This window comes from Camellia sinensis, chromosome 10 (genome assembly GCF_055761805.1).
Source record: "Camellia sinensis isolate YWXY chromosome 10, ASM5576180v1, whole genome shotgun sequence".
NCBI classification, from domain to species: Eukaryota; Viridiplantae; Streptophyta; class Magnoliopsida; order Ericales; family Theaceae; genus Camellia; species Camellia sinensis.
In genome coordinates, this window is record NC_138970.1 from 12,430,814 (window position 1) to 12,502,902 (window position 72,089).

The 72,089-nt window shown below is 41.7% G+C and overlaps 4 protein-coding genes and 1 long non-coding RNA gene across 5 annotated transcripts; all 5 read right to left on the minus strand.

Annotated features, from left to right (window-relative positions):
- Positions 1-25,409: 25,409 nt before the first annotated feature.
- Positions 25,410-26,582, minus strand: LOC145800152 (putative disease resistance protein RGA3). The gene has a single exon (XM_082889793.1). It carries the CDS (start codon positions 26,580-26,582, stop codon positions 25,410-25,412), a length of 1,173 nt encoding a protein of 390 aa, XP_082745919.1.
- A 2,400-nt stretch (positions 26,583-28,982) lies between these two features.
- LOC145800153 (disease resistance protein RGA2-like) lies at positions 28,983-29,840 on the minus strand. Its single transcript, XM_082889794.1, has one exon. The coding sequence runs from the start codon at positions 29,838-29,840 to the stop codon at positions 28,983-28,985; it is 858 nt and encodes a 285-aa protein (XP_082745920.1).
- A 24-nt stretch (positions 29,841-29,864) lies between these two features.
- On the minus strand, positions 29,865-30,959 carry LOC145800154 (disease resistance protein RGA2-like). Its single transcript, XM_082889795.1, has 2 exons — positions 30,624-30,959; positions 29,865-30,545 (listed from the first exon to the last, which is right to left on the minus strand). The coding sequence occupies exons 1-2, from the start codon at positions 30,957-30,959 to the stop codon at positions 29,865-29,867; spliced, it is 1,017 nt and encodes a 338-aa protein (XP_082745921.1).
- Positions 30,960-32,145: 1,186 nt separating this feature from the next.
- Positions 32,146-34,168, minus strand: LOC145800963 (uncharacterized). Its single transcript, XR_014341629.1, has 3 exons — positions 34,033-34,168; positions 33,815-33,955; positions 32,146-32,890 (listed from the first exon to the last, which is right to left on the minus strand). It is a non-coding gene; the product is annotated as an uncharacterized LOC145800963 (long non-coding RNA).
- Positions 34,169-42,293: 8,125 nt separating this feature from the next.
- On the minus strand, positions 42,294-45,348 carry LOC145800155 (disease resistance protein RGA2-like). The gene is made up of 3 exons (XM_082889796.1): positions 45,262-45,348; positions 42,692-44,931; positions 42,294-42,592 (listed from the first exon to the last, which is right to left on the minus strand). Exons 1-2 carry the CDS (start codon positions 45,346-45,348, stop codon positions 42,733-42,735), a joined length of 2,286 nt encoding a protein of 761 aa, XP_082745922.1. The 3' UTR covers positions 42,294-42,592; positions 42,692-42,732.
- Positions 45,349-72,089: the final 26,741 nt, after the last annotated feature.

A 72,089-nucleotide genomic window follows, 5' to 3' on the forward strand; every position in this document is an offset into this window, starting at 1 on the left:
AACTATCAAATATTTATTATAATCCCTATATAATAAATAATAACAACTTTCAAGGTGGTTACTACCAATCCCATAATTAAAAAGGACCAAATAATTAAACACGAGTCACTAAACAAATTCAAATTAAATTGAATCTAAATCATGGGTCTCATCCATAAGTCAAACATGGTTCAATTATACACTAAAATAGACCAAACTAATTTATCTCAAATCATGGTCTAAACATTAAAATTAAATAACAAAATTCTGCTATAAATTAAACTGAATGCCAATCAGTCCGCGAATTTTCATAAAATAAATATACATCAATAAATTCTGAAATTTTTACCCGACGTGCTAGACTCGTATGTGAACAACATATAAAAATTTCATAATTTTCTGAGAATGGTAACTATTTTTAAAAAATACAAAACCAAACTATTTTTGCACAGAATTTACACAGCACTCAAATTCGAAAATTTGCTCAATTAAATTATGCACTGGTTATTAAAAAAAATAAAAAGTAAAAATTTAGGGTCACTACACCAATTTAATATTGTAATGTTGTGTATGTTTCAGTTCAAGACAGTTTAAATTTTAAAACAAAATTTGAAAGTTTTAATTAATTAATTTTTATGTAAGTTGATTGATCTTTTGACCTAGCCAACTAGGCTGAATCATTTTTTGTTTGATTGATTTACTAGTTTAACCGCGATTTTAATGGTTTTATCAAAATATATTCGTTGGATTTGTTTGATTCGAAATAAACTAAAGATTGACATGATTAAAGATTGAACGACTAATTGCTTGATTAGAAATAAACTTTCTGCTTAAACAATTATTAACTTTTATTTTACAATCTCACATCGAGAAAATAAGAAAAAAGTGAGTTGTTTCACTTTTATAAAAATAAACCTTATGCTCCTATTTAATATTGTAGTGTTATGCATGTTTCAGTTCAAGACAGTTTAAATTTTAAAATTAAAATAATATTTAAAAGTTTTAATTAGTTAATTTTTATATAAGTTGGTTCGTCTTTTGACCTAACTGATTAAGTTGAACCGTTTTTGGTTTAACTGATTCGTTGATTTGTCAAAATATATTGGTTAGATTTATTTGATTCGAAATAAATTTAAAATGGATCTAACTAAAGATTAAATGACTGATATTGTTTGATTTGAAATAAACTTCCCGCCAAAACAATTGTTAATTTTCATTTTACACAATCTCGTATTAGGAGAAGAAGGAAAAAGTGAATTGTTTCAATTATATAAAGTAAATATATATTCCCATTTAATATTATAATATTATACATGTTTCAGTTGAAAACAGTTTAAATTTTAAAATAAAATAAAATTTAAAAGTTTTAATTACTTAATTTTTCTATAAGTTGATTCGTCTTTCGATCGATTTTAACAATTTATCAATATATATAGTTTTATTTTTTGATGGGACTTAAGGCTTGGTTTGGTTTGGTTTATATAGTTTTATTTTTAAAAAGTATGTTTAAGGTTTATGATAAATTTTAACATAGAATAAACTAAAAATAAAAAATTTATAAAATGAAATTTATTTTTATTTTATCATAAATATATATATTTTAATTAATTTTATTTTTTCATCTTTACCAATTAAATTATTACAACTCCAATATTTATTCTAATAAAATGGTTAAAATTTAATTCATTTTAAATTAGTTTTCTATACTTTTTAAATAAATTTTATGTTATTATTTAATTTTAAAATTATTTTTAATTATTTACGGGTTTTTCTGCTAGTATATTATATAAGAAAAAGAAAGTTTCTAGTAAAAAGGCTTGTGAGGGTTCAAAGTCTCATTCCACAATTGCTAATTTTTGTGATTTTAAAAATAATTCTATTTGCTAACAATCTAATTATAGATTAAAGAAAAAAAAAACAAAAAATCACCTAAAATTTTGAATTACAAGTTCCTAAAATCTCTCTCCCAATATTTTTCTCTTTCCTAAATCTCATCTCATAACAAAGTAATTAGACATTAAAAAAAATATTATACATTAAAAAAAATCTCATCTCATAACAAAGTAATTATATATTTAAAAAAAAAGTTATAAATTAAACAGAACGTAAAACCACAATTGTTAATTTTTGTAATTTTAAAAATAGTACTATTGGCTAACAAAACAACTATAGATTATAAATAAATAATAATAAAAAAAACATAACAATCTAAAATTGCTAATTTTTGTAATTTTAAAATAATATTATTGGCTAACAAAGTAACTATAGATTTAAAAAAAGAAAATGAATAATAATGTCCTAAAATCTCTCCCATAATATTTATCTCTTTCTTAAATCTCATAATCTATTTATCTATATTATATATTATATCAATGTGACTTTTCATGTTAGAGACTTTAACTGTTTCAAAACCTTAAATTTAATTTTAGTATTTTTATAAAGAAAAAATTAAAACATCTATTAGCTATTTCAAGGACATAAATATTAACCTTCAAAATTATTTAATGCAAATATTTTTCCGGTGACCCAAAAAAAAAAAAAAATAAGAAAGAAAGAAAGAAAAAAAAAAAAAAACACACACACACACACACACACATGCACACAAGTCTCAACCCCCTTCTCCCTCTCAAAATAAACCAAGCCTTAATTGAAAAAGAATATAAATCTCATACAATCTTTTTTCTCCTAAAATAAATCTAATAAAAAAGAAACTTTCTCATCTCCTATAAAATGTATACTACAGCGATCCCGGTTGCCACTTTTATTGTTCTGTTGTATTCCGGACTCGATTCCGTGAAGTTGGTAGTGGTATCTATCTTGTTGCCGTCCTTTAATTCCACTTGTTTGAGTTTTAGGATGTTTTGGGCAGGGTTGTTATAGGTTGGTTAGGCCGTGGTTTCAATCCCCTGTTGCCCAGTTTTTAGGCGTTCCGCTCGAGCGGGTCTTCTTGCGCTCAAGCGGGGATTGCACACCTCCAGTATTTCGTGTCCCTGCAAAACTTCTGCAGATGTGATTTTTACGCTCGAGCGGGTTTGCTTACGCTCGAGCGGTGGCGCTCGAGCGGGTTTGTTGGCGTTCGAGCGGGTAGTACTTTCTGGGTTTAAGTTCTGGGAGGTGGAGATCTACGCTCGAGCGGACTGGTTTTCGCGCTCGAGCGGAAGTGCTTTATTCTTGTGTCTTGGCACTCGAGCGGGCCTTGTTGCGCTCGAGCGTGTTCAGATTTTTGTTCTTGGCGCTCGAGCGTTGTGTTCTCCGCTCGAGTGGGTCGTACATATATGAGTTATCCGCTGGGTGATTTTAAATCACTTTTTGCTTTTCTTTCTCTCTCCTACTTTTTCTAAAACCCATTTTTGAGAGCCTCTCTCTCTAGAAACTCCCTTCTCTCTAGGGTTTGATCTAGTTAGAGTGTCCTCCTTCTCTTTGGCCTTTGTAAAAGTTGTGTGGATCGTCGAAGGCGTCGTTTTGATCCGAGAATCTTGGTCTTTGGAGCACTTTGGTTTTGGTTTCTTCTCCATCCGAGCTCTAACTTCGAGGTAGGGATATCCTACTCCTCTTTATGAGCTTTGTCTTTAAGTTTTAGTATTTTGAGATGTTGGGGTTGGTTTGGTAATTTTGTGAAAGTTTGGGGCCTTTGTGTAAATTTACAAAAGTTGGGGTTTTAGCTGTATAAAACCTAGATGCATGTTTGGCATGGAAAAGTGAAATTAATGATAAAACATTAATAAAAATGGAACCTAAGGGTTGTAATGTTAATTATGGAAAATGCCCTAATTACATTGGTTAATTAATTTGCATAATTAATTATGAGAAATGAGGAATTGATTTGGAAAGTTGTGGGATTAAAGGGTGTAGTTGAATTATTTATCACTCACCTAGTTGAAATGTTGATTATATATCCATTGTTGCATTTATTTTCTGTATAGAAATAACTGCTTTGGGCTATCGGTGGAGGATAGTCTTGATTGTTGTAGACAATGCATGATGATTAGGCAAACTGGAACTAATCACTGGAATGTGTCATTGAGTATGACGGTTGAAAGAACACATTAAATTTATGTGTTGTGTGATGATGTGTATAATTATTGTTTACATGCATTGTGTTGTGTTGGAGGAGATAGGGGATGTACTTCACGGTTTAGGGGAAGATAGGGGATGGACCTTTAAACCGGATGTTGTTGGGAGGAGATAGGGGATGGACTCCATAGATAGAGCTCATATGCTTATCTATTAATGTGTTGACAGAGCTCATATGCTTGTCATTGGAAGTGTGATAGTGCTCATATGCATATCTGTGGAAGTGATGATATAGCTTGTATGCTTATCTGTTGGTGTGTGATATAGCTAGTATGCTTATCTATTATGAAATGGGAAAGTGCTTAATATGAGTTACTGCCTCATATGAGTTGTTTGGCCAGGTTCTGAGCCATGGTTATAAATTGACAATGAGAAAGGAATTGGAAAATGAATTGTAATATGGACTTGTATGTCATGAAACTGTAAAGTGTGATAAGGGAAAGTATCAGTGTTGGCCATCTATCAACTGCTAATCTTTTAGTCATTGTTCATATTTGGTTTAGTATATTTCTACTGGGCTGTGGCTCACCCTATATGGGAATATCATTTTCAGGTACAGGTAGCATGCCACCTCCAAGGACGTAGCTTGGAAGGCTAGAGGCAGGCGGACTTTTGTTGTTTTATTTCTTTGATGTATTACATGTATATTCAAGCCAAGGGCTTAATGTGTAAATGAGTTAGTACTCTTTTGTTGTAACCAAGTGTTAACTTGGAAAGCTGTAAGCCTACAGGGCATTTGCTTTTGTTGTTAACATGTAATACTTTTGGTAATGGAACTCTGATGAATAGAAGAATGTGGAACTTTTATATATCAATCCATGTCTATATTGATGGGTTTAATGTTATTATTTTGAGGGCGTTACATCTTGGTATCAGAGCGTACCGGGTTCGAATACTTTGGGTACGTGGGAAGTGATTAGGATCACAATGGGTTTGTCTCGCTTGATTGAGACTTAGGTGTAGTGTCATATGTTATGTGCTTAATTGATAACATGCTTATATGACTATGTGGGTATGGGATTTAGTTTCTAGGATGTTGATTGGATCATTGGGTTTCTATGAGTCTTGTTGGAAAGGCACTTGATCAATGCTGTTTCTAACCGGAACTCTAGTAACGCCTCGGGACTATCATTATCCGGAAATGAAATTCGTAAGTGCTTATGTGTTTATGTGCTTCCGTGGAATGAATTACAGTTGTCCATGCATTAGGACGTGAGTGTTATAGCTTCGGCACATTTATGAATGTGCTAATAGTCTTGGTTGCCTTTATTAGGATGTCAGGACGAGGACGCGGTAGGCGTGGCAGGCGTGGTAGGCAGGAGATGCCTTTACCGAAGGAGGTTCCGGCAGTGCAGGAGGGAGTTGGTCAGGCCAATGTGGCCGAGCCAACGGGTCAGCAGGCTATGAGTGCCTTGGCACGAGAGATAGCAGGAGCTTTGGGTATTCTCAGAGTTGGGAATCAGGCAGCTGAGGCAGGGCCTTCTTTCTTGAAGAGGGAGTTCTTCCGGTCTAACCCGGATGAGTTTGTTGGGGATCCAAAGGAGCCACTGAAGGCTGACGAGTGATTGGAACAAATGAGTAAGACGTTCGAGATGCTTGGCATCGAGGACGGGGCACTGAAAGTGACCTTGGCATCCTTCCAGCTAAAGGGAGATGCGGGTCAATGGTGGAAGTACGAGAAGGCTCGTGTGGGTGGTACATGGGAGGCATTTGTAAATGCTTTCCAGGAGAGGTTCTTATCTGCAGTGGCTAGGGAGAAGCTGAGGGATCAGTTTAGCCGGCTTAATCAGCAGGGTATGTCTGTGGCAGAGTTTGAGGCCACTTTCACTAGTTTGTCCAGGTTTGCACCTGAGTTGGTGGCGTCCGAAGAACGCCGTTGCTATGAGTTTGAACGGAAGTTGAGGCGGGGCCTCAAGTTGAGGGTTGGTGGGTCTTACATCCGAGAGTATAGACATTTAGTGGATGCTACAGCTCACATGGAGCTCATGATGCAGGAGGAGGATGAGGGGCAGAAGGGCTCCAAGAGGGGCCAGGATGGTCAGGGTGATGGCAGGAGACAGAGGGGTTATAACCTTCAGCAGCCTCAAGGTGGAGTTGCTAGATCGACCTTTCCGGTGCCGAGTGCAGGCTCGGGAAGAGGCAGTCAGGGAGGCCTGACTTGTTTTGCGTGTGGCCAGCTGGGTCACAAGTCTTCGGTTTGCCCGCAGAAGGGCGGAGGTCAGAGAGCTGCTTCTTCTTCAGCTAGACCCCAAAGTCAGAGTTTGGGCAGAGGGCAGCCCTTATCTTGCTATCAGTGTGGTCAACCTGGGCACCTGAAGAGGTATTGCCCGTAGTTGAGTGCTACTTCAGGAGTGTCTGGTTCTAGGCAGACGCAGAGTTATCAGCCAGCTCAGTCTGTGCAGGCCTCGAGGGCCAATCCGGGAGCTTCGTCATCTCAGTCAGTGCAGCAGTCGTATGCTCCGAGGGGTGAGCAGGTGGATCAGGGGCCTACAGGGTGCGTGTATGCTGTTACCGCGCAGGATCTAGTACCGGCTCCATCAGTAGTGAGAGCTACCTTTTTGTTTTGCAACTCGGTTGCTAATGTGTTGATTGATACGGGTGTATCTCATTCTTTTGTATCTGCTGCATTTGCATCTGTTTTGGAGTTGGAGTTAGCACAGTTAGCATCTCCTATTTGTGTAGTGTCACCTCTTGGGGGTGAACTGATCTTGAAACAAGGTGTTAGAGGTTGTGATATAGAGGTCGCCGACCATAAGCTTCCTTTTCCTTTTGTAGTTATGCCCATGAAGGGTTTTGATGTTATTTTGGGTATGGACTGGCTATCGTCATACCGGGCTGTTATTGATTGCTACCGCCAGAGGGTCACGTTATGTACCTTGACCGGGGAGTGGTTCCATTTCTTGGGAGACCGGGTTGGTAGTGTTTTGCCACCGGGGTATGATTCGCGAGGGCGGAGTGAGCTTAGTGGTCTACTTACTAGCTTCGAGAGTAGTGAGTGTGGTGAGACCCAGATTGTGTTGCCGAGGGTGGTTTGTGAGTACTCGGATGTCTTTCCCGAGGACCTTGTTAGTTTGCCACCCCATCGAGAGATAGAGTTCTCTATTGATCTAGTGCCCGGCACGGCGCCGATTTCTATGGCACCTTACCGTTTTGCTCCAGCAGAGTTGGTTGAGTTGAAAGTTCAGCTCCAGGAGTTGCTGGATAAGGGCTTTGTTCGTCCTAGTGTTTCACCGTGGGGAGCACCGGCCCTCTTCGCTAAAAAGAAAGATGGTGCCTTGAGATTGTGTATAGACTACCGGAAGTTGAATCGGGCTACGGTCAAGAATAAGTACCCTATGCCCCGTATAGATGATCTGTTTGACTAGTTGAAGGTTTCCCGTTGTTTCTCTAAGGTAGACTTGAGATCGGGTTACCATCAGTTGAGGGTCAGGGAGGAAGATATTCCTAAGACTGCATTCTGTACACGGTATGGCCATTATGAGTTTCTGGTGATGCCATTCGGGCTTACCAATGCACCGGCAGTCTTTATGGACTTGATGAACCGGATCTTTCGGGAATTCTTGGATCGATTTGTAGTCGTTTTCGTGGACGACATTCTTATCTATTCGCCTTCTGAGGAGGAGCACGAGGAACACTTGAGAGTAGTGCTTGAGTTGCTTAAAGCCCATAGGCTATACGCCAAGTTTGGGAAGTGTGAGTTCTGGCTGAGGGAAGTCAAATTCTTAGGCCACGTGGTATCCGGGGAAGGGGTGTCTGTTGATGCATCCAAGGTTGAGGCAGTGCAAGATTGGGCGCAGCCTAAGAGTGTGTTTGAGATCCGCAGTTTTCTGGGATTAGCTGGGTATTACCGTCGGTTTGTGAAAGATTTATCCAGGCTAGCTTCGCCGTTGACCAGATTGACGAGGAAAGGGGTCAAGTTTGTATGGAGTGAGACTTGTGAAAAGTCGTTCCAAGAGTTGAAGGTTAGATTGACCACTGCTCCGGTTTTGATTATTCCGGAGAGAGGACTGGGTTATGCAGTCTATTGTGATGCCTCACGAGAGGGTTTGGGTTGCGTGTTGATGCAAGAGGGGAAAGTGGTAGCTTATGGCTCACGTCAGTTGAAAATTCACGAAAAGAATTACCCTACACACGACCTAGAGTTAGCAGCAGTGATCTTTGCCTTGAAGATTTGGAGGCACTACCTTTATGGTGAGAGGTTCGAGGTATTCTCGGACCACAAGAGTTTGAAGTATCTGTTTACACAGAGAGACTTGAATTTGAGGCAGAGGAGATGGATGGAGTTCATTGAGGACTATGATTTTGAGTTGCACTATCATCCGGGGAATGCCAATGTTGTGGCCGATGCCCTTAGTAGGAAATCCATTAGTGATGTAGCTTGTATAGCCATCCGAGAATGGGGGATGTTAGGTGTACTTGGCGAGTTTGATATGCATCTGGGTGAATCTGTTGAGGCTGCGGCCTTGTTTTCTGTTGTTGCGCAGCCTACACTTGTGACTCGAGTGTTAGAGGCACAGAGAGGTGACCTTGAGGTAGAGTCCTTCCGAGAGAAGATCTCCGGTGGGAAAGTTGAGAAAGGTTTGACGGTGTATCCCGACCAGAGTGTGAGATACCGAGACCGTTTGTTTGTGCCGGAGTCTTGCCGAGAGGAAGTACTCCGAGAGTTCCATCATTCGCGCCTTGCGGTGCATCCGGGAGGCACTAAGATGTATCGAGATTTGGGTCGCCAGTTTTGGTGGCGGGGTATTGCAACGCCCTAAAAATTAACCCATTATATATATATCATTGACATGCATTATTTAAAGAAAACACTTTAATAATTCATTATAATATTCATCAGAGTCTTACTAAACAAAAGCATTACATGTAACATCAAATTAAATGCCCTGCAGGCTTACATCTTTCCAAGCCAACACTTGGACACAAAAGTATGAGTTCTAACTCAATTACAAATAAAGCCCTAGGCTTGAGTGTTTACATGTACTAACAAATAAAAGCAAACAACTGAAAATAGTCTTCAGAATCCAAGTCCTTCCAAGCTAAGTCCTTGGAGGTAGCTTATCACCTGAACCTGAAAATGATGTTCCCATAAAGGGTGAGCCACAGCCTAGTAGAAATATACTAAACCACATATAAGCAATGAATAAAGCAATAGCATTCGACAGATGGTTAACCAAGATAATCAATTACTTCATTTTACAGTCTCATGACACTATTGTCTAAAACACGTTTTACTTTCCAACTTTATCAATATGGCTCAGAACCTGGCCAAACTTACAACAGTGAATTATATATATCAGATTCACATTCTTCCAATGTCAACAAACAAATGAGACTCAAGCTCAAAACAAAACACTTCATACTTCCAGATTGATACACATTTTAGTGCTGTATCAATAAAAACACTTCTATATAAATAAGCACACATAAAAGTGATGCTAATGGAGTCCATCCCCTATCTCCTCCCAAACAAAATCCGGTTTAGAGGTCTATCCCCTATCTTCCCCTAAACCGTGGAGTACATCCCCTATCTCCTCCCACACAAAACAATGTATGTAAACACATAACATATACAACACACAATCAATACACATAATGTCTGTATTAATTCAACAGTCAAAATTTATGACTTAATCAATGATTAGTTTCAGTTATCCCTAATCCACATGCAGTGTCTAAAACAATCGCAGCTATCCTCCACCGATAGCCCAAAACAGTTATTTGTAAACAGGAAATAAATGAATCAACTACTATAATTCCAACATTTTCATAGGTGAGTGATTAAACAAATCAACTACACCATTTAATTAATAAATTCCTCAATTTCATGAACTCAACTAAATTCCCCAATTTTCCCTAAATTAATTATACAAATTAATTTATTACAACAATTAGAGTTTTTCCCAAAATTACCAAACAACCCCCAACATATCAAAATACCAAAACTTAGGACCAAAACCTATAATATGGAGTAGGAAATCCCTACCTCGAAGAAATAGCCCCAAAAGAGAAGATGGAGATGAAGACCCAAACTTCAAAGTGCTCCAAACTACCAACAATTCAGATTAAAACGAAACCCTTGACTCACACACTCTTTTTAATGAAGGATCTAGGGTAGAAACACACCCTAAGTGGATCAAATCTAAGAGAGAAGGTGAGTAGGGAGAGAGAGAAGTCGGACCTTAGGGTTTGGAATCTAAAAAGAGGATGAGAAACTGATCAAAACCCGCTGCTGTCTAATTAAACTGGACAGGCTCGCTTGAGCGAAGAATTGGTCGCTCGAGCGACCAGACACAAGAAATACTCGCTCGAGCAAAGAAAAGCTCGCTCGAGCCAAGAATGCAAAGCTACAGGTCCATACCAGACGCAAACTCTCGCTCGAGCGATCAAACCCTGGCTCGAGCGAAGAACCAAAAACAACAGCTCGCTCGAGCGACCAACTCCTCGCTCGAGCGAAGATCCAAAATTCTGGACAGCAACACTTGGTTTCTAAACCCAACCAACCTGAAACAAACCTGCCCAACACATCCTATAACTCCAAATGAGAAGATAAGGGACGACAACAACAATTATACAATGACAGAATCTACGAAACTTAAGTTCGGATACAATAATCAAATGGGAAAAGACCAGGGTCGCTATAACCTCCCCCCCTTAAAAGAATTTCGTCCCCGAAATTAAGCATAAGTTTGTAAACAAAACAAGTTTTTTTTTTTTTTCTTCTCAATTCTCAAAGATATTATATAACAACAATAAACATCTTGACCCAATACTGGTCACTACATCTCTTTATCAAGAGGTATCTCACAATATATATAAAACAACATATATCTCAACCTGTATCATTATTATGCATTATTCCTTTCAGTGTTAACAATTCCCATATCATATTCTATCGCATGATATATACAACACATTCAACAATGTACTCAACAGATGCAATGTTACACTAAACTTCTATAATGAAGCCAGTTTCAAGATACACCCATTTACCAAGACAAATTCAATGTTTTACAACTTAAGACATATATAAAGCTCTTAAATTCAACAATATAACAGAATCTAATTATAAGATTACAAATCAACAAACATGTCCGGATATTTCTGGCGGACTTCCAATTCACGTTCCCAAGTGGCTTCCTCCATTCCGTGATGTTTCCACAAAACTTTCACCAAAGGGATGGTTTTGCCTCGCAAAACTTGATCCCGCCTATCCAAGACTCGAATCGATCTCTCCTCATATGAGACATCCTCATCAACCACTAAATCGGTCCAATCCAACACATGTGATGGATCCGGCTCATACTTCCGAAGCATACTCATATGAAACACGTCATGTACTCCGGACAACTGCGGCGATAAAGCTAAACGATAAGCAGCCTCACAAATCCTCTCAAGGATCTCAAATGGACCAATGAACCGAGGGGACAACTTCCCGCTCTTCCCAAACCTCATCAAACCCCGCCTAGGTGATATCTTCAGAAAGACACGATCACCCAACTCAAACACCAAAGGTCTCCTCCTACGGTCTGCATAAGATTTCTGACGACTCTGTGCTGTAACAAGCCTCTTACGGATAAGCTCAACTTTCTCCGTCGTTTCCCTCACCAACTCTGGACCCAACAGAGGTGCATCACCCACCTCGGCCCAACAAACAGGAGATCTACACGGTCGGCCATACAAGGCCTCAAATGGTGCCATACCGATACTAGACTGGAAACTGTTGTTGTAGGCAAACTCCACCAACGGCAAGTGCCTCTCCCATGACCCACTAAAGTCTAGAACACAACCCCGAAGCATATCCTCAAGGATCTGAATAGTACGCTCGGACTGCCCGTCAGTCTGAGGATGATAAGCCGTGCTAAAGGTCAACTTAGTGCCTAAGGCACTCTGCAAACTCTGCCACAACCTGGCAGTAAAACGAGGATCTCTATCTGAGACGATCGTCACTGGGACCCCGTGCAACCTCACTATGTCCCGAATGTATAGGTCGGCAAGATGATCTACCGAATCTCTCACGCGCATAGGAATGAAGTGCGCCGACTTAGTCAACCCGTCTACAACCACCCAAATAGCATCACTACCCCGCTGACTCCTCGGAAGACCCACAACGAAGTCCATAGTGACGTGTTCCCACTTCCACTCGGCAATAGGCAAGGGTTGCAACAAACCCGCCGGCCTCTGATGTTCGGCCTTCACTTGCTGACAAGTAAGGCACTTAGATACGAAAGCTGCTACATCTCTCTTCATACCCCGCCACTAGAACTGGCGACCCAAATCCCGATACATCTTAGTGCCTCCCGGATGCACCGCAAGGCGTGAATGATGAAACTCTCGGAGTACCTCCTCTCGGCAAGACTCCGGCACAAACAGACGGTCTCGGTATCTCACACTCAGGTCGGAATATACCGTCAAACCCTTCTCAACCTTCCCACCAGAAATCTTCTCACGGAGAGATTCTACCTCAAGGTCACCTCTCTGAGCCTCTAACACTCGAGTCACAAGTGTAGGCTGTGCAACAACAGAAAACAAGGCCGCAGCCTCAACGGATTCGCCCAGAAGTAAATCAAACTCCCCAAGTGCACCCAACATCTCCCATTCTCGGATGGCTATACTAGCTATGTCACCAACAGGTTTCCTGCTAAGGGTATCGGCCACCACATTGGCCTTTCCCGGATGATAATGCAACTCAAAGTCATAATCCTCTATGAACTCCATCCACCTCCTCTGCCTCAAGTTCAAGTCTTTTTGTGTAAACAAATATTTCAGACTCTTATGATCCGAGAATACCTCAAATCTCTCACCATAAAGATAATGCCTCCAAATCTTCAAGGCAAATATCACAGCTGCTAACTCTAGATCATGCGTAGGGTAATTCTGCTCGTGAATTTTCAACTGACGTGAGCCATAGGCAACTACTTTCCCTTCTTGCATTAATACACAACCCAAACCCTCTCGTGAGGCGTCACAATAGACTGCATAACCCAACCCTCTCTCTGGAATAATCAATACTGGAGCGGTGGTTAGTCTAACTTTCAACTCCTGAAACGACTTTTCACAAGTCTCACTCCATACAAATTTGACTCCCTTCCGAGTCAACCTAGTTAAAGGCGAAGATAATCTGGAGAAATCTTTCACAAACCGGCGATAATACCCAGCTAACCCCAGAAAACTGTGGATCTCAAACACACTCTTAGGCTGTGCCCAATCTTGCACTGCCTCAGTCTTGGATGTATCAACAGACACTCCTTTCCCAGAAACTACATGGCCTAAGAACTTGACCTCTTCTAGCCAGAACTCACACTTCCCAAACTTAGCATAAAGCTTATGGGCTCTAAGTAACTCAAGCACCACTCTCAAGTGTTCCTTGTGCTTTTCCTCAGAAGGTGAATAGATAAGGATGTCGTCCACGAAGACGACTACAAAACGATCTAAAAATTCCCGGAAAATTTGGTTCATCAAATCCATAAACACTGCTGGTGCATTGGTGAGCCCAAATGGCATCACCAGAAACTCATAGTGGCCATACCGCGTACGGAATGCCGTCTTCGGAATATCCTCCTCCGGAATATCCTCCTCCCTGACTCTGAACTGATGATAACCCGATCTCAAGTCTATCTTAGAGAAACAACAGGAACCCTTCAACTGATCAAACAAATCATCTATACGAGGCATAGGGTACTTATTCTTAACCGTAGCCCGATTTAATTTCCGGTAATCTATACAAAGTCTCAAAGCACCACCTTTCTTTTTAACAAAGAGAGCCGGTGCTCCCCACGGCGAAACACTAGGACGTATATAGCCCTTGTCTAGTAATTCCTGGAGCTGAATCTTCAACTCAACTAACTCGGCTGGGGCAAAACGATAAGGTGCCATAGAAATTGGTGTCGTGCCGGGCACTAGGTCAATAGAGAATTCAATCTCTCGATGCGGTGGCAAACCAACAAGATCCTCGGGAAAGAAGTCCGAGTACTCACAAACCACCCTTGGCAACACAATCTGAGTCTCATCATCCTCACTAATCGAAAGGTTAGCAAGTAGACCACTAAGCTCACTCCGTCCTCGCGGAACATACCCCGGTGGCAACACATCACCAACCCGGTCCCCCAAAAAATGGAAATACTCTCCGCTCACGGTACAACAAGTGACCCTCTGGCGGTAGCAATCAATAACTGCCCGGTATGACGATAACCAGTCCATACCCAAAATAACATCGAAACCCCTCATAGGCATAACTACAAAGGAAAATGGGATTCTATGATAATCAACCTCTATATCACAACCCCTAACACCTTGTTTCAAAATCAATTCACCCCCAAGAGGTGACACTACACATATAGGAGATGCTAACTGTGCTAACTCCAACTCCAAAACAGATGCAAATGTAGCAGACACAAAGGAATGAGATGCACCCGTATCAATCAAAACACTAGCAACCGAGTTGCAAAACAAGAAGGTACCTCTCACAACTGATGGTGCCGGCACAAGATCCTGCGCGGCAACAGCATACACGCGCCCAGACGACCTCTGATCAACTTGCTCACCCCTAGGAGCAAAAGATTGCTGCACCGACTGGGACGATGAAGCCCCCTGATTGGCCCTCGAGGCCTGCCCCGACTGAGCTGGCTGCTGACCCTGAATCGGCCTCAAACTAGATGCACCAGGTGTGCCACCCAACTGCGGGCAATACCTCTTCATATGCCCTGGCTGACCACACTGATAACACGAGAGTGGCTGGCCTCTACCCTGACTCTGGCTCTGAGATCGAGCCGAAGATGATGCTGCTCTCTGCACTCCTCCCCTCTGAGGACAAACTGGAGACTTGTGACCCAGCTGGCCACACTTGAAACAGGTAATGTCTCCCTGACTGCCTTTCCCCGAACTAGCACTCGGCACAGGAAAAGTCGATCTAGAAAAGCTACCCTGAGACTGCTGAGGATTAAAACCCTTCTGTCTTCTACCATCACTCTGACCATCCTGACTCCTCTTGGAGCCCTTCTGTCCTTCCTCCTCCTCCTGCATCATAATTTCCATGTGGGCTGCAGCATCAACCATACGCCCATAATCCCTAATCATAGTTCCCCCAACTCTCAGCTTGAGGCCACGCCTCAACTTCTTCTCAAACTCAATACAACGGCGTTCCTCAAACGCCACCAACCCAGGTGCAAACCTGGACAAGCTAGTAAATGCAGCCTCAAACTCGGCCACTGAAGAACTCGCCTGCTTAAGCTGACAAAACTGGTCTCTCAGCTTCTCCCTGACTGCTGGAGATAAGAACTTCTCCTGGAAAGCATTCACAAATGCCTCCCATGTACCTCCTATACGACCCTTAGTGAACTTCCACCACTGACCCGCATCCCCCTTCAGCTGGAAAGATGCCAAGGTCACTTTCAACCCCTCGTCTTCGATGCCAAGCATCTCAAACGTCTTCGTTGTCTGTTCGAGCCATTCATCTGCCTTAAGCGGCTCTTTAGGATCACCCACAAATTCAACCGAATTAGACCTGAAGAACTCCTTCTTCAGAAAGGAAGGTCCTGCATCCGCAACAACAACCTGAGCTTGATTCTCAGCTCTGAGAATGCCTACTGACTCCCTGAATGCCCCTGCTATCTCTCGGGCTAGAGCGCCCAAAGCTTGCTGGCCTACTGGCTCGGCCACATTGGCCTGGCCAATACCCTCCTGAACTGCCTGAATCTCCTCTCGCACAGGCACCTCCTGCCTACCCGGCCTACCACGCCTACCGCGCCCTCGTCCTCGTCCGGACATCCTAATGAAGGAAAACAAAGATGTTAGCACATTAATAAATGTGCCGAAGCTAAACACTCACGTCCTAATGCATTGGACAACAATAATTCATTCCACATAAGCACATAATCAATAAGCACCTACGAATTTCATTCCCGGATAATGATTGTCCCAATGCGTTACTATAGTTCCGGTTGGAAGCAGCAGTGATCAAGTGCCTTTCCAACAAGACTACTAGAAACTCAAGGGTCCAATCAACATCCTAGAAACTACATTCCATACCCACATAACCACATAAACATGTTATCACATAAGCATATAACATTACACTATGTCTCTATCAAACGAGACGAACCCAATGTGATACTAATCACTTCCCACGTACCCAAAGTATTCAAACCCGGTACGCTCTGATACCAAGTTGTAACGCCCTAAAAATTAACCCATTATATATATATATATATATATCATTGACATGTATCAATAGACACTCCTTCCCCGGATACCACGTGGCCTAAGAATTTGACTTCCCTCAGCCAGAACTCACACTTCCCAAACTTGGCATACAGCCTATGGGCTCTAAGTAACTCAAGCACCACCCTCAAGTGTGCCTCATGCTCCTCCTCAGAAGGCGAATAGATAAGGATGTCGTCCACAAAAACGACTACAAACCGATCCAAGAATTCCCAGAAGATCCGGTTCATCAAGTCCATAAAGACTGCCGGTGCATTGGTGAGCCCGAATGGCATCACCAAAAACTCATAATGGCCATACCGCGTACGGAATGCCGTCTTCGGAATATCCTCTTCCCTGACCCTCAACTGGTGGTAACCCGATCTCAAATCTATCTTAGAGAAACAACGGGAACCCTTCAACTGGTCAAACAGGTCATCTATACGAGGCATAGGGTACTTGTTCTTAACCGTAGCCCGATTCAACTTCCGGTAATCTATACAAAGTCTCAAAGCACCACCTTTCTTTTTAACAAAGAGGGCCGGTGCTCCCCACGGCGAAACACTAGGACGTATAAAACCCTTGTCTAGTAACTTCTGGAGCTGAATCTTCAACTCAACTAATTCGGCTGGGGCAAAACGATAAGGTGCCATAGAAATTGGTGGCGTGCCGGGCACTAGGTCAATAGAGAATTCAATCTCTCGATGCGGTGGCAAACCAACAAGATCCTCGGGAAAGAAGTCCGAGTACTCACAAACCACCCTTGGCAACACAATCTGAGTCTCATCATCCTCACTAATCGAAAGGTTAGCAAGTAGACCACTAAGCTCACTTCGTCCTCGTGGAACATACCCCGGTGGCAACACATCACCGACCCGGTCCCCCAGAAAATGAAAATACTCTCCGCTCACGGTACAACAAGTGACCCTCTGGCGGTAGCAATCAATAACTGCCCGGTATGACGATAACCAGTCCACACCCAAAATAACATCGAAACCCTCATAGGCATAACTACAAAGGAAAATGGAATTCTATGAAAATCAACCTCTATATCACAACCCCTAACACCTTGTTTCAAGATCAATTCACCCCCAAGAGGTGACACTACACATATAGGTGATGCTAACTGTGCTAACTCCAACTCCAAAACAGATGCAAATGCAGCAGACACAAAGGAATAAGATGCACCCGTATCAATCAAAACATTAGCAACCGAGTTGCAGAACAAGAAGGTACCTCTCACAACTGATGGTGCCGGTACAAGATCCTGCGCGGTAACAGCATACACACGCCCAGACGACCTCTGATCAACCTGCTCACCCCTAGGAGCACAAGATTGCTGCACTGACTGGGACGATGAAGCCCCCTGATTGGCCCTCGAGGCCTGACCCGACTGAGCTGGCTGCTGACCCTGAATCGGCCTCAAACCAGATGCACCAGGTGTGCCACCCAACTGCGGGCAATACCTCTTCATATGCCCTGGCTGACCACACTGATAACACGAGAGTGGCTGGCCTCTACCCTGATTCTGGCTCTGAGATCGAGCCGAAGCTGATGCTGCTCTCTGCACTCCTCCCCTCTGAGGACAAACTGGAGACTTGTGGCCCAGCTGGCCACACTTGAAACAGGTAATGTCTCCCTGACTGCCTTTCCCCGAACTAGCACTCGGCACAGGAAAAGTCGATCTAGAAAAGCTACTCTGAGACTGCTGGGGATTAAAACCCTTCTGTCTCCTACCATCACTCTGACCATCCTGACTCCTCTTGGAGCCCTTCTGTCCTTCCTCCTCTTCTTGCATCATGATCTCCATATGGGCTGCAGCATCAACCATACGCCCATAATCCCGAATCATAGTTCCCCCAACTCTTAGCTTGAGTCCACGCCTCAACTTCTTCTCAAACTCAATACAGCGGCGTTCCTCAGACGCCACCAACTCAGGTGCAAACCTGGACAAGCTAGTAAATGCAGCCTCAAACTCGGCCACTGAAGAACTCGACTGCTTAAGCTGGCAGAACTGGTCTCTCAGCTTTTCCCTAACTGCTGGAGATAAGAACTTCTCCTGGAAAGCATTCACAAAAGCCTCCCATGTAGCTCCTATACGACCCTTAGTGAACTTCCACCACTGACCCGCATCCCCCTTCAACTGAAAAGATGCCAAGGTCACTTTCAACCCCTCGTCTTCGATGCCAAGCATCTCAAACATCTTCGTTGTCTGTTCAAGCCATTCATCTGCCTTAAGCGGCTCTTTAGGATCACCCACAAATTCATCCGGGTTAGACCGGAAGAACTCCCTCTTCAGAAAAGAAGGTCCTACATCTGCAGCAACATCCCGAGCTTGATTTTCAGCTCTGAGGATGCCTACTGACTCCCTGAATGCCCCTGCTATCTCTCGGGCTAGAGCGCCCATAGCCTGCTGGCCTACTGGCTCGGCCACGTTGGCCTGGCCAATTCCCTCCTGAACTACCGGAATCTCCTCTGGCACAGGCACCTCCTGCCTACCCGGCCTACCACGCCTACCGCGTCCTCGTCCTCGTCCTAACATCCTAATAAAGGAAACACAGACATTAGCACATTAATAGATGTGCCGAAGCTAAACACTCGCGTCCTAATGCATTGGACAACAATAATTCATTCCACGTAAGCACATAATCACATAAGCACCTACGAATTTCATTCCCGGAATAATGATAGTCCCAATGCGTTACTATAGTTCCGGTTGGAAGCAGCAGTGATCAAGTGCCTTTCCAACAAGACTATAAGAAACTCAAGGTCCAATCAACATCCTAGAAACTACATTCCATACCCACATAATCACATAAACATGTTATCATATAAGCATAAAACATTACACTAAGTCTCTATTAAACGAGACGAACCCAATGTGATACTAATCACTTCCCACGTACCCAAAGTATTCAAACCTGGCTCTGATACCAAGTTGTCACGCCCTCAAAATAAACCCATTATATATATACAATTGACATGCATTATTTAAAGAAAACAATTTATTAATTCATTCATCAGAGTATTACCAAATAAAAGCATTACATGTAACATCAAATAAAATGCCCTGCAGGCTTACATCATTCCAAGCCAACTCTTGGATACAAAAAGATGAGTTCTAACTCAATACAAGAAAAGCCCTAGGCTTGGATGTTTACATGTACTAATAAATAAAGACAATTAACTGAAGATAGTCTTCAAAATCCAAGTCCCTTCCAAGCTAAGTCCTTGGAGGTTGCTTATCACCTGAACCTGAAAATGATGTTCCCATATAGGGTGAGCCACAGCCCAGTAGAAATATACTAAATCACATATAAGCAATGAATAAAGCAATAGCATTCAACAGATGGTTAACCAAGATAATCAATTACCCCATTTTACAGTCTCATGACACTATTGTCTAAGACACGTTTTACTTTCCAATTTTATCAACAAGGCTCAGAACCTGGCCAAACTTACAACAGTGAATTACATAAATCATATTCACATCCCTCCAATATCAACAACAAATGAGACTCAAGCTCAAATCAAAACACTTCATACTTCCAGATTGATACACATTTTAGTGCTGTATCAATAAAACACTTCTATATAAATAAGCACACATAAAAGTGATGCTAATGGAGTCCATCCCCTATCTCCTCCCAAACAAAATCCGGTTTAGAGGTCCATCCCCTATCTTCCCCTAAACCGTGGAGTACATCCCCTATCTCCTCCTACACAAAACAATATATGCAAATGCAAATGCAATGCTCAATCAATACACGTATTTTCTGTATCAATGCAATAGTCAAAATTAATGACTTAACCAATGTGATTAGTTTCAGTTATTCCTAATCCACATGCAATGTCTACAACAATCACGACTATCCTCCACCGATAGCCCAAAACAGTTATTTCTAAACTGAAAATAACTATGTTAACAATTCAATAGACAAATGATTCAAATTATCCAACTACGCCATTTAATCAATGAATTTCCCAATTCCATGAATCAATTATACAAATTAATTAAATAATACAACTAGAGTTTTTTCCAAAATTTACCAAAGTATCCCCAACATATCAAAATACCAAAACTTAGAACAAAACCTATAAAATGGAGTAGGAAATCCCTACCTCGAAGAAATAGCCCCAAAAGAGAAGATGGAGATGAAAGCCCAAACTCCAAAGTGCTCCAAACTACCAACAATTCAGATTAAATGGAAGCCCTCGACCCACTCTACCTTTTTAATAAAGGATCTAAGGTAGAAACTCACTCTAAGTAGATCAATCCTAAGAGAGAAGGTGTGTAGAGGGAGAGAGAACTCGTACCTAGGGTTTTGGAATCTGAAAGGGAATGAAAAACTGATCTGAAACACGTTGCTGCCTATTTAAACCTGACAGGCTCGCTCGAGCGAAGACTTGGTCGCTCGAGCGACCAGACACAGAAAAGATACGCTCGAGCCAAGAAAACCTTGCTCGAGCCAACAACCCAAAAGCTCGCTCGAGCGAAGAACTCAAACCCTCAGGTCTGTAACCAGACTCACGCTCGAGCGAAGGAACTATTGCTCGAGCGAAGAACGAACTAACTCGCTCGAGCGAAGAAAAGCTTGCTCGAGCCAAGAATGCAAAGCTACAGGTCCAAACCAGACGCAAGCTCTCGCTCGAGCTACCAAACCCCGGCTCGAGCGAAAAACCAAAACAACATCTCGCTCGAGCGACAAACTCCTCGCTCGAGCGAAGATCCAAAATTCTGGACAGCAACACTTGGTTTCTAAACCCAACCAACCTGAAACAAACCTGCCCAACACTTCCTATAAGTCCAAATGAGCAAATAAGGGACAACAACAACAATTATAAAATGACAGAATCTACGGAACCTAAGTCCGGATACAATAATCAAACGGGAAAAGACCGGGGTCGCTATACCTTCTTTCCCTGAACAATCACAATGAAGAAATGATGCAAGCTTAACTCTCTCACAAATCGAACTAGAACGATAATTTGCAGTACTTAAGCATTCTCCATTTGCCATAAATACTGCAAGATCATGAATGATCTCATGCATTCTACAGGTATTTGATAAATTGCCGTGTTGTTTTTCAATTTTTTCTAAGAAAAATATGAAACATAATCGACCCAAATAATCAATACCATGTATCTTCCAACTCACGATTTAGGCCACATAACTTAATGATCCCCTGCGCCCTCCACAACTGGATCAATTTATCGATCTCAATTTCATAGCTTTTTGGGAAGATTGAACAATATATGTGTAACAGCGCCCGCGTGGGAGGCCTCGTGCTACAGTTCGGACTCGATTTGTGTCACGGTTCTTAATCTGAACCAAAGAGTCCAAATCTGGCAAATCGTTTTGAGAAACAGATTTTTGAAAAAGTAGTGCCAAACATGGACTGCTTTGCCAGATACAGAGTCGCCACCTAAATATTTTAAAATGGGAGAATTTAGGAAACCCTGACTCGGTGCCGAAGGCCACATGTCCGTCATCACCGGAGTTGTCTCGGCTCGGGAGCTTGGGTACGATCGGGGAAGGTCAGCTATGAGCACCCCCTTTCGCCCGGTCCGAAGACCGGCCTCTACTAACCGTGATATCCGTTTTTGAAAACTTTACGTGTTCTTATTCCATTTATTAGCCTAGAATTACTATGTTATGCGCACAGCAAACAAGTATAGACTAGATTGCCTAATTTGGAAATAAACATTGCATATCCGTTTGGTTTGAAAATGCTTTGGAATTTGCTACTCGCAAGTAGGCTAAAATACGGATTTCAACGAGTTTTTCCAACTCAAACAATCCGGCCTTCACCCACAGGCATTCAAAACAGTTTAACACATAAGCATCTAGCCACATGTTAAGCATGCTGTCATGGTAGCATTCACACTCATGCGATATGCTAAAGCGGAAATACTTACATAGTACTCCGTGCCAAAACAAAGAACTTGTTAGCAAACATGCATGATCCAAGTCCATGTGAAGTGCCTAATGCATCGCATACAAAATGTCGCTAAGATAGGCTCGGCTAATCCTAGACATGTCATGTGAAAATGCACAATTATCACATAGTCAATTTTTGAATTGAAGTACAAATGCCGTTAGCGTGATGTACCGAGCCTAATGCATGCAATACAAATGCATGGATGCACGCATGCATAGCATGAGGTATGCTAAATTAAACGTGCCCTAATCTACCATCATAAGCAGGTAAATAAAAGGGAAGAAAGAAGTGAGGTTGGAAGACATACACACCACCCATACACACTTATTACAGATTTGCCCTCGCTCGGAGGGACCGAATAAATATTACAAATTAATTAACTACGCAAGCTAATTAAATATTACAAATTAATTAATTAACAAATTAACTAATTAAATAAAGCGGGAAAACGCCTCGGGAAGCGCGCCACCATGCGCAAGCTGCCTCTGTTTTCCTCCCTTTCCTCCTCTGGAGGTTGTCAAAACCTCAGGACTACATCCTTGGACAGAGGGTATCATCACCGGCTAGATGGAATTTCCACCGGCAGTGTTGTATGGCCATCGGCACAAAGTTGAAGCTGTCGGCAGAGAAAATAGTGCCGGTCGGCACATTACACTGCCGGTCGGCAGAGTATTCCTGCAGAACCTGCAACTCACAGCAACAGAGGGCAAAACAAGGCATGGCAGCATATTTCAAGGCATGTATGCACCAACCATGTCTCTTATCATTGTAATGACTCAAAGGGACATGTGCCTCGGTTCTTGGACCACCAATCACGCATTTCTATGCATGATGGCCCAAAGAACCAAGTATGCAACTTTGGTTTCAAATGCAATGCAAACCAATCAAACAAATTAGGCCCTATTCCTATCACTAATTCAAGGAACAAGGCATGCATGCAAAATGCAATGCAACCTAGGCATACAAGCTAGGAATGCAACATGGCATGGCAATTAACTCATGCAAGCATACAAGCATGCATATGGCAATACAAATGAGTGCAAAGATGGACTTAAACATGAATTAGGCAGCTCTAAAAAGGCCTAAAACGGTAGCCAAAAGTGCTAAAGAGTGAGGGCTAAATGGCATACACACACACATGCACATAAGGGCCAACACTTAAGCACAAAATGAGCAACATTCAAGCACACTTGAAAGGAGGAATCATGGACTAATTAGCATGCAACATGAGCCCTAAAATTATGTTATAAAATGATGCCAAATCAAGTTATAAATCAAGCCAAAACATGCAAAGAGTAGTCCAAGTGTTCAAGGTAAATCAATGATGCATTGAACTACACTTATCATGACCAAACATGGCATGCAATCATCAACCAAAAACAGAGTTTTGGGGCATCAATACAAGACCCAAGGACCACTTAGATGGCATCTAAATGACTCCAAAACAAAGGCATGCACAAACACCAAAACATGTAGCATTGCAACACATGCTTTCAAAGCATTAAAGAGACATGCAAGGCAATCCAACAAGCATGGAAATGGGACTGAAATAGCATGTAGGATGATTCCAAATCATCAAAACAATGCAAAGATGGCATGCTACACATGCACATACTCAAGGCCAACAAGCCCAAATACAAAAGAGCTATATAATGCATGCAAAGATCAACCCAAACGACTATGGACAGAGCTAAAACATGGCAAAATAAGCACATAAACTTCACAAATACAAGCCTAAAACATGCTCCAACAAAGGCTAACAACCTAGAACATGTTAAGGCACAAATAGGGCATTACATGGCAACTATGCTAAACATGCATGAAGTTCCAAAACCAACTTGAAATCATGTTATATCATGGATATATAAGCATGAAAAACAAACCAAATATGCTCAACACACACTCAAGCATAGGCTTCCTTAGGAGGCCAAAATGTGTCCTTTTCAAGGACAACAAGGAGAGGGGGTGGCCCTCTCCTTCTTGGGACTTCAAAGCATCATCTTCACCACTGAAATCCCTCAAGATTTCAGTGGTGAAGAGACCTCAACACCAAAATCCCGGAGCTAACACAAAATGGCTCAAAATGAGGCCTTTTGAGGCCTAAGGGTGGTCAACAACCCTCAAACAACAAAACACCCTTAATAAACAATAAAGAGGGCTTAAAAATAGAACTTTTTTATGTTATACAATAATCACAAAAACAGCTCTAAGACTAGTAGAAAATCAATGCAAAAGTGGGGAAAAAAAGAACTAAGATCTCACCCTTGTAGTCCTCTTCAACAAAGGTGCTCCAATGGCCTCCTTGAGCTTGAATCCAAGACAAAAACTTCAAAACACACTCTTTAGAACCTCAGTTCCAAGAGGAAGGTGAAACACTAGGTGTTTGTGTGCAATAATGAGACACAAAACACCTAGTATGCAAAATGAGAGGAAAAGAGAGATAGGTTGTGTATGTCTAACCCTAACCCTAGAAAACCAGAGCTCTCCTCTGTATTTTCTCTCTCAAAAATGTCTAAAAGCTCTCCTCTTGCCTTAGAGAGAGCTTCTCTCTATATGTCTCTTGTAAAGCTTACAAGACAAGCTTTGCAAGAGGGAGATCCCTCCATACACGTGTATGGAGGGGACCAAAAGCTATACAGCTGTCCAAAAATATCTGCAAAAGCAGATGAACAGCAATCGGCCGGCAAAAAATGCCATCTTGGCCAAACAAAGTGCCGACCGGCACAAAATAGTGCTGACCGGCAACAAAGAGTGCCGGCCGGCAAACTATATTGCCGGTGGCAGCAAAGACCAGCCGGTGGCATCTAGCCACTGCCGGTGATGGGTGGGGATGGTCTACAAGCCCCACTCTGCCTCTCAAAGGCAAGATGCAAGTGTTTGGTGCAAAACCAGACACTAAAAGGTCAAGTTTGGAGATCCTGAGACAAGGCGCGCGAGCCGAGGCCTCCGGGAACTCCAAACGAACACAAACAAGGATAATCACCGAGTGTTCAAACAGTGACGTCCAAGTCTTGAGGACGGTCAAAAATGGGGTGTCTACAATATGAAGCAGCGTTTCAAGTCAGTCGGTAGTGAGTTGTAGCTTGATCTTAACACGCCCAAAATGTCGTGTTTCTTTTGCGCCAATTCCCATAGTTCTTTCTCTTTTAAATCCAACCATTTACTTTCATCGGTCTCCATAAACAGATTGTTACCTAAAGTCTTCGGTGCAAGAGGTCATCCGTGGCATTTTTTCACGATTTCCTTTGCAATTTCTGAGAGCTTCGCAATCCCATCATGTTCTTCCCCCAAGTTTTCATGACAACCCGCCCATTTCAAAAGCAATTCATGGCAATCTTCATCCGAAAGACTCTCTAAATTGTATATAGGAACTGTGCCAACAGTTGTAGCAACCCATTTGCTTCGTGTAGTCACTACGATCTTACTTCCCTTGGCACCCCCACCTCTCAAAAGGTTACAGAACTTAAGCCAATCTCGGTTATCACTATCACATACATCATCCAAGACGAGCAAACAATTCTTACCATGCAATTTTTCTTTGATGAGCTTCTTTATCTTACTCGAATTGAGGCCAGTGCAAGGCGAATTAGAATCAGTTATGCGTTGAATAATTTTTTGCATCACACGTTTAACGTTAGGATCTTGTGCTACTGTCACCCAAATCCTCAAGTCGAAATGCCTGACTACGGTTTCGTGATTGAACAACAATTTAACCAGAGTGGTCTTGCCAACGCCTCCGATCCCAACAATGGGGATGACAGATATGTTCTTGTGGTCAACACTAGGGGACATTATAAGTTGTAACAACCTTGCTCTATCGTTGTCCCTCCCAACGAATTCCGACTCATTTGCATTGGAGGAGAGTGACGTGCTGGCCGCCTTATGATCAGTTCCAGTTTTTTTTTGATCCTTTGTGACTATGGGATGAAATTTAGTTCTATCGTCTACGATCATATCTAATTTTTTTCTGATCTTTTCGATCCTACGACTCATTTTAAATTTAAACCGGAAATCAAGTGTGTGTGAACATGAATAGAATATGCGTACCAGTTTCTGTATTCCAATGCTTCTATGATTCATTATCCTCATTAACTGTACTTTGCGTCGCAAAGCTTCATAGTGGAATTCATCGAGCACGTTGTCAGCTTCATAGAAAGTAGCTTCGAGTCTTTCTAGCCATAGGCTTATGACAAGGTTGTTGTTTCCTTGCTGCTGCTGCTGCTGCTTCTGATTAGCATCTACGAGCACCGCCTTGATCATCGACACCCTGGCCTCGAGTGTTTTCAACTCATCTTCAAGACCCCATGCCAAGCCAACTTCCCTTAGAGCAAGAGAACCTATCTTCTCCACAACTTTACTTGCTAAGTTGAATAGAATTGCTTCAGCCATGAATGTTCTTGATGATCAAGAAGATCAAATATAAGATTATAAGCAAATAGTTATTCTTATAGCTGAGAACGAACTCACTCAGCATCCTAGACTGTTTTCAATCTTAATGAATATTTATAGAGTAAACAAAAAACTGATCTAGAAGTTCTTTTTCAACAAGATACGCAAAAATTGTGTTTATTTTGTGAAGTTTTTAGTATAAATTTTATGTATGAATAGAGTTTTTTGATATTTATGTTTCTTTATTTATAGAAGGTGATATTGAATGGGAATTACAAGGATATTTCCAGACATAGAAATATTCGAGTTTAATGATATATTGTTCATTTTTAGTTTAGTTGTCAAGATCCCATATGCCAAGCATTAGCAGCTTCGCCTTGGCACCAGCCCAAAATGGTCCCATTTAGGAGGGTGTCCGTCTTGTCGTGTTGATCGTATACGTGTCATGTCAAAATTATATTAACTTTAACTTAATTTGTTTGTTTTTTATTTTATTATGTCTTCAAAATAAGTGGCAAAAAATACATTAGCCATAAAATTTTAGTTTATATATATACATATATATTTATTTTATGGGGTTGGATAGAGTTACTTAAGAGAGTCATAAATGCATAACACCTCTTAATGAGAATACCTTAAACAATAAATAGCCCAATATGATAAATTTCATTTTGTACTCTTGCACTTTACTTCCATCTTAGTTTGCCTCGTAATTTTTTAATTGTTTTAGTCAATCCCCTAAACTTTGAGGTAAGTTGTAATTGGGTCTATTAGTATAACACCATTTCAAAAAACTAAGAACATGTACTTCATAGTATTAATTACACTCAGCACCACAACACATTAACCAAAACTCCACTTTAATCCCTCCAATTTAATCCTTAGCAACCCGTACTTTTATCAAAATCTCAATTTAGTTTTTCCGTGAATTTTTAAAACCGTATTATAATATCGAGCCCAATTGCAACTTGACTTAAAATCTAAGGATTTGATTGAGATACTTACAAAGTCAGCAGGAAAAGTAAGATTTGGTATAAAGTGAAATTTGTCCTAACCCAATATTTCGTTATGCCCTCAGAATCTCTTAAGGTAATTAATGAATTTCTTATATCTAAAATTATATTAATTAAAAATAAAAAAATTATTTTTTCTCAAAGTTGTGTGTTTAGAAGCTTTTTTACCTTCTCAAAGGTTTTATCTTGGGTAGTGTTTGTGAGGTATGTAATAATGTAATGGAGCTCCAGAATCTGATATATATTGCTTGCTGGATTGATATTTTGCCTCTTTGAGGTTTGGAAATTATGTGGATTTCAAGATTGGGAGACTATCTAAAGAATAGAGGAACGGTGTTTGACTCCTACCCATTAAATGTGTGGATTCCACTCTATATAAGAGAGTTATCCGATTCTGTGATCGGATTCTGTGCACATTGAAGATCTGTTTGTTGTGGTTTTTGGGCTATTTGGAGCGACAGAAATGCAGTAAAATTTGGTGGGTGTGCCGTGGCAGAATTTACTGTTAACTACATTTCAAAGCCAGGTGCAATATTAGTTACAGCAGGCTAATTAGTGTAATGTTAGTTAATCTATGGAGGCAGAGACGGACAATTCAGAGCCATTAGGAACTTTTACTAAAAAGTAGTAGCTCTATAACAACAATAATGAGAAACACAATGCTTAGAAAAGTATTTCACAAGAACACTATATAGACAACATACCCAACAAAACAACATTAATAGCAGAATCCTAAATGCAGCTAAGTTCACACCCAACAAAACAACATTAATAGAAGAATCCTAGAGGCAACTAAGGTCAAGTGCTTTTGATGGAGATAACAACTCCTTCCTCCCTTTCAGATACAAGCCATTCATCGGTTGGTTTTCCATTGAACACTTGTCACTTCATGCTTCATTGGTTGGTTCTCTTACTGATATGAAATTTCCAGTACATGCACTAAGACAATGTCAAAAAGCCCATCAGAAGCAGCAGTTAATGCTAGAAAGAAAAAAAATATAAGCAATACTTTTGAGTTCAAAGAAATTGACTCACCTGGGACAGCCACAAACTCATATAATCTTGTACCCTTCAATTTATTGAAGCCTCCTAAGGCCTCTGAACTCCTCTCACCTTGCCAGGCTAAGATTCGGACAATTACTAATCTCAAGATTCCTCAAGTTGGCTAGGTTCTTCATGGTACTTGGTAGAGAGGTCAATTTGGGACACGCTGCGATGGTCACCGTTGTGAGCGCGGTGAGGAGTTGCATCCCTTCAAGCAAAGATGTTAGGTTTCCACATCCTATAATTCAAAAGGATTGAAGAGAGGTCAAGCGTCGGATCTGTCTCTCTGGCAAACAACTCTGTTGTGTGGTTAAGTACAAATGCCTGAGACTGATAAGGTTCCCTATGTTTTTATGCAATCTCGAATTTTCACACAGTATTCGATTTGCAAAGTTTGCAAATTGTACAGTTTGCAAATGGCATTAGGGAGAGTCTCAATATTTGCATTCCCACTAAGGTCTAAAAATCTCAAATGCTTCAAATTTCCAATAGAATGAGGCAACTTTCGAAAAGATGAGTTACTCAAATCAAACACGCGCAGATACTTAAACCTCGAGATGCATTCATCAACAAAGCCTTCGTCAGTGGCTTCCACTGCATGAAATGGAAATAGAACAGTCCGCATTTTCTCTAATTTGAACGATGACTTTGTGAGCTCTTTTTCCCCTGAACAATCAGAATCATGAAATGATACATGGCTAACCGTCTTAGAAATTGATCCAAAACGATAATTTGCTGTACTTATGCACTCTTCATTCGCCATATATACAGCAAGATCATGAATGATCCCAGGCATTCTACACGTATTTGATAAATTGCCATGTTGTTCAATCTTTTCTAAGAAAAATATGGAACATAATCGATTCAAATAATCAGCTCCAATATCTTCCAATTCATGATTTAAATCAGATGATCGAATGAGCCCCTGCGCCATCCACAACTGAATCAATTTGTCAATTTCGATTTCATAGTTTCTTGGAAAAATCGAACAATATATGAAACAACGTTTAAAATCAGTAGGTAACGGGTTGTACTTAAATCGTAACATGGGCAAAATGTCATGTTTGTTGTTCTGCTCCAATTCCCATAGTTCTTTGTCTTTTAAATACAACCATTCATTTTCATCATCCTTCATAAACAATAAGTTGCCTAAAGTCTTTACTGCAAGAGGATATCCGTGGCACTTTTCCACAATTTCCATTGCAATTTCTAAGAGGTTTACATGTTATTCTCCAATGTTTTCATGAAATGCCCAAAACCACAGCAATTCGTGGCAATCGTTGTCAGAAAGACTCTCTAAATTGTGCATGGGGACTGTGCCCACTGTCGAAGCGACTGACTTGTCACGTGTAGTCACTATGATCTTACTTCCGTTGTTACCATGTCTTAAAAAATTTAAGAACTTAACCCAATCTCGGTTATCACAATTACATACATCATCTAAGATGAGTAAAAATCTCTTACCGTCCAATTTTTCTGCAAGGATTGTCTGTAACTGTCTCAAATTGAAGTCAGCACAAGGAGAATGAGCTATGCATTGAATAATTTTTTGCAACACGTGCTTAACATTAAAATCTTGTGCTACTTTCACCCAAATCCTCATCCCAAAATGCTCAACTACTGCTTCATCATTGTACAAGATTTTAACGAAAGTGGTCTTGCCAATCCCTCCAATGCCAACAATGGGGATGACAGATATGTAGTCACAATCAGCTTGCGGGGTCATTAAAAGTAGTAATATCTGTAGTTTATCATTTGCCCTTCCAAAAAATTCGAACTCATTTACGTTGGAGGAGACTGACGTGCTACCCGTGCTATTATGATGAGTTTGTCTACTTTCTGTTATTGTGATGATGGGAAAAAATCTAATTCTATCTTCTCCAATCATGTCTAATCTCTTTTTGATCTTTTCAATTCTACTACCCATTTCAAATTTGAATCAGAAATCATTCAAGTGTGAACAACATGAAAAGAATTTACGTACCAGCTTTTGTATTCGAATGCTGCTCCTGCTATGATGATGATGATTTAACTTCATTGACTGTACTTGACGTTGCAAAGCTTCGTATTGGAATTCATCGAGCAGGTTATCTGCTTCATAGAAAGTAGCTTGGAGTCTTTCATACCATATTTTTACCACGTGGTTTTTCCCCTGCTTCTCCTCAGCATATGAAAGAACCTCTTTGATGGTGGACAAGGTGCCTTCCAGTGTTTTGAGCTCCTCATCAAGTCCCCATCCCAATCCAACTTCATTGATAGCAAGTGAGCCTAAGCTCCCCAGAACTTTACTTGCTATGTTGAAAACAATTGTTTCTGCCATGAATGTTTCTTCTGAGAACAGGAAACATGTAATTACTTGGGTATTTCCACAAAATTATTAGGGAATCACACAAGACAAGTGACGAATTGTTAGGGTATTTTTTCTGTGTGTTATTACTCTTGACAAACGAAGAATTGCAAAACACACTAGACAAGTCATCTACTATTTCTTAATTACCTAATAAAAATAGATTAGTGTTGTTCTGCACATAATATTTTCTACACTACTGTGTAATTAATTTGAAGCACTACATAAACAACATAACATAATATTCTGAAATTACTGTGTAATTACCCTCCCCACTTGAACATTTTCTTCCAAAGACTTCAATCAACATCATATGGGTCCACAGGAATGTAAGAAATTGAAACATTTTCTCGCAAAGACTTAAATAATATGAATGGAGAAAATAGAGTGGGGACAGGGGCAATCTTAATTATATGGTCATCCTTGGCAAGTCAACTTGATAACTATTGATTTAACTAGTAGAACTGTTGAATGATGCCCCAGGAGCTGCTGAAGTTTGAGATGTAATAAAACAAATGTGGAATTGAAGTTGTCAAAGTCTGTTAGGCTTGACCTATTCTTCTGCTATTTTTCTGGAAGTTTCAATTACGTAACTGCAGCAGATTTATCTGCATTCTTTATGCTTTTTCTGTTTATATAAGTTGTATAAATAAGTGCTTTAATGATCAATAAAAATTAAGAAAAAGTAGTCTCAAAATTAAGTTTGTTTTTGCTAGCTTTTGCACTTTAATTCTGTCAAAAACCTACAAGAACCTATCATTTTTATGCTGATATTTTTAGAAATAACAAAACAAGCGTCACAACCCAAATATTGTGGAGCGCTGCTCTAAGACAACCAAATAAATACTCCCACCAATTCTAGACGTGTACCAGAAGTAAAGAATTTCGATTCGTTGATGTCAGGAAAATTACGAGACAGAGGATGGTAGTACTCAAGATCTGTTCACCAAAAAAACCAAACTATGTCCCTCCCAGATGAACCCAAATATTACAACTTTTGGAGCTCTATCAAAACCGTAATAGTATATCCTGGAATTAATTAGTAAGAAAGCTAATAAATTCAAATTATTATCAAAACTCTATCTGTAGAAAACCCATTTTTAGTAGCACCAAAAACAAAGTTTCCAATTAACAAGAAGGCTCATTAATAGAAAATCTCTACAAAATGAATTCATTCCTTTCATTACTCATACAATATATCTAATACTAGCACATTCAAAACATATTAACATCTTACCCTCAGTATCAAACTGCTGCAAGACTACTACATGCAAATGGCCCTCACTTAATAACCAATTTGAAGAATCTATTAACCAAAAAATATTCCGACCAAAAACAAAACAAATGTAATAACACAACTTCGTATAAACATCCCTTTGCCAACCCACTTTCACAAAATAAATCTTTTTTGGGGTTGGCATATGTAGAAATTCACCATTGAAGTTGGAACCAAAAAACATAAATATATCTTCCCTCCCTCCCTCCTTCCCTCTCTTGAAATTTCTTCATAAAGGTATCCTCAGAAAAAACAAGAGCATGGCCACCGCTTCACTTCACTTCTCATTAGAATAATCTTGGGTCATCAATGTCTTCCCAGACCAGTAACCAGCCACCAACCCCCTCCCACCAATACTCCATGGAACTTGTAATGTATGTCGGTTAATCTGATTTTTCTTGATTTCAACTAGCTAGCTTCCAGATGTAAGTATAACTTTACCTTTTCTACAGCTTCTCAAAATTGAGAACACGAGTTCCCATGTCTTCCAAGACTGCTTCCAATATTGCCTGTTTGCACTGCCATCAAATGGAGAGCTGTAATCATCAGAAGGTCCTCTAGAAGCTCTACTTCCATTGCTCTCCTTCTGGGCATTCCTCAATTCCTCATGAAGATCATACTGTGATCGCTGAAAATTGAAAATGATAATTAATATTCAGCAACTCATATAGAACAGAAACAAATCAAGAGATAGTATCATAACTACTTTTATTATACTCAGCACAATGATCATGACAATCTTTTGTTACAAGGTACAAATTGCAGATAAGCCTCAAACTCAAGAATGTAATTTGAACCAAGCTAAAGAAAACACAGCCTTTTAGTCCTAGCAGAAATAGTTTTTGTACTACAGCTAGTAGTTTTTAGATAGTGCATTAGCTGGTCTTTTAACGGGGCAGTAATGCCCACTACAAGACAAGTATCAGAAAACAGATCAAAAGGCAAAAGTTATCCCTTATTTTTATCCTTCTGATTTGAAGAATTTCTTTGGTATTCCACAGAATCTGTCAAGAAATCAACATTAGGCTGTCCAATCTACAAAATCATTGAGTTATGACCATTATTTCTACCATAAGAATGTTTACCAGGAAACATTTATCCCCAGATCCCATCTATTATTCATGAGTCAAGTATATAGCATGGACGTATTAAAGCTTTGAGTAGTCAGATTAGCGTTTATACCTCATGTATGTTATATCTGATGGTGTGTGAGATTCATGAGATTGAAAGGAAACAAATGGAGAGGACATTAATGATCCAATTATTTCCGTTTGAAACTGTGTGAGATTCACAAGATTGAAAGGACACGAATGGAGAGGATAATAATCCAATTATTTCAGTTTGAATTGTAGTTTTTATAAATTTATGTATTTAAGACAATTCAATAGAATGAAAGACCAAAACATGTAGATCAAGATCACTACACATTATTATGAAAAAACGCAATAAGCTCATCAGTTTAAAAACACAATATGCTAAAACAACTAGAGGTTCCCGACCCACATCTCACAGAAAACCTCATCAATTTAAACATATCTTACTAATAGCGTACCTTGGTCGGATCTAGAAGTATAGCATATGCCTCTCCGATCACTTTAAAAAGTCTGTCAGCATCCTTGTGGACTTCATGAGCTATTTCCTTCCAGAGTTGTCCATCATCTCCATTCTCACTTCTTGCCAGGAACTGACCAGCCTATATTAAAATAAACTCATAAAAAAGAATGACAAGGATGACAGAGTGATAGTAAATAACTGCAGAAATCCAAAGACCTTGTCTGGATGATGTCTCAGTGCAGCTTTCCGGTATGCCTTTTTGATTTTGGATGCTGCATCAGACGGTTTAATTCCCCTGAAGTAAGGAATGGCTTTAGAAGCTTAAAATACAGGGTTATCAGGTCACAATCACAATAGTAGCCTCAACAACTTCAATCTCACAAAAGTAACATGACAACTCCACTTGGATACAACGGGAATCATCAGGTTAAGGGTTGAAAGAGACAACAACATTTTAGACGAAATATACAGTAGAAGGTCAATTCCAGTTTTCTGTGTAAGTTCTAATTGTATGTGCTCATGTTTCCTAGAAGAAAAATGAACTACTTGTCAAATTTACGTGCATAGTTTGCATATTTTAGCACTTTTTTTTTTGGGATAAGTTATATAAATAAAGTTTGCTAACTAATAGTGCCAAAAGGGGAGCAACCACAAATACGTAGTACATAATTTATATTATACAAAAAGAAACTGATATCATATGCAGATAACTGAATATAGAGATTAGAAAAAAATTAGATTTAGGACCATCCCACGCTGCTGGCCCAGCTAGAATTAAATTTGTACACCTGGCATTTTTTATTTTTTTTTTGTTCAATAAATTTTTTTTATAAATAACCAAACTTTATAGATAAAGCATCAAGAAGGGGCAAAGAATACAAAAACGGCCACAAGAGACCAACGAAACTAACAAATCAAATTCTCCACAAAATCTGTAAAAGCCAACACATCTGAATCTACTAATCCTGCCACCCAACTATACAAAACAGTAAGAAGTCGCCTCTCTAACCAAGAGATGGAATGAGCCACCTTGTGAAACACCTGCCTATTACGCTCCAGCCAAATCAACCACAGTAAACAGTGCAAGGCAAGAATCCAAGCCTTTCGACGCCTTTTCCCCACCCTCCCCCCTACCCAACTTTGCAAAACTGCGAACAAGGAATCCGGTTGAACCCAAACCATCCCAAAAATTGCCACCACAAGCATCCAAAGACGAGAAGAGACTGAACAATGAATAAGCAAATGATCAACCGATTCTGTTGCCCAACCGCATAAGCAGCACCAATTCACCAAAATATGCCCACGACGAATCAAATTATCAATGGTCAAGATACGACTCAAACTCGCCGTCCACACAAAGAAGGCAACCTTGGATGGCGTGCCCAGCACCCAAACACTTTTCCACGGATAAACCAAGGTGCCATCAAAACATATTTATCCTGAACAAGAGCCCCATAGAACGAGGACACCGTGAAAATACCTTTGGCCGTAGGACAATCCCAAACCAAGGCATCGTTATCCGCCTGTCCAAGATGTAAACCATATAAAAAGCCAAGGAGGTCCACTAATTGATCTAGCTCCCAATCTTGGACATCACGACGCAATAGCACGTTCCACACCCTCAACTGCCTCTCCCCAACCCTCACAGCACCCACTAACACCTCAGAATTAGCAGCAATAGCAAAGATCAAAGGAAATCGAAACTCAAAAGACAAGTCTCCACACCACTTATCCCGCTAAAGCCGAACTCTATCCCCCACACCAATTTTAAACCTCACTCGCTGCCAGAACGCCTCCCGACCCAGCCAAATCCCTTTCCATAACCCACAGCCATGAGAATGACCCACCCGTCCCGAGCACCACTCCCCCGTACCCACACCAAACTTAGCAACCACCACCCACCTCCAAAGATGCTCCCTCTCCTCGACAAAACGCCACAGCCACTTCCCTAATAAGGCCAAATTAAACAGGACCAACCTCCGAAGCCCCAAGCCCCTTACTCCTTAGACATACAAATCCGATCCCAAGACACCAAGTGATAATGACCACCCTCACCCCCATCACCCCACAAAAAGTCCCTCTGCAGCTACTCAATCCGCCTCGCTACAGAGACCAGGATCACATGAACAGACATAAAATAAGTCAGAATACCCGACAAAAACACTTCTAATCAACATAAGTCGTCCTCCCTTAGACAAATACTGTTGTTGCCACCCTGCCAACCGTCTTCGTACCCGATCCACCACCCCTTCCCATATCCCTGTCGCTTTAAAGGACGCCCCCAAAGGCAACCCCAAATATGTCACAGGTAAGGAGACCACTTTGCACCCCAAAATGGCTGCCAGAACCGAAGACCTCGCCACCTTCCCTACTAGAATCAATTATGATTTTGCTAAATTCACCCGAAGCTCGGACATTGCCTCAAAACACAACAACACATATCTCAAATGCCCAATCTGGGCCTCCTCCGTATCACAGAAAATAAGCGCGTCATCTGCATAAAACAAATGAGACACCATCACATCCCTTGGAGCCACTCCTACCTCAAATCCATTCAACAAACCTGCTTGCACCGCCCTAGCCAACAAACGCCCCAAAGTCTCCATAACCAGAATAAACAGCAAAGGAGATAGAGGATCACCATGCCGCAACCCGCGATGAGTCGGGAAAAACCCTGCCGGGGAACCATTAACCAAGACCGACATTCGCACAGTAGAAATGTAAAACTGAATCCAATGCCACCATTTCTCCCCAAATCGCATCCTTTCCAACAAATACATCAAAAACTCCCAATTCACATTATCGTAGGCCTTCTCAATATCTAATTTACAAATAATCCCCTCATTCCCTTGACATAACCGCGAGTCCACACATTCATTCGCCACAAGCACCGCATCCAAGATTTGCTTACCCCCCACAAAAGCATTCTGGGATTCCGATACCACCCCTACCAACACACCGCGCAAACGATTTGCCAAAACTTTAGCCAACACCTTATACACACTCCCCAGAAGACTAATAGGCCGAAAATCTCTAATATCCTGCCCCCCCTCGTTCTTCAGAATCAAGGCAATAAATGTAGCATTAAGGCTTTTCTCAAATTCGCCTGACTGATGGAACTACTCAAACATAGCTAGCACCTTCGACTTTACCACCCCCCAACACTGTTGAAAAAGGAAATAGTGAACCCATCGAGACCAGGCGCCTTATCCCCAAGCATACTTTGCAAAGCCTTAAACACCTCCTCTTCTGTAAATGGCCTTTTTAGTAAAGTACAATCTTCTTCAAAAATAACATAAAAACTTACCCCATCCAAACCCGATCGCCACCCCTACCCTACGAATCGAAACAAATGCTCATAGAAACCCACAATACTTGCCTTGACCTCCTCCGAGAACAAAAATTCCACCCCATTTACTTGAATACGTCCAATCTGATTAACCAGCCAGTGAGCATTTGCCATACGATGGAAAAACTCTGTGTTACGATCACCATCCTTCAACCACAGACATCTAGACTTCTAGCGGAAACTCATCTCCTCCATGTGAGCAATGTGACCAAATTCCTGCCGAAATTTCTCTCGGTGAGCCATATCAGCCTCAGACAACACCTCGCCACCTTATTTCTCCTCCAGCGCCTGCAAAGCTACTAAGACTTTTGCCTTCTGCCCCTCCAATTGCCCAAAAACCTCCCTATTCTATCTCTTCAAGTCTAACTTGAGGAGCTTCAATTTCTATGCTAATCGTGAACTAGGCAACCCTGCCACGTTGTAAGTCACCCACCAGCCTTTAACCATCTCCACAAAGCCCTCAGATTGTAACCACATGTTCTCAAACCGAAAAGGCGTTGGCCCACTCTTAATACCCCCGCTATCCAGCAAGATTGGCCAATGATCCGAAGTTGGACGTTGCAATCGCCATTGAACTGCCTGAAAGAAATGCCCCTCTCAATCCCCTGTGACCAGAAACCTATCAATTCGAGACACTGCTCCACCCCCAGACCAAGTGAAACCACCACCCTGAAGCGGAAAATATACCAATTCTATCTCATCAATGAATGAAGAAAAATGCCGCATTGGACCCCTCCCTGAGGAAGCCCCCAACTTCTCCTCCAGACACCGAACCACATTGAAATCCCCACCCACACACCACAGAACCCCCCACCAATAAGCAATACTCTGTAGCTCCTCCCAAAAACTTGGCCTCTCTACTCCACGAACTGGGCTATAAACCCCTGTGAAAGCCCATCTGAAATCATCCTCTACACACCGAAAGAGGCAAGACAACGAAAAATCCCCCAGTTCTACATCCTCCTTTACCACCACTCGTTGATCCCAACACAAAAGAACACCCCCAGCTGCCCCTAGTGCAGGAAGGAAGTCCCAGTCCACAAATTGGCCACCCCAAAGATCCCAAACTGTTGCCCCCTCAATACAGTCCATCTTAGTTTCCTGAAGGCACACCACATTTGCCTTTGCACTTCTAAGGACGGATTTCACCAAAACCCTCTTCCCCTTATCATTCAGTCCTTGCACATTCCAAGACAAAATTTTTAACCGCATGATAACAACAATGGCTAACCGCGCCTTTTTCTGGTACCCCGCACTCCACCTCCCTTAGTTCGATCATAATTAATAGTACATTCCAACCTACGTAATTCCCTGGCACTCTTGACATTATGGCTAGCAGACTCCATCCCTTGCTGAAGAGGAGCATCACCTCTCCATGATTCCTCTATTGCCAAAAATAGTCTCAATGCTACCTCTTTATGGCCCTCAAAGGAGGCTCCCAATAATTGGCTTACCTCATTAATTCCAGAAAAAACCCAAGCAAAAACCTCCTTTGGCAACGGTATATCATCTTCTGACCCAACAGTATCTCTCTCAAGATCAAGCTCATAGTTCGCACCATTCTCCACAGCCACCTCATCGGAACTTGCCTCAGGCCTGACCACCATGGCCAACCCATCTGTCATATCAGCCCATTGACTTGCTTCACCTTCATACTACTGCGGTCGCAATTCCGAAAGGCCAGCTATACTAGGCCACTGCTCTGTCGCCTCATCAATGTACTGCTCCACCCCCTCTAAATCTGAAGGAGCATCGTCAACGACACCAGACGACGGCTGTGGACCAGTTGGCAACCTCCCGGTATTGCCCATCGAGTCGCGCAACACCGGCAAAGACCCATCATCTGGTCTAGGACCAAACCCACCCTTCAGCGTGGAGAAGACCCGACTGATAACTGGATTCGCTTGGGCTTCCACTAATTGAACCCCTCCATCCCTCCTTGGGCTCAAAATGACAGCTTGAGATGGCCCACTTCAATGAACCCCTTGTTGTTTGGCCCACTTCTATTTGGGCATTCCCACATTTCTCTTAGCTTGGGCCTTAGCAAAGCCCAAACGTCCCCCCTATTTTCCCCTATTAAAATCCTGACCCAGGCCCATATGGGTTGGACCAAACAAATTACCCCGTCCACCCATATCCCCATTCGCCGCCCCAAATCTTTGCAGATAATCGTTGACCCCCAATTTCCGCCATTTCCTTCGATCTGATTGCAGCACTTCTCGCCCGTCCTTATTTGTTCCACCTCCTCCACCGCCTACCATCTCCGGCGCCGTTGGTTCCACCAATGGTCCCTTCTCCACCCATACAGGTAAAGAAAACTGCCACAAACCCCATCGGATGACCACGCATGTCAGTGTGCTGTGAGAACTTATGATTCGTAGTCGAACATAGCCCAAATCCACTTATGACTCATCCGCTTCCACATAACCACCACACCAATCACCAATGACACGGTAAACATCTTCCCCGCGAAGGTGGATGGGCACCCCTATCACCCAAATCCAAACACTCTTCGCCGTCAAGGTTGTAGCTTTTGAGGTGCAGAGTGTTAGAGCTGACCACCATTCCAACACTAGATCCCTCCCATCAGTAATCCACAGCCGGCGCAGCAACACCTCTGCCTCACGTCGGTTTGGCAAAACAAATAGGAACACCTGGCCTCCTAACGGACGCACCTCCACCTTCCCCAATGTCTTCCACCATCGATTTACCTAATCTGACACAGCGGCAAAACTCATCCCCTTGCCACTCATCTCCCCCACTCCACCAACAAGCGACCTGTCCAACAGACGGAACCATTCCACCTCTGTTGCACCCCGTACTTCCTTAACCCCTTCAGTCACTCCCCACATAGCTGATGGCGATGGACCAAGTCTGGACCCTTCCTTACCCTGCATTGGACCACCACTATGCAGCCCAAAACCTTCAAGGACCAGGGCCACTCCTTCCCACCCATCCCCAAAATCCGACATAGGAATGAAGATTTGCTCTCGCCTCTTCCCTGCCGTCACCACTATTTGAAAAGACGAACCACCACTTTCCTTGCCACGAACCCATACAGCCACAGTGTGACTACCCCTGGTGAGACGACCCAAAAACTGCAAGTTACCTGGGTCTTGCGAGGCCAACCGCATTCACGCCACCATCCAACGTACATCATGACCATACACCACCACAGCCCGACGAAGCCCAAGTCCCCTCTCCACAATCGACACACCAAAGCGTCCAGGCGACTCCACCAAAACCTTCTCAAACTCAAAAGATCAACCGCCAAGGAACAAAATCCGCCGTCGTGGGCCACGTCCGTTCAATGCCGGAAACATCAAGACTCATATTCCTCATAACTAAGTCAAATATGGATATTCACCCTGGTATCCACTTCTTTATCACAGAGAGAGGACTATAATTTTTGTTCAATAATAACTTAGAAATGGTTGATGAAACATCATTTGCAACTAACACACATTAAAATATGATCTGAAAATGAATGAAAAGATAACCTTAAATATTGGGGCAAAATGAGGAACTTTTCAAGCCTAATTCCAAAATGCTAAAATTCATCAAAATGTGTGAAAATCAAATATGAAAAATGTAGATACATCAGGCACAACTTATTAGAAACTACAGAAAACAGTACAAAATTATAAAATATATCACTATGCAATCAAAATTTAGGTAATAAATTAAGTTTCATAACAGAAATCCAAGTCCATGGAAATAAAATATGTCATAGGAAACACAAATGCAGAGGACTTACAAAATGAGGTAATGATCCAAGGAGTTTCCTTTTTTACCCTTTTCTTCCTCTGAGGATAGGCGGTGACAAACTTGTCTTAATTCTTTAACATTGCCACCACTTGGTTTGTCTGGTGAGTCATACTGTTGACCCTTATCGTGTGATTTCTTTCAAGAAGAGAGATTAGTCTATGAAGGTCACTGGCTGCTTATTCCTACAAAATGGAGTCTTGAGGGTCATGGAGGAGATGGAGTTTTGAGGAGAGCTACTCCCGGATTGGACACATAGCATTCATTCATCACATTTGAAATCTCACTACCTTTTGATCAAACAGCTGAGGGTTAATGTAGAATAACCACTTCCATTTCTTGGGGGATACACTATAGATGCTTGGGCCAGGTGGCTATCATAGGACACTTGCACTTTTAAGAGCTAACCTAACATTCCACTAACCAATTGTGGAGAATCAGCCGGCTGCTCCTAACAATCAGGAGGTTCCCGTAGCTATATATATATATATATATAAAATACAACGCTCAATTAGTACACATTAATGTGTGTTTGGGAGGGATCATATTGAGTACACACCTAACCTTTGGCATAGTGCACAAAGTGGTGGTCGCAAGAATTGAACCCATAACCTCGAGGTTATTAGGCCAAGTCTTAACCACTGAACCAATGGTCATCTGTAGCTATATAAAGCCATTAAAAAATGGAAAAAAGGATACCTAACTCAAATAAAATATTTAGCAAGCCACCCATGTCAAAATTTAGCGTAGTTTAGTTCAAGGCATCCATGACAAACAATAGCCGTGTCGAATTTAGTTGTAGGTTTGGCTAAAGTAAGATTTGGTGTAAAGTATAGAGGTGCAAAGTGAAATTTTCCCTGACCCAATATTTTGTTTTTCCCTCAGAATCTCTTAAACTAATGAATTTCATATATCCAAAATTATATCAATTAAAAAATAAATTTTCTGAGAGTTGTGTTTAGAAGCTTTTTACCTTGTCAAAGGTTTTATCTCAAATAGTGTTTGCGAGGTATGTAATAATGAAATGGAGCTCCTGAATATACATTGCTTGCTGGATTGTTATTTTGCCTCTTTAGTTTTGGAAATTTTCTAAAGAATAGAGGAGCGGTGTGTGACTTTGACCCATTAAATGTTTGAATCTCACTCCATATGAGAGAGTTATATCTAATTATGTGATTAGATTCTATGCATATAGAAGACCTGTTTGTTGTGGTTTGGGCTATTTGGAAACACAGAAATGTAGTAAAATTTGGTGGGCGTGATGTGGCAGAATTTGCTGTTAACTACATTTCAAAGCCGGGTCTAATATTAGTTACAACAGGCTAATATGTAAAACATTAGTTAAACTAAGGAGGCAGAGATGGGACAATTCAAAGCCATCAGGACCATTTACTAAAAAACAGTAGATATATAACAACAATAATGAGAAACACAATGTTTAGAACAGTAGTCCACAACAACATTACATAGATAACATACCCAACAAAACAACATTAATAACAGAATCCTAACTGCAGCTAAGTTCAAGAGCTTCTGATGGAGATAACAACTCCTTCCTCCTCCCCTTTAGATACAAGCCATTCATCGGTTGGTTTTCCATCGAACGCCCGTCACTTCACACTTCACGGTTCTCTTACTGATATGAAATTTCCATTGCATGCACTAAGACAATGTCAAGAAGCCCATCAGGAGAAGCAGTTAATGCTAGACACAACAAAATATATATAAGCAATACTTTTGAGTACAAAGAAATTGATTCACCTGGGAGAGCCACAAACTCATAAAATCTTGTACCCTTCAATTTATTGAAGGCTCCTAAGGCATGTAAAGTCCTCCCACCCTGCCAAGTCAAGATTCGGACAATTGCTAATCTCAAGATTCGTCAACTTGGCCAGGTTCTTCATGGTACTTGGCAGAGAGGTCAAATTGGGACAAGCTGCAATAGTCACTGTTTTGAGTTTGACGAGGAGTTGCATTCCTTCAGGCAAAGATTTAAGGTTTCCACATCCTGTAATCTGAAAGGATCGGAGAGAGGTCAAGCGTTGGATTTGTCTCTCTGGCAAGCAACTTTGTTGTGTGGTCAAGTACAAATGCCTAAGACTGATTAAGTTCCCTATGTTTTTGGGTAACTTTCGAATTTTCACACAACACCTGAATCTCAAAGTTTGCAAATTGTACAGTTTGCAAACGGCGTTAGGGAGTGTCTCGATATTTGCATTCCCACTGATGTCAAAATATCTCAAATGCTTCAAATTACCAATGGAATGTGGCAACACCTGAAAACATGAGTTACTCAAATCAAGCACATACAGATACTTGAACTTTGAGATGCATCTGTTAACAAAGCCTTTGTCACCAGCTCCCAGTCCTTGAAATGGAAAGAAAACAGTCCTCAGATTCTCTAGTTCGAACAATGACTTTGTGACTTCTTCTGCTGAACAATCAAAATCATGAAATGATACATGCTTAACCTTATCAGAAATCGGCCCAAAACGATAATTTGTTGTAATTAAGCATTCTTCATTTGCCATATATACTGCAAGATCATGGACGATCTCAGGCATTCTACACGTGTTTGATAGATTGCCATGTTGTTCTTCAGTCTTTTCTAAGAAAAATATGGAACATAACTGATTCAAATAATCAGTGCCAGTATCTTCCAACTCACCAGTTAGGCCAGATGATTGAATGAGCCCCTGTGCCATCCACAACTGGATCAATTTATCAATTTCAATTTCATAGTTTTTTGGAAAAATTGAACAATATATGAAGCAGCGTTTCAACTCAGTTGGTTGTGTGTCGTAGCTCGATCTTAACACGACCAAAATGTCATGTTTCTTTTGTGCCAATTCCCATAGTTGTTTCTCTTTTAATTCTAACCATTTACTTTCATTAGTCTCCATAAACAAATTGCTGCCTAAAGTCTTTGCTGCACGAGGATATCCGTGGCACTTTTTCACAATTTCCTTTGCAATTTCGGCGAGCTTCGCATTCGCATGTTCTTCCCCCAATTTTTGACGACAACCTGCCCACTTCCAAAGCAATTCAAGGCAATCCTTATCTGAAAGACTCTCTAAATTGTATGTGGGAACCGTGCCCACAACTAAAGCGACCCACATGTTACGTGTAGTCACTATGATCTTACTTCCCACGGTACCACCACATCTCAATAAGTCATACAACTTACACCAATCTTGATGATCACAATCACATAAATTGTCCAAGACAAGTAAAAATTTCGTATTATGCAATTTTTCTTGAAGGAGATTCTTTAACTGATTTGAATTGAGGTCAGCATAAGGGGGGGAATCAGTTATGCGCTGAACAATTTTTTGCATCACATCTTTAACATCAAAACTTTGTCCTACCTTCACCCAAATCCTCAACTGAAAATGCTTGGCGACAATTTCATGATTGTACAGCAATTTGACGAGAGCTATCTTACCAATACCCGCAATGCCAACAATGGGGAGGACAAACATGTTCTCATCATTGTCAACACTTGGGGCCATTACAAGTTGTAACAATGTAACTCTATCATTGACCCTTCCAACAAATTCCGACTCATTTACATTGGAGGAGATTGATGTGCTGGTCGCGTTATGTCGTGACGTTGTGACAATGGGATGAAACTTATTCCTATCATCCGCGATCTCGTCTAATTTCTTCCTGATATTTTCGATTCTACTACCCATTTTAAATTTAAATGGGAAATCAAATGAAAATAATTTGCTTACCACTTGACGTCGTAAATCTTCGTAGTGCAATTCATCGAGCAGGTTATCTGCATCATAAAAAGCAGCTTGGAGTCTGTCAAACCATACCCCCATCGCAATTGAGTAATTGTTATGCGCCTGATTCTGAGGAAAACCGCCATGGCCGTACAATCTCTCCGCATCTAAGAGCACAGCCTTGATGGTGGACAAGGTGCCTTCGAGTGTGTTCAGCTCCTGCTCAACACCCCATGCCTTGCCAACTTCCCTGATTGCACTGGGCCCTATCTTGCCCAGAATTTACTTGCTAAGTTGAAAAGAATTGTTTCTACCATGTTCTTATCTCTTGATGACCAACAAGAAGTTGAAGAACAAAGAAAATTAAGCAATAGTTTTAGCTGAGAAATAACTCGAGTCAACCTAGGAACAATCTGTCAGATAATATTTATTTTATTTAGGGTCTCTATTTACACATCACTAATATTCATTGTAAAAAACACATACACACACAAATAATAATTTTTAAGTTTTAAAAAAATCTTATTTTACACCTTGCATTTTCATTATTAATCCTATATTAACACACTACTAACTATTTGAGTACACACTATTGCATACCAAAAACTCTTTATCTTCACCACTACAAACAACAAAAATCCCACAATTTTTAGAATAGTGGCCATCTTCATCAATCTTGATCTCCATTGCCGGCGGAAGTTCATTAGACCTTCATTTTTGCCCGTGTTGATATTCATAATTAGTGTTGAACTTTCGTCGTATTTGATCTTATCATCTCGTCATTTCAGATCGTCGACAGAGTGTTTCATTCTACCTTCCGCTTCGCCAATGTTGTTCTTCATTTTCAGTGTTAAGCTCTCGTTTCTCCTCATCGTTTCAAATTGCCATTCTCACCCTTGATTCACACCTTTCATTCCCACAATCAATTTCAACATTGCTACATTGGGTGGGTATTAAATTTTGTAAAAAAACTAACAAATTTATCAAATTAGTCATGTTCAAGAATACAAAGTTGAACAAACTTAACGTGTTCAAAAATTTATATCTGAACAACAAATAAAAGTTTAATTTATTTTAACCGAACTAACTTAAAATGTTCATTTTTTTAATTTTATATATGAACATTTAATATTTGATCAATCTTAATAATTTGAACAAAATTGTGTTGTTCAAATATGAGTAATCAAATATTGTATAAAAGTTCAACTCTGTTATTCCGAATACGACAAACAAACTCATCTTCCCAACATACGAATAAGATAAATAAAAAATCAAAAAGTTAAGTCATAAACTAACATTTCAATGTTTGTATCGGAGCCAACCATCTCAATATCATCCATGGTATGCAAATCTTTAAAACTAATTTATTTCAATATTCTTAAACCCTAAATCTTCAAAGGCAATACCGTTTTGAGTTAAAAAAATAAGTATAATAGATAAAAGAATGAAGTGAGCTAATTGATAATGAATTATATCATAAATGTATGCTAATGGTAAAGATGATGAAGAAATACAATATTTATATGTTAAAACCCTAAATCCAATAAGGATGATAGTGTGTGAAGAGTATTTTGTGTTTTTAAATATGAAATTTTTGAATAGATAGAATACATTCCATGATGTCCTTAATGGTCATTTCATTGAAGGATATTATTGGAATATAAATTTAATCTATTAACGGTGTGTACTGAGAGTATTAGTGGTGTGTAAATAGAATCACCATTTTATTTAATAAGGGTAAATTATACTAATACCTTTCAAGTTTATGTTTAATATAGATTTCCACTCACATTAAAAAAATTACATTGACCCCCTATCAGTATTTGTTCATGTCATTTCAAGGGAAATAACAATCATCTTATTTGGTTTAACTCACTGCTTAGAAAATTGAGTTTTTTTTTATTTTCTGTATTTTTTTTTAATTTTTATTGTATTTTTTTAATATTTTACGCAAATTTTTTATTTTTTAAATACACCTAATCTAAATATATTTAAAAAAGTATAATATTTTGTGATTTTTTTTTAAAATTCACCAGTACAAATAAATATAAAATATATAAAAATTCAATAAATTATCATATTGTGTTATATTCAATGAATTTTTTAAAAATATTTTGTACAAATTATATATTTTTTAAGTATATTTGGATTAAATGGATCTAAAAAGTAAAAAAAAATAATAATTAAAATATTTTTAAAAATTATTAAAAAATATAAACATACAAATTAAAAACTCAAAAATTTATTTTTGAAAATTCCATGAGGGTGTGGAGTACATTTTTGTTGATGTTATTTTTGTATAAATGTATCTATATGTATTGTATTTTTATATTTTCAAGTTTGATTGGGTGGTTGGTTAGATTTTACGTGAATGGTGTTGTTTGATAATACTGTAATAAATGCAAGTGAATGGATAAGAAAGAAAAATGATGGTTGAAATAAAAATGAAAATTCTATTCATGTATAAAAAAATTATACAAAAAATATCATAAAAATGATCTGGTAGTGATATTGTTGTAAATAAAATTATTTTTATGGGTGTTTTGTTTTAAAGTGAAAGCTCACCATTAAACTATATCATTATGTTTGAAAATTCTGTATAAAATTTATATTTGTATATTATCACTCAATAATAATATGTTAAGGTAGAATTTAATGATGTAAGATTGTAGAGTATAGTAATTATGATAAAAATAAGAAATGGTAAGAAAAGTGGCAAAATGGTCATTTAGAAAATTTTAGGGTAGAACATCAGTAATTTTGTTTTGTTCTTAACGTACACTTAACAGAAAGAGGTAATTTGTAATGAGATTATAAATCTCAGGGAAGTGAATGTAATTTTCAGAATGTGAGGGGAGAAACTCCATTAAACATAAACCTCAAGAGGTGTAAGTATAATTTACCTTATTAATAAATTATCAAATCAATTAACCGTTCATGTTAAATATATATTTACATTAATAATTCAGATAATTTTATTGTTAAATACAAGAGTAGTTAGAAATTTTATTTTTTTTATTAAATAATAAATTATGACTTTTAATTTTTCAGAATCACAGAAAATAATTCATATTTTAGGAGCTTTTCCCAAATTAAGGCAAAATAGCAAGCTATTTCCCAAACTAGGCCTAGTTTGGACGGAATTCCCAAACTAAGCTAAAACGTGGTTGTGAACCACGCTTTCACCGTTTTTGTGGCCCTCCCGCGAAAAATTTGTAAAATCGTAAAAGCGTGATTACAAACCACACTTTTAATTAAGAAAGCGTGATTACAAACCACGCATTTAAGGAAATTTGATTTAACCACGCTTTTAAGTAAATTTTTTTTTTTTTTTCCAGAAAATGTGTTTGTGAACCACGCTTTTACTGTGCTTTTAAATAATATTTTTTCGTCTTCAGAAAACGTGGTTCACAACCACGCTTTCACTCACCAAGGAAAGCGTGGATGACAACCACGGTTTTAACCGAATACAATTTTTAAGGAAAGCATGACCACTCACTATTGATTATTATTATTATTATTATTATTATTATTATTATTATTATTATTATTATTATTCAATCCACATTCTATAATTCGCTCAATCATCTTGTAGATCTCTCTATATAAATTATTCATATAAAATATCGTATTGATAAACAATCTTAGCTACCAAATTTTATTATTTTAATATTTAAAAATAAATTATATAATTTGGAAATTATGTTTCGTATCCATTATTTTTTTAAAAAAATGATAAAATTATATGTACGATTATCAAATCAATTTGATATTTACATAAATAATTTATACATTACATTTTTAAAAAATAAACAGCATGCATTGACTAAAGAGTAGTGAATTGTGTAAAAAATGTAAATTAAATATTTGCTTAATTTACCTGATATTTTTTAAATTGTTATTTAAATATAAAATTTTAAATAAATTTTTATTTTGTTATATAATTCCAATATGATTTGAAAAAGATCAATGATGGACAAAAATAAAAACAACAAATAAAAAATTTAAAAATAAAAATTAAAAAAGAAGAAGAAAATAATGACCTTGAGATACGCACCCTCCCAGAGAACATTTTGCGCAGTTTCGAAAAGATTTTGTCAGGGCTTTTCCCAAACTAAGCCCCTATACGAATTTATTTCCCAAAGTAAGCCTACTTTTGTAGAATTTTCGAAACTAAATATTTGTTGCCACAAAATATTTAAATAAAACTTCACATAGCATATATAAAGTATCTAATTTGCTAATTACTACTAAGAACAGGAAAACAAAATAAAAGTATGACTATAACACTTATAACAATTTAGAACGCCGTAGCTAGTTCAAACATAAGTATTCCAGAAAAATAATTTGTGGAAACATTCAACATAACACAGAGCATAAAATAAAGCGACGAGTACAATACTTAACAGTTACATAGACAAATATTAGACAAACATTTCACAAACTCATTGTCGAAAGAGTTATTTTAACACACACAACATATAATTATGGATAACCTAATATAATTCAGTAGACAGATAAACGCCTAATCCTCAAGTTACAATTCGGCCTTGGGTGGGCCTAGGCAACTCTCAACACAACTCAAGCTGAGCTTAGATAACCTCTTAACCTGCCTGGACCCACTTGTAAGGACCAATCCAATTTTAATATTACATTTGAGACCCTTTTCTAGATTTTGGAACTTAAAGTGGTGTTAAGGTAAGATTGAACCAAAAGCTCCAAATTCGATTTTATATTATTATTATTTTTTAGTAGTATTCACTCTTTTGCTCTTTTCTCTCTGTCTACACTTTAAATTTTTCTCTTTCTACACTTTGAATCTTGATATGAGGCCAGAACTTGTTTGAAAGCTTACTTTCGGAGATTTAATTTAGATATAAATTAACCAATAATTACCACTATTTAATTACCATTTACTTTTGGGGATTTCATTTCCACAATTTAATTACCAATAATTACCTATAATTCAAACCGTAATTGTCTCTACTATTTAAGGATGAAATTAGACATTTGGTAATGAATTACTATTCTGTCAAGACCAAAATTTTATTTTAAAAAAGGTATACCATTTAGCATGAAATTATTTGGTTCTTAAAAATACATTTATTACTGGCATGAAATTTTTACATTACAGTGCATACTAAATATATTTTTATTTTCATTTTTTCCAACAAATAAACATAAACATGTTTAAAATATTGGACAAATTACAAAAAAAAAAAAAAACTCCAAAGTTTTACATATTTTTTAATTTAAACTCGAAAATTTTAATTTCATCAACTTAAATTTTGAACTTCATTCTGTGTCACAACCTACACTCATATCCATCTCAGTTACTTTGTTTAACAAGTTTTTTTTTGTTTTTTTTAAATACATGTGGCAATATATTATTTACGCTTTTTAACTTCTTGTAAAACCACTTTTAAACTTGACCATACTAGATCACAAATTATCCTAACCATCCATTTAAATATGACCATGCACCTCACATAGTGGATCAAATCTCTCTCCTTCCCCATCTCTTTCGCCATTGAAACCCACCTGTTTCCTGCTACAGCCTAACGCCGTCAAAACCCACGCTGCCTCTACAATCATCCACCCCTCCCCCTTGCTCCACAACCCATCGCCACCCTCTAAATGCACTGTTACATTTTGAAAAACCTAGTTCCATTTCTTTTGGTAAAAATACTTCAGGGAGTTGTTGATTGGTCGAGGATTTGTATAGCGATCCCGGTTTTCCCTATAGCGATCCCGGGTTTACCCTTGTTGTACAGTGATCCGGACATGTGTCCGTGGATGTTGGTAGTTGTTTATTATCTTGTTTGCATCCTTTTTACTTTGTATATTGAGTTATAGGATGTGTTGGGCAGGTTTGTTACAGGTTGGTTGTGTTTGGGAGCCTAGTGTTGCTGCCCAGATTTTTGGACCTTCGCTCGAGCGAGGAGTTGGTCGCTCGAGCGAGAGTGGGGTTCGTGTCTGGTGGGTCGAGCCAGAGTGGCTTCGCTCGAGCGAGCGGTTGCGCCTGGTTCTGGACCTGAGAGTTGCCTTTCTTGGCTCGAGCGAGCTTCCTTCGCTCGAGCGGTCTGGGTTTTTCTTCGCTCGATCGAGAACTTCTTGGCTCGAGCGAGAGTTTTCTGTGTCTGGTCGCTCGAGCGACGAAGGCTTCGCTCGAGCGAGCGTGTTTTATATCAGCGGACAGTAGCGTTTTTGAACTTAACATTTTCACTTTCTTTTTCTTCCAAAACCTAGATCCGAGACCCTCTCTCTCTAAACTTACACTCTCTCTAAGATTTGATCTCCCTAGGGTGTGAATCTAGCCCGGGGCCTTTGTTAAAAAGATAGAGGGCGTTGAGAGCTTCGATTTAATCTGAAAAAGTTTGGATTGGAGCACGTTGATCTTCGAGTCTTCATCTCCTTTTTGGCTAAATCTTCAAGGTAGGGATATCCTACTCCTCTCTATGGGTTTTATCTCTAAATTTTAGTATTTTGAGATGTTGGACTTGGTTTGGTAATTTTGTGAAATTTTTAGGCTTTTGTGTAATTTTACAAAAGTTGGGGTTTTATTCATAATAAACCTAGGAGCATGTTTGGAATAGAGAAATGGACTTATTGTTGAATCATTGATGGAAATGGGACCTTAGGGTTGAAATGGTAATTATGGAAAATGGCCTAATTACATTGTTGATTAATTGGGATAATTAATTGGTAGAAATGAGGAAATGAAATGTTGATTGAATATCCATTTGTGCATTTATTTTCTGTTTAGAAATAACTGCTTTGGGCTATCGGTGGAGGATAGTCGTGATTGTTGTAGACAATGCATGATGATTAGGCAAACTGAAACTAATCAATGGAATGTGTCATGGAACTTGACGGGTGACAGAATACATTAACTATATGTATTGGGTGATTGTATATAGAACCAATGTGTTTGTATACGTTATGTGTAGAGGAGGAGATGGGGGATGTACTCCGCGGTTTAGGGGAAGATAGGGGATGTACCTCTAAACCGGATAGTGTTGGGAGAAGATAGGGGATGAACTCCGTAGATACAACTCATATGCTTGTCTAAAGAAGTGATGATAGAGCTCATATGCTTATCTTTGTGAAATGTGGATATAGCTTATATGCATATCTGAATGTGGGATATTGTTGTTATACATATCTGTCGAGAATGTGGGTATAGCTTATATGCTTATCTGAATGTGGGATATAGTTTTTATACTTATCTGTTGAAATGAGGATAGAGCTGACATGCTTATCTGTTGAAAAAGGGAAAATGAAAAGTAACTTGGACTCTTAAGTCGTATGACATAAAATGTGATTTATGTGAATGTATCAGTGTTAGCCATCTATCAATTGCTAATATTTTAGTCATTGTCCATGGTTAGTTTAGTGTATTTCTACTGGGCTGTGGCTCACCCTATATGGGAATATCATTTTCAGGTACAGGTAGCATGCCACCTCCAAGGACATAGCTTGGGAGGCTAGCGGCAGACATACTTTTGTGGTTTTACTTTTGATGTATTACATGTAACTTCAAGCCAAGGGCTTAATGTGTAAACGAGTTAGTACTCTTTTGTTGTAACCAAGTGTTAACTTGGAAAGCTGTAAGCCCGTAAGGCATTTTGTTTTGATGTTAACATGTAATGCTTATGTAATGAGACTCTAATGAATAAAAGAACGTGGCTAGTTCTTATGTCAATGCATATCTTATTTGATGGGTTTAATGTTTTTTTTTTTTTGAGGGCGTTACAACTTGGTATCAGAGCGTACCGGGTTCGAATACTTTGGGTACGTGGGAAGTGATTAGGATCACAATGGGTTTGTCTCGCTTGAGAGAGACTTAAATGTAGTATCATATGCTATGTGCTTAATTGATAACATGCTTATGTGACTATGTGGGTATGGGATTTAATTTCTAGGATGTTGATTGGATCCTTGAGTTTCTGGGAGTCTTGTTGGAAAAGCACTTGATCAATGCTATTTCTAACCGGAACTCTAGTAACATCTCGGAACTATCATTATCCGGAAATGAAATTCGTAAGTGCTTATGTGTTTATGTGCTTATGTGGAGTGAATTACAGTTGTCCATGCATTAGGACGTGAGTGTTTAGTTTCGGCACATTTATGAATGTGCTAACGTTCTGTGTTACCTTTATTAGGATGTCAGGACGAGGAAGAGGTGCTTGGCGTGGTAGACCTGCGAGGCAGGAAGTACCGTTACCGGGTGAGATTCCGGCAGTGCAGGAGGGAGTTGGTCAGGCCAATGTGGCCGAGCCAGTGGGTCAGCAGGCTATGGGTGCCTTGGCCAGAGAGATAGCAGGAGCTTTGGGTAGTCTTAGAGCTGGGAATCAGGCAGCTGAGACAGGGCCTTCTTTCTTAAAGAGGGAGTTTTTCCGGTCTAATCCGGATGAGTTTGTCGGGGATCCAAAGGAGCCACTGAAGGCTGATGAGTGGTTAGAGCAAATGAGTAAGACGTTCGAGATGCTTGGCATCGAGGACGGAGCACTGAAAGTGACCTTGGCATCCTTCCAGCTGAAGGGAGATGCGAGTCAATGGTGGAAGTACGAGAAGGCTCGTGTGGGTGGTACTTGGGAGGCGTTTGTGAATGCTTTTCAGGAGAGGTTTTTGTCTGCAGCAGCTAGGGAGAAGCTGAGGGATCAGTTTAGCCGGCTTAAATAGCAGGGCTTGTCAGTGGCCGAGTTTGAGGCTACTTTTACCAGTCTGTCCAGGTTTGCACCGGAACTGGTGGCGTCTGAGGAACGTCGTTGCTATGAGTTTGAGCGGAAGTTGAGGCGGGGCCTCAAGTTGAGAGTTGGGGGGTCTTACATCCGAGAGTATAGACACCTGGTAGATGCTGCTGCTCATATGGAAATTATGATGCAGGAAGAGGAGGAAGAACAGAGGGGCTCCAAGAGGAGCCAGGATAGTCAGAGTGATGGCAGGAGACAGAAGGGTTATAACCCTCAGCAGTCTCAGGGAGCAGTCTCTAGATCGACCTTTCCAGTGCCGAGTGCAGGCTCGGGGAGAGGCAGTCAGGGGGAGTTTATGTGTTACAAGTGTGGCCAGCTGGGTCACAAGGTTTCTATTTGCCCGCAGAAGGGTGGGGGTCAGAAAGCTGCTTCTTCTTCAGCTAGACCGCAGAGTCAGAGCTTGGGCAGGGGGCAGCCCTTGTCTTGTTATCAGTGTGGACAGCCTGGGCACCTGAAGAGGTTTTGCCCGCAGTTGAGTGCCACTTCGGGAGCGTCTGGTTCTAGGCAGACGCAGGGTTTTCAGCCAGCTCAGTCTGTGCAGGCCTCGAGGGCCAATCCGAGAGTTTCGTCATCCCAGTCTGTGCAGCAGTCTTTTGCTCCGAGAGGTGAGCAGGTAGACCAGGGGCCTACGGGGCGCGTGTATGCTGTTACCGCGCAGGATTTAGTACCGGCTCCATCAGTAGTGAGAGGTACTTTTCTGTTTTGCAACTCGGTTGCTAATGTGTTGATAGACACGGGTGCATCTCATTCTTTTGTATCTGCTGCATTTGCATCTGTTTGGAATTGGAGTTAGCACAGTTAGCATCTCCTATTTGTGTGGTATCGCCTTTGGGTGGTGAGTTGATTTTGAAACAAGGTGTTAGAGGCTGTGATATAGAGGTCGCCGACTATAGGCTTCCTTTTCCGTTTGTTGTCATGCCCATGAAGGGTTTTGATGTTATTTTGGGTATGGACTGGCTATCGTCATATCGGGCTGTTATTGATTACTACCGCCAGAGGGTCACGTTATGTACCTTGAGCGGGGAGTGGTTCCATTTCTTGGGAGACCGGGTTGGTAGTGTTTTGCCACTGGGGTATGTGTAGACACCCCATTTTTGACCGTCCTCAAGACTTGGACGTCACCGTTTGAACACTCGGTGATTATCCATGTTTGTGTTCGTTTGGAGTTCCCGGAGGTCTCGGCTCGCGCGCCTTGCCTCAGAATCTCCGAACTTGACCGTTTAGTGTCTGGTTTTGCACCAAACACTTGCATCTTGCCCTTGAGAGGCAGATTAGGGCTTGTAGACCATCCCTACCCACCACCGGCTGGTTTTTGCTTCCACCGGCAATATAGTTTGCCGGCCGGCACTCTTTGTTGCCGGTCAGCACTATTTAGTGCCGGCCGGCACTCTTTTTGGCCAAGATGGCATTTTTGGCCGGCCGATTGCTGTTCATCTGCTTTCGCAGATATTTTTAGACAGCTGTCTTGCTTTTGCATCCCTCCATACACGTGTATGGAGGGATCCCCCTCTTGTAAAGCTTGTCTTGTAAGCTTTACAAGACAATATAGAGAGGAGCTCTCTCTAAGGCAAAAAAGAGAGACCTAGGTTAGAGACTTAGGATATTTTGAGAGCAAAAACAGCCATTGTTGAGCTCTTGTTCTAGGGTTTGGGTGAGATACATTTTCTATCTCTCTTTCCCTCTCATTTGTTCACTAGGTGCTTTGTGTCTTACTATTGCACACAAACACCTAGTGTTTCACCTTCCTTTGGCTCTTGAGGTTCTAAAGGACTGGTTTTGAAGTTTTGGCATTGGATTCAAGCTAAAGGAGGCCATTGGAGCACCATTTGTGAAGAAGGCTTCAAGGGTGAGAATCTAGTCCCATTTTCCCCCTTTTTTGCGTTGATTTTATACCTATCTTAGAGCTGTTTTTGTGCTTATTGTATAACATAAAAAAGTTCTGTTTTTAGGCCCTCTTTATTGTTTATTAAGAGTGTTTTGTTGTTTGAGGGTTGTTGACCACCCTTAGGCCTTAAAAGGCCTCATTTTGAGCCATTTTGTGCTAGCTCCGGGATTTTGGTGTTGAGGTCTCTTCACCACTGAAATCTTGAGGGATTTCAGTGGTGAAGATGATGCTTTGAAGTCCCAAGAAGGAGAGGGCCACCCCCTCTCCTTGTTGTCCTTGAAAAGGGCATATTTTGGCCTCTTAAGGAAGCCTATGCTTGAGTGTGTGTTGAGCATGTTTGGTTTGTTTTTCATGCTTATATACCCATAATATAACATGATTTTAAGTTGGTTTTGGAACTCCATGCATGCTTAGCATAGTTGCCATGTAATGCCTTGTTTATGCCTTAACATGTCTTAGGTTGTTAGCCTTTGTTGGAGCATGTTTTAGGCTTAGTCTTGTGAAGATTATGTGCTTATTTTGCCATGGTTTAGGTCTGTCCATAAGTGTTTGGGTCGATTTTGGCATGCTTGATATAGCTCCTTTGTATTTGGGCTTGTTGGCCTTGAGTATGTGCATGTGCAGCATGGCATCTTTGCATTGTTTTGGTGATTTGGGATCATTCTACATGCCATTTCAGTCCCATTTCCATGCTAGTTTGATTGCCTCGCATGCCTCTTTAACGCTTTGGAAGCTTGTGTAGCATTGCTCCATGTTTTGGTGCCTTTGCATGCCTTTGATTTTAGTCACTTAGATGCCATCTAAGTGGTCCTTAAGCCTTGGATTGATGCCCCAAAACTCTTTTTTTGGTTGTTAAGCTCATACCATGTTTAGTCTTGTAAGTGTATTTCAATGCTCCTTGGATTTGCTTTGAACACTTAGACTATTTGTTGCATGTTTAGCTTGACTTATTGCTTGGTTTGGTACCATGTATTAGCATGATTTTCAGAGCTTATGTTGCATGCTTTTAGTCCATGAATGTCTCTTTCAAGTGTGCTTGAATGTTGCTTGCTTTGTGCCTAAGTGTTGGGTCTTAACATGTGTATGTGTGCATGCATGTTTTGGTCTCCATTTTTGGGCATTATGGCTACTGTTTTGGGCCTTATTAGAGCTGCCTAATTCATGCATAAGTCCATCTTTCCATTAGTTTGCATTGCCATATGTATGCTTGTATGCTTGCATAAGCTTGCCCCCATGCCATGTTGCATCCTTAGTTTGTATGCTTAGGTTGCATTGCATGTTGCATGCATTCCTTGCCCCTTGATTTGGTGATAGGGATTAGGACTTTGATTTGATTTGGTTTGCATTTCATTTGAAATCAAAGTTGCATACTTGGTCTTTGGGCCATCATGCATGGGAATGCGTGATTGGTGGTCCGAGAATCGAGGCACATGCCCCTTTGAGTCATTACAATGATAAGGGACATGGTTGATGCATACATGCCTTGAATTGTGCTGCCATGCTTTGCCTTGCCCTCTGTTGCTGTGAATTGCAGGTTCTGCAGGAATACTCTGCCGACCTGCAGTGTAATGTGCCGACCGGCAACATTTTCTCTGCCGACAGATTCAATTTTGTGCCGATGGCCATACCACACTGCCGGTGGCAATTTCAATCAGCCGGTGGTGATCCCCTCTGTCCAAGGGAGCAGTCCTGAGGCTTTGACAGCCTCCAGAGGAGGAAAGAAAGGAAAACAGAGGCAGCCCATGCATGGTGGCGCGCTTCCCGAGGCGTTTTCCTGTTTTGATTAATTTATTTAATTTGTTAATTAAATTAGGCAATTTGTAATATTAATTAGCTTGCGTAGTTAATTGATTTGTAATATTTATTCGGTCCCTCCGAGCGAGGGCAAATCTGTAATAAGTGTGCGTGGGTGGTGTGTATGCCTTCCAACCTCACTTCTTTCTTCCCTTTTACTTACCTGCTTTAATGGTTAGTATTAGGACACGTTTAAATTAGCATACCTTATGCTATGCATGCGTGCATCCATGCATTTGTATTACATGCATTGAGCTCGGTACATCATGCTAACTGCATATGTATTTTCAAATTCCAAACTGAATATGTGATAATCGTGCATTTTCACATGACATGTCTAGGTTAGCCGAGCCTATCTTAGCAACATCTTGTATGCGATGCATTAGGCACTTAACATGGACTTGGATCATGCATGTTTGCTAACAAGTTCTTTGTTTTGGCATGGAGTACTATGTAAGTATTTTAATGCTTTAGCATGTCGCATGAGTGTGAATGTTGCCATGACAGCATGCTTAACATGTGGCTAGATGCTTATATGTTAAACTGTTTTGAGTGCCTGTGGGTGAAGGTTGGATTGTTTGAGTTGGAAAAACTCGTTGAAATCCGTATTTTAGCCTACTTGCGAGTAGTAAATTCCAAAGCATTTTCAAACCGAACGGATATGCAATGATTCTTTCCAAATTAGGCAATCTAGTCTATACTTGTTTGCTGCGCGCATAACATAGTAATACTAGGCTAATAAATGGAATAAGAACATATAAAGTTTTCAAATACGGATATCACGGTTAGTAGAGGCCGGTCTTCGGACCGGGCGAAAGGGGGTGCTCATAGCTGACCTTCCCCGATCGTACCCAAGCTCCCGAGCCAAGACAACTCTAGTGATGACGGACATGTGGCCTTCGGCACCGAGTCAGGGTTTCCTAAATTCTCCCATAAAAAAATATTTAGGTGGCGACTCTGTATCTGGCAAAGCAGTCCATGTTTGGCACTACTTTTTCAAAAATCTGTTTCTCAAAACGATTTGCCAGATTTGGACTCTTTGGTTCAAGATTAAGAACCGCGACACAAAATCGAGAGTCCGAACTGTAGCGAGGTCCCCCCCCCCCCCGCGGGCTTGTTACAGTTTCTGGCGACTCTGCTGGGGAGTTTAGAGAGCTTGACTCGAACTCATGATATCCTGTTTTGATTTCGCTTATGTGTTTCTTTGCATTACATGTGCATTGGTGCGCCTAGGAACACAGTGTTTGCTATCTGCCATTCCTGAACGGTTTGCCGGAGGCTTGTCTTGTCAAGGCATGTCCATAAGGCTGACCGGCTATGGGCTCTGACAGCATGGGAACACAAACCCCGGTTTACCGGGGCACCCTTTTGACCATTCGACCTAGTGCATATTCGGATCCATAGTGACCATTCCAAGCTAGGACAGGTTGCTTACCCGATGCTAAGTTGTTTGAAACCGCTGTGTGCGTAGTGAAACCCTAGTTCCTGACAAAATAGGACAGGGAAACCCTACCCCAACATAGGGGTGATTGAGCTCTCTCTTACTTGCTATGTGCTTTTAGAGTGTATCTCTACAGGAACGCATATACCAGTTTGCGAGTTTGAGTATCGGGCCCGAGGGCACCAGAATCAGTATTGTTGAGAATCAGTTATCAGGAATCAGTTATCCGCGGGTATCAGATTCAGTATTTTGGGAACAGAAATCTGGGAACAGTGATCAGCAGTAGGGTACAGTTGTTTGGCTACACCCGTGTTTGATCAGTTTGGGCTGAAATGCTGTCTGTTTTTCCTTTCAGTTTAGAAAGTTGCAGAGTTGATACAGAATAGCCAGTGTCTCCCCCTTGCTGAGGCAGGATTTATGGCGGCACAAAATACAGAAGAAGTTGTGGTTATGACGGCTGCATTGGAGCAGGGAACCGCTCCGCAGAGTGAGGCCGCCATCAGTATGTCATACCCGCCCAGGTCGCTCGTTGTGCACCCGGTTTGGGCTCCCCAGTTATATCAGGCTCGTGAGCCCACCACCTTCGAATTGATGGGAATGATAGGGGACCTCCAGAGGACCGTGGCCGATCTGGCCTATGGAATGTCGGCTTCACCGCCAGCGGCGCCGTATGCTGGGAATTTCGTACCACAGGAGCCCCCGCTACTGGGGCGGATTGTGATAGAGCTCAGCCAGCCAGAGGTGGCTTCCGGCTATAGCCACGACATGCTAGCACCAACCCAGACCCTTGATCAGGCTGAGGCCAGGGGAAAGGACAAGGCAAAGGTAGACGCCAACCCTATTGAACAACTGCTGTGGGCAGTCGAGGCTCTGAAAGTCAGAGGGATGAACAAGCAACAAACATCTGCAATAGTGATCAAAGCTGTGGATGATGCTTTCCCCGCTCCAATCAAAGGCAGTTCAAGCCAGACAGAAAACCGGGATGGGCCTCGTCATGCCCAGACAGTTCCTGTAGTTCCCAACCCTGCACCGGGAAAGGTTCAAAAAGCCAAGGCAGCGCCAGCCGATCCTTTCGCTAGCGCATCTGGCAAGAATCCTCAAACTGCAAAGTACCTGCCCCGAGGGCGCAGGGTCTTTCACGACCTCCACATGCCTTTGTCTAGGGCATTGCTAATATTGGCGAAGAATGGGCATCTTAAGCCTTTGGAGCCCCGGCCACTCCCGAAGAATCTCCCCGCCAACCATGATGCTACCTTGTACTGCGCGTACTACCAACAGTCCGGTCACAGTACCGATGGATGTTCCCGCCTTCGTCATGAAGTGCAGGATTTGATTGATAACAAGGTTATCCTACCACCCACCTCAGGCAAGCCCGTCACCACTTAGTTGTTGGATTTCGAGGGCTCAGATACTGTGAGTATGTAAAGCGAACCGCCTGCGGGCAACATTCGGTGTGTTTTTTAAAGCGTCTGACACGCATTTTTGAGCATCGGTGAGACCGAGTTTTGTAAATCCTGGCTTGGATATCGAGTCAGTCTTTTGTTTTGAGTCTGTCTCTTTGTCTTGAGTCAGTCTTTTTTTGCTTAAGGGTCTGTCTGGTTGTATCGAGTCAGTCCCCGTTGTATATAATACCAAGTGATTCTGGGGTTATTGTCCCGAACACCATTTTGTTTTGTAATTATTATCTGTTTTTTGTCTTGAGTCTGTTTCTGTCGAGGGGCCAGTTGCACCAACAAAGCCGAATGAAACAGCTGTTGCTATCTCAACTTCATGCTTGCTTTCAGCATAAGTGCTAGAGAATTTGATTGGGCTGATAGTACATCTTGCCTGCTCTCCTGCGCGCCAAACTCATTGCATTAACCTAAGTTTTCAAAAAAAAAACAAACCTTTTGAACACTGCGGTGATGAAAACGAAGAGGAAGGAATTCCTCGGGTTTTGCCAAAATTTTGATCATTTTGAGAGAAAGAGAGGCGTGCTAAGCCTTTTATGAATGAAATCATGCTTGTCGGTGCGAGTACTGGGAAGGATCCTGGCCTGATCCAGATTGGTTCCATGCTATCTTCGGCGCGAGCGATTTGTCGTTTTCTTAAAAACTTTCAAAAACAAATGTTTTACGCGGCCCTGCGAAGACCTGTGTGGAATCGCTCTTGAGATTGCGCAGCCTAGGATCGCTCTTAGCCTCAAGATTCAACCTATTTGTTTTCCGACGTTGAACCCGTTCAGAACGTTCAGAAAGTTCAACGGACAAACGCCGTGAAAGGTCTGTATGGCCAGTTTCGAAGCAGCCCTCGAGTAAGAGGCACCGAGGCCGAATCAGAAGGAGTAGATCTCACCGGAAGAAGCTTGTGGAGTAACTGGGATGGATACTTCCGCAAATCAGTACAACAGCCGTTCTTCTAGACACAGAGAGGCTTCAACTTCAAAAAAAAAAAAAAAACCATTTGGCATGGACTTGCTACACTTTTTACCCTTTGAGAGGCTCGCTGGGTCGAAAACCCGGAAGGGCGGTCTAGGCAAAAGTTAGAGCAAGAGAAAAATACAAAAAAGCAAAAAATACAAAAAGCAAAAAAAATGCAAAGAAAAGAACAAACAAAAAAGAAGAAAGAAGAAAAAGAAATGAAAAAGAAGGAAAAGAAAATGAAAAGAAGCTCGCAAGGTCGAAAACCCGCATTGGGCGCCTTGGCAAAAGTAAGAGCCAAACAAAGTGAAGGTTAAAATACCCGAGTGGACCTTAACCGGAACTACGTAAGGCTTGATTCCCATGTTTGGGATACGTAGGCAACTTCATCATGAAGTCCAGCCCCCAACGCTTTCATAAGCGTCTCAGTCCATGCAATGGTTTCGATTTCATCTCAAAGTCCAGTGGCCGACACCCTTCAAGGTGATTGTGTCCATATATGTGTTGTGACCGTCTTCGTCATCTCTGTGTCCAAGAGTTCGACCACCGCCAATGAAGACTGTTTACAGATTGCTGCGGCACCATCCAAACAAGGGGCAACTTTCCGTTGCCACAAGCCGTCGTGAGACGCCATTCAAACTAGGGGCAACTTTCCGTTGCCTCCCACCCCCTTCAAACCAGGGGCAATTTTCCATTGCCTCCGATCCGAGGTTGCGCATCTCGAAGAGTAAGCTCCATGCTCGTCGAGCATTGACTGTTTGAAAAATAGTTTTTGAAAATTTTTACTGAGGTTGACTATTTTCTCGAAAACTATTCCATTTTCCAAAACTGGACCATTGTCTTGGACCCAAAAAGGAAAATTTTCAGTACTTGCAGTCTGACTTGCATGCTTTTCAAATCAAAAATCGAAAAAGTCGGTTAATCCGACTCTCATTTTGATCAAAATTGTTTTAGTAGAAAGAAAACCAAAACGAAAAGAATGGTTAAAATGATGAACTAGGGGCACAGTTGAGCTAGGCGTTCTGTCTTTCCCCCATCATCGACGTACTTGCCAGAAGAGCGCTCTGCCCGCCAGAAGAAATAGCCGTGAGCTAACGGTGTTGAGCATGAACCCACACCTTTCTCTTTATCCATCAATCACCCCGGGGAGGGATGAAAAATGAGAGAATGAAGAATAGAGAGGTGTAAGTTGAGAGAAAAGTGAGGAAAAGGGTTTTGAGAAAAAAATCCGAGCTCGAGAGCCGAGTAATGTGAGAATCACAAATCAGACAGGGTGGGAAACAATACCCAGTTTGAACTGGCTCCTCGTGGTCCGAGGTCCCCCATCTTCGTTTACGCGTCTGTGTGTCGCGTCTTTTGTTTTGTTTGTCTCAATCCTTGTTTTGAGTCGTTCTGAGCGTGTCTCGTCGTGTTAGGTCGTGTACCTTTATATTTGAGTCCTCCCCGCTGTGTTCAGTTGTAGGCTCGATATCCCGGTTTGAAAAACCCTCATTCAATTTCAAAAATCATTTATGCTCAGAATGCTGTGCCATTCGCTACATTTGAGCGTGTTTCAACTTCAACCGGTTCCACCTTTGAGGCCGTCTTGTCAGATTGGGCTGTTTTGTTTAGAATTTACCGTGTGCAGAATGAAACGAATGCTGTGTTATGGGCTGTATGCAGATTAATCCCCAGTAGAGCAAGGGCTGTGTGTCCAGAATCAGGCAGTGGGCTGCTTGGGTTATTTTGCTGTTGGCTGTTTAGTTATCTGATTATTACAGTGCAAGCGTTCAATTTTCAGACAACCAATCAGTTCCATTTACATTGAGGTGTAACATGATGAGATGCGATGCAATGCATGAAATGTGTAAATGTAAACACTTTTTTAGATAAAAAGTCCGTTTCATTTCATTATCTTTTCAAATGTACAAGCTTTGGAAACAAAATCTGCCTGCGGCAGTACAAGGTAATCTATCTACCAACAAAAAGAAAAGTACAAAAAGAAGAAGATAGCAAAAATCTGCATCGGTGTCGAGCACTCCAAGGGCTATCAGTCCGTCCTGGTCCTCTTCCTGGACGAGGGTCCAGGAGCATCATCAGCATCGTCGTCAGAGCCTGAGCTAGAACCGCCTCCGGTCTCCTCCTCCGATGACTCGGACTCCGCCTCTGCCTCCGCCTCTGACTCCTCGTCGTCGTCATCATCCGGGACTGGAGCTCGCGAGCTGCTCCCGACGTGAGTACGCCCTCCCCTGGTACGGGGAAATATCCTGCCCCCCTCATCTCTCCCCCGGGCAGGGACAGAAGGTCCGGCTGGAGCACCTCCTGCCATGGGAATCTGGAAAGGAGGCTGAAAAGGTACACAAAAGGGAAATGCATCAGTATACTGTAGACAGTTTATCAGTGCAGAATGAAATGCAGAGTACAGTGTAGGAATGCTGTGAGCAGTCTATCAGTGCAGAATGCAGTGTGTGAGCACAGTGTGAGAATGCCGCGAGCAGTCTATCAGTGCAGAATGCAGTGTGTGAGTACAGTGTGAGAATGCCGTGAGCAGTTTATCAGTGCAGAATGAAATGCAGAGTACAGTGTAGGAATGCCGTGAGCAGTTTATCATCACAGAGCATAGTGCAGAATGCAGTGTATGCAGTGTATCAGATACTGTGGGATCAGTGTATCAGGTGTGGTGCCACGAATCAGATTATGCAAAGCAGTGTATGAGTGGTTTGAGGCCAATGTCAGAAGAACATACCAGTATGCTGTAGAGGGCTAGGAGGTCAAAAGTCCGCTGAAGCATCCCCATCATCGAGGCATTCATCGCCAACGACTGACGGGTGTACTCAGAAGAGGCCTGCAAAATATCAGATGCATTAGTATTCTGTGGAATATCAAGTAAACTGAAATGAATAACTGTACAAAAATGCAGTGATACGTACCGGTGGTAAGTCGGGGACGTCGATGAACTCGTGACCAGCCGGTGGAGGGGCGAAGGGGATCTGATAGGTCGACCCACCCTGCCCCTGGAAAGTCAGTACAGCAGGCAGGGCAGGCCAGCCAGCTCCTCGTCCTCCCTGAGCTCCGCCCCTGCCACGGACCCGGGCCCTCCTCGAAGATCCAGCCCTTGCTCCTGCTCCGGCCCCAGCCGCCGATGCTACAGGCCTGGCCCCCTCCGCTCGACGGCCGCTCAGGGGGCGCATCAGGTACGTCCGCACGTACTCCTGATAGTCTCCAGTGCCTCGGAAACTGGCCTCCTCCCAGCTGATGGAGTAATCATCCAACTGCTCAGTGGTGAGCCCCTCGGTCTCCCTCATGTCTGCAGGAGGGGGAACCGGGACTATCTGCACAGGTAACCCTAGGGTCTGGCATAGAAAACGCTCCCCCAGGTACCAAGCCCGACAGACCGGGCCCTCAAGCAAAATTCGGAAACGCGAGGTCTCCTCCGCACCAAGGAACCGACCCCGCATCGCCGCCGGCATAGGAGCCCACGGCCGCCAAGTGATCTGAAAATGACAGACAGTTTGTTATCTACTGTTATTGAAATATACAGTTGGAAAGCAGAGCTTAAATGAACTGAAAGTAAAGCATACCTCCGCGGGGGTGATAGTGTCGAAATATCGGCGGAAGAAGCCGAATGTCTTCCGTGGTCGCCGGGTGCATCTCCCGTCGAAGCGACTCGAAAAGGGGACGGCCAGAGGGGTCTCCGCAACTGGCACGGGGGCAAGCCTAGGAAAGTAGGCGTAAACCCACAACTGCAAAACAGATGTCAGTATGACCGTCAGATAAAGCAGAAATAGCAGAGCCGTGTGTTGTGCAGTGTATTGTTTGCAGTGTACAGTGTGAGCAGTGTACAGTCAGTGTAAAGCAGAATGTATGTGTGTGCCGTGTGTACAGTATACAGCAAGTGTAAAGCAGACTACAGTGTGTGTAGTGTACAGAGTACAGAAAGTACGAGACAGAAATGAAAAAGCGGAGAAGAAATGTACCTCCCAAGCCCGCCAATAGCCTCCAAGCAGCTGGCCGCTGCCGCGCGAAGCTGAGCTCATGTACCCGTAAAGGGTGGCCAGAGCAGCGCCGCCCCAATCATAGTGCAGAATATCCCGGACGTCCACCAGTGCGCTGAGAAGACAGAGAGGCACGGTGTTCGCCCGGTCGGCGAAGATGGTAGTCCCGAACAGGAACATGAGGAAGCCGCGAGCATACCTCTCCTCGTCCTCCGGGGTCATCTGCGCCTCCTCCTCCAACACGGGCTGGACCCGAAACTGGACCTCGAACCAGGAGTATCGGACGAAACCTGGGCGAGCTAGGGGTGGCGCCTCCCCCAGTAGATGGACCTGAGCGGCGGTCCACTCATCCATATCTGTGTCAAAAGGGATCGGATCCCCCCCTACCCCGATGCCAGTGAGCATCGAGAAATCATGAGGGGTCATCGTCATATCCCCTGCAGCAGAGAAGTGGAAAGAATCGGTGGTGTCCCACCACCTCTCCGCCAGAGCGGCGAGGAGAGGTCTGCATGTGGACAATCTGGAGAGCCCTCGGCATAAGGTGCCGAAGCCTGCCCGGTCCACGATGCGTCGGACCGCATCAGGGAGCTCATCATACCACTCCCGTGCACCAGTATTCCCATACCCGCGAATGGTATGGGAACCCTCCTGCAAACAGAAAATAACGGTGGCAAGACAACATTCAAAATGCAGTTTTGAAAGGACAAATATAGCATGCATGCAGGTTTGACAGATTCAGACAAATACTGGGTGCCAGTGTGTGTGCAGTAAAATACAGTGTGCGCCGTGTGTTTGGGTGATTCAGGGCTAGTGCAGTGTGTGTGCATGTGTCAGTCTCAAACGGATATCAGTTGTATGTATGTTTACAGTCAACTACGGTCTACGACATATCGGTTTTCAGCAGTTAAGAATACAACTAACTATGACAGTTTTGTATCCTACATTGCAGAAAGTAAAGCCGAAGAAAGAGAGTTACCTCGGAAGTGCCGAATGAAAGGTGGGAGGTAGGCTCACGCAGCATTAGCTCAGGCGCCACATGCCTCTCGAAGCTCCGGAACTGACGCAGGCCGTCTGGGGGCAGAACATGGATCGCCGGCCGGTAGGTCGCCGGGTCGAACGGGCGCTCGCTCAGTGGTAGGAGCTCGACCCCGGGATCCATCTCGTGGTCCGGGGGAGTCCCGCCACGTGGAATGTCGTCCGCCATGTAGAGAATGGTGTAAAAATGGCCGGAAAAAGGAAAATCGGACCGGAATATGAAGAGTCAACCGGAAAGTCAACTCCTGAGAGGGTCGGAAATGGCCGGGAAGGCCGGAATGTGAAAAGGCACAGGAATGAAGAGGAAAGTGAGGGGAGCAAACCCCGAAAAGGCGAGAATGCCAAACGAGGCATCGAAACGAAAATGTGATCGGTGGAAAATGTCCGAAACGCGAAGAGAATCGCGAATCCGACGACGAAACGAGCGTAGAACGCGAAGAAACGGGCGAAAAATGAGAGAGAAATACTCTAGAGAGAGAGAGAACAAGGGATTTCGGCGGTGGAGAAGTGAGGAAATAGGGCTTGAAGCCCTATTTTAAAGCACCCAAGGTGAAAAGTCAAAACTGCCCCGCATCAGCAACTGTTTGCCGGTCGGCAATGTTTTGTGCCGATAGAATTGTTTTTATGCCGGTGGCCAACCGGTGGCCTCCCCTTTCGGCCGGTGATGTTCCCACAGCCTTGTTTAGGCCATTTGAGTTGTTTTGGGTCTTCATAGCTCAAGAAAGTGCAAGAAAGTGCATCTCCGACGTTCAACCGGCCTCCGTTTTGACTTCGGGCTGTGTCTCCAGTGCGTGGCACTCGAATTCGTGTAAGGTGTATCCTTTTTGTATCCTTTTAAATTCAAAAAGTTGCCCCATGTGTGTTGCACGAGTTCATCACACTACTTCGGTGCATTACATCGCGCTGTCATGCGCCACACATCTTTGCATTGTTATGCACGTGTTACATGCATTGCAACACGCACCCCTTTGCATTGTCGTGCACATTTCTTATGCATCATCATTGCATTTCCATTCCATGCATTGTCATGCATTCCGGAACACGTGCGTTGTTGCGCATTTAAGTCTGTTTTGTGTATTTCAAATTATCGCGCTGTTTTGCGCATCGCACTGTTTCGTGCACCTCACTTGCATCTTGCATGCATCCATTCGCGCTATCTTGCGCACCTCGGTTGTACTTGTTAGTACATTGCATTGTTTTGAATTCAAACCGGCTTCGCGTAGCGTGTAAGTCCAACTTTCAAACCGGCTTCGCGTAGCGTGTAAGTCCAACTTTCAAACCGGCTTCGCGCAGCGTGTAAGTCCAACTTTCAAACCGGCTTCGCGTAGCGTATAAGTCCAACTTTCAAAACCGGCTTCGCGTAGCGTATAAGTCCTTTAAAAAATTCTTATATTCCGTGTGGCATGCGTGTCACACTTGTATCATTTTGCATCATATGGGACACGCATGTCTTGTTTGTATCATATTGCATCATGCTTCATTTGCATTATCATGCACCCGCACGGTCTGGCGAGACCTTAAACACGAACGGTCTGGCGAGACCTTAAACACGCACGGTCTAGGAGACCTTAAATCCTTTGGAGGTGCGAAACCTTCAGCGCATTGTCACGCATTTTGTAAATACCCCCACGGTCTGGCGAGACCTTAAACACGCACGGTCTGGCGAGACCTTAAACACGCACGGTCTAGGAGACCTTAAATCCTTTGGAGGTGCGAAACCTTCAGCGCATTGTCACGCGTTTTGTAAATACCCCCACGGTCTGGCGAGACCTTAAACACGCACGGTCTGGCGAGACCTTAAACACGCACGGTCTAGGAGACCTTAAATCCTTTGGAGGTGCGAAACCTTCAGCGCATTGTCACGCGTTTTGTAAATACCCCCGCGGTCTGGCGAGACCTTAAACACGCATGGTCTGGCGAGACCTTAAACACGTATGGTCTAGGAGACCTTAAATCCTTGGGAGGTGCGAAACCTCCAGTGCATTGATGTGCACGTTTTGTTTATTTGGCATATAAGTCCATTTGCATCAACTTACATTCCATACGGCATGCGTGCCTCATTCTTGCATTGTCATGCATATTGCTAACAACATTGTACCTGTTAAGTTTGTTTTCTTTTCAGGAACAGTATTGTATGTATGGTTCATTTGAGGCTGGAGTGACCAGACGAACCGGACAGGTACTTTGCGGTCTGGCGAGACCTTAAACACGCACGGTCTAGGAGACCTTAAATCCTCTAAAGGTGCAATTCCTTTGGTGTTTGTTGTGCCCGAACGACTTTCGGTGGTCTGGTAAAGCCACCTGCCTATGTTTGCAATGAGTTCCTAGAAGATCAACTGGGACGGTGGAAACTAGAGTTCGAACGACTTATGCCTAGAACGCAAAGGTTCGGGAGTTCTGAGACTAAAGTCTGGTTTAAATACCCAGGGGTTTACCCTCGGCTTGAAATCTGTATGGAAGCCCCATAGGTTGAGGCGGCATGTCTACGCCTCAATTCTGGATACTGAACCAACCTAGTATATCGCCCTGTTGGTAAGATAGGGAAAGTTGCAATCATAGTCATTGCATCATAGTGCATTGTCATGCATTTCCGTTGTAGCTTGCATCCATTGCATTTTCCCCAGTAGGTCGCATCATACTGCATTGTCATGCATTTTGTAAATATCCATTCCATTGCATATTTGTACATATTGCATTGTAGATTGCATGCATCCGCTGCATCGCCTTGCGCCCATGGCTTGCGGCCTTCCAGGTTGAGCTTGGTCCGGTATGTGCCCTTACTTTTCATGTTAAAACACAGTTCTGCATGTGTATCGCGCCGATTCCACGCTGGTATGTTGGTTGAGGGTTGCGGCACCTTTGCTGTGTTACACATGGTTTGTATGCGTACATGCCTTTCCTAGGCAAGATTTGGTTTGGCTTGCGTGCCATATCCATTGTATCAATATCCATTCCATTGCATATTTGTAGATATTGCATTGTAGATTGCATGCATTCATTGCATCGCATTCCGCCTATGGCTTGCGCCTTTCCATGTTGAGCTTGGTCTGGTATGTGCCCTTACTTTTCACGTAAAGCACAGTTCTGCATGTGTATCGCGCCGATTCCACGCTGGTATGTTGGTTGAGGGTTGCGGCACCTTTTCTGTGTTAGACATGGCTTGTATGTGTACATGCCTTTCCTAGGCAAGATTTGGTTTGGCCTGCGTGCCATATTCATGTGTATTACATTGTAGTGTAATTTTTACATCCGGCATTAGGATCGTAGTCCTTTCTCCAGCGGGTCGTTTCCCCACTTATGTCAATTCCACCCAATACTTGTTCTTGCGTCTGTCTACAATACTCATAGTTCAGTTGACCGTTCTATGGTAGACAGACTTGTTACCTCCATCAATCTATTTGACATAGGTGTGGTTTCGAACCGCTCGTGATTGGATCACGATTCAAATGCTTTGCATGTAGCTTGCATTGTTTCAATTACATTGCATCTTCATTTGCATTGTTTATACATTGTTTTGTATATATTGCATATCGTTTTGCATCCACATTTGCATTGTCATGCATGTTGCTAACGATATTGTACATGTTAATTTTGTTTTCTTTGCAGACACGATATTGTATGTACGGTTCATTTGAAGCTGGTGCAACCAGACGAGCCGCACAGGTATTGTATCTCCCGAGTGAGACGTATTGAGAATTCCATAATTCTCTTACATCCTTTCTGCATTGTAGTGTAGTTTGGTATGCTAAGCTTAAAACTGTCGCATGTTTGCTTCATTACAGCTTTATTTGCATGATCATAAGTTATGTCCGGCTCTCTGCATTGTCTTGCATTTTGCCCCTGCCTTCGGGCGTATATCTTGTTTGTCTTGCATGTTTGTCTAAGTCTTCGGCCTTGTCAAAAATGGGTCGTCTCTGGGCTTTGACATTCACTCCCGTCATTGTTATGACTTTCGAGTTCTGTCAAAGAGGGGCAACTGTAGACACCCCATTTTTGACCGTCCTCAAGACTTGGATGTCACCGTTTGAACACTCGGTGATTATCCATGTTTGTGTTCGTTTGGAGTTCCCGGAGGTCTCGGCTCGCGCGCCTTGCCTCAGAATCTCCGAACTTGACCGTTTAGTGTCTGGTTTTGCACCAAACACTTGCATCTTGCCCTTGAGAGGCAGATTAGGGCTTGTAGACCATCCCTACCCACCACCGGCAGTGGCTAGATGCCACCGGCTGGTTTTTGCTTCCACCGGCAATATAGTTTGCCGGCCGGCACTCTTTTTGGCCAAGATGTCATTTTTGGCCGGCCGATTGCTGTTCATCTGCTTTCGCAGATATTTTTAGACAGCTGTCTTGCTTTTGCATCCCTCCATACACGTGTATGGAGGGATCCCCCTCTTGTAAAGCTTGTCTTGTAAGCTTTACAAGACAATATAGAGAGGAGCTCTCTCTAAGGCAAAAAAGAGAGACCTAGGTTAGAGACTTAGGATATTTTGAGAGCAAAAACAGCCATTGTTGAGCTCTTGTTCTAGGGTTTGGGTGAGATACATTTTCTATCTCTCTTTCCCTCTCATTTGTTCACTAGGTGCTTTGTGTCTTACTATTGCACACAAACACCTAGTGTTTCACCTTCCTTTGGCTCTTGAGGTTCTAAAGGACTGGTTTTGAAGTTTTGGCATTGGATTCAAGCTAAAGGAGGCCATTGGAGCACCATTTGTGAAGAAGGCTTCAAGGGTGAGAATCTAGTCCCATTTTCCCCCTTTTTTGCGTTGATTTTATACCTATCTTAGAGCTGTTTTTGTGCTTATTGTATAACATAAAAAAGTTCTGTTTTTAGGCCCTCTTTATTGTTTATTAAGAGTGTTTTGTTGTTTGAGGGTTGTTGACCACCCTTAGGCCTTAAAAGGCCTCATTTTGAGCCATTTTGTGCTAGCTCCGGGATTTTGGTGTTGAGGTCTCTTCACCACTGAAATCTTGAGGGATTTCAGTGGTGAAGATGATGCTTTGAAGTCCCAAGAAGGAGAGGGCCACCCCCTCTCCTTGTTGTCCTTGAAAAGGGCATATTTTGGCCTCTTAAGGAAGCCTATGCTTGAGTGTGTGTTGAGCATGTTTGGTTTGTTTTTCATGCTTATATACCCATAATATAACATGATTTTAAGTTGGTTTTGGAACTCCATGCATGCTTAGCATAGTTGCCATGTAATGCCTTGTTTATGCCTTAACATGTCTTAGGTTGTTAGCCTTTGTTGGAGCATGTTTTAGGCTTAGTCTTGTGAAGATTATGTGCTTATTTTGCCATGGTTTAGGTCTGTCCATAAGTGTTTGGGTCGATTTTGGCATGCTTGATATAGCTCCTTTGTATTTGGGCTTGTTGGCCTTGAGTATGTGCATGTGCAGCATGGCATCTTTGCATTGTTTTGGTGATTTGGGATCATTCTACATGCCATTTCAGTCCCATTTCCATGCTAGTTTGATTGCCTCGCATGCCTCTTTAACGCTTTGGAAGCTTGTGTAGCATTGCTCCATGTTTTGGTGCCTTTGCATGCCTTTGATTTTAGTCACTTAGATGCCATCTAAGTGGTCCTTAAGCCTTGGATTGATGCCCCAAAACTCTTTTTTTGGTTGTTAAGCTCATACCATGTTTAGTCTTGTAAGTGTATTTCAATGCTCCTTGGATTTGCTTTGAACACTTAGACTATTTGTTGCATGTTTAGCTTGACTTATTGCTTGGTTTGGTACCATGTATTAGCATGATTTTCAGAGCTTATGTTGCATGCTTTTAGTCCATGAATGTCTCTTTCAAGTGTGCTTGAATGTTGCTTGCTTTGTGCCTAAGTGTTGGGTCTTAACATGTGTATGTGTGCATGTATGTTTTGGTCTCCATTTTTGGGCATTATGGCTATTGTTTTGGGCCTTATTAGAGCTGCCTAATTCATGCATAAGTCCATCTTTCCATTAGTTTGCATTGCCATATGTATGCTTGTATGCTTGCATAAGCTTGCCCCCATGCCATGTTGCATCCTTAGTTTGTATGCTTAGGTTGCATTGCATGTTGCATGCATTCCTTGCCCCTTGATTTGGTGATAGGGATTAGGACTTTGATTTGATTTGGTTTGCATTTCATTTGAAATCAAAGTTGCATACTTGGTCTTT

Coding starts and splice junctions, on each gene's coding strand:
- LOC145800152 (XM_082889793.1), bottom strand. CDS start 26,582: ATGGCTGAAGCAATTCTATTCAACTTAGCAAGTAAAGTTGTGGAGAAG.
- LOC145800153 (XM_082889794.1), bottom strand. CDS start 29,840: ATGGAAATTGTGGAAAAGTGCCACGGATATCCTCTTGCAGTAAAGACT.
- LOC145800154 (XM_082889795.1), bottom strand. CDS start 30,959: ATGGCAGAAACAATTGTTTTCAACATAGCAAGTAAAGTTCTGGGGAGC. Junction 30,546..30,623: donor GCATTCGAATACAAAAGCTG/GTACGTAAATTC, acceptor AGAATTGAAAAG/ATCAAAAAGAGATTAGACAT.
- LOC145800155 (XM_082889796.1), bottom strand. CDS start 45,348: ATGGAGATCAAGATTGATGAAGATGGCCACTATTCTAAAAATTGTGGG. Junction 44,932..45,261: donor GTGAAGATAAAGAGTTTTTG/GTATGCAATAGT, acceptor ATTCTGGGCAAG/ATAGGGCCCAGTGCAATCAG.